This window comes from Rattus norvegicus, chromosome X (assembly GCF_036323735.1).
Source record: "Rattus norvegicus strain BN/NHsdMcwi chromosome X, GRCr8, whole genome shotgun sequence".
In the NCBI taxonomy this organism is placed as follows: Eukaryota; Metazoa; Chordata; class Mammalia; order Rodentia; family Muridae; genus Rattus; species Rattus norvegicus.
In genome coordinates, this window is record NC_086039.1 from 45,869,915 (window position 1) to 45,942,003 (window position 72,089).

General features: G+C 40.2%; 3 protein-coding genes across 3 annotated transcripts; 2 read left to right on the forward strand and 1 right to left on the reverse strand.

The window, feature by feature from the left end:
* Positions 1 to 183: 183 nt before the first annotated feature.
* On the forward strand, positions 184 to 2,417 carry Pargl2 (poly (ADP-ribose) glycohydrolase like 2). The gene is made up of 2 exons (XM_039100512.2): positions 184 to 2,016; positions 2,307 to 2,417. Exons 1-2 carry the CDS (start codon positions 394 to 396, stop codon positions 2,394 to 2,396), a joined length of 1,713 nt encoding a protein of 570 aa, XP_038956440.2. The 5' UTR covers positions 184 to 393; the 3' UTR covers positions 2,397 to 2,417.
* Positions 2,418 to 10,452: 8,035 nt separating this feature from the next.
* Positions 10,453 to 19,259, forward strand: LOC134484151 (lipocalin Cav p 2.0101-like). Its single transcript, XM_063280531.1, has 7 exons — positions 10,453 to 10,589; positions 11,653 to 11,792; positions 14,748 to 14,818; positions 15,825 to 15,935; positions 17,020 to 17,121; positions 17,290 to 17,323; positions 19,072 to 19,259. Exons 1-6 carry the CDS (start codon positions 10,509 to 10,511, stop codon positions 17,304 to 17,306), a joined length of 522 nt encoding a protein of 173 aa, XP_063136601.1. The 5' UTR covers positions 10,453 to 10,508; the 3' UTR covers positions 17,307 to 17,323; positions 19,072 to 19,259.
* Positions 19,260 to 29,668: 10,409 nt separating this feature from the next.
* Positions 29,669 to 37,838, reverse strand: LOC108348181 (odorant-binding protein-like). The gene is made up of 7 exons (XM_017602217.3): positions 36,480 to 37,838; positions 35,894 to 36,033; positions 35,395 to 35,465; positions 34,411 to 34,521; positions 30,677 to 30,778; positions 30,462 to 30,491; positions 29,669 to 29,879 (listed from the first exon to the last, which is right to left on the reverse strand). The coding sequence occupies exons 1-6, from the start codon at positions 36,684 to 36,686 to the stop codon at positions 30,475 to 30,477; spliced, it is 648 nt and encodes a 215-aa protein (XP_017457706.2). The 5' UTR covers positions 36,687 to 37,838; the 3' UTR covers positions 29,669 to 29,879; positions 30,462 to 30,474.
* Between the last annotated feature and the right edge of the window lie 34,251 nt (positions 37,839 to 72,089).

Below are 72,089 nucleotides of genomic sequence, written 5' to 3' on the forward strand. Positions count from 1 at the left end.
CCCCAGGGATTTAAAAATAGTCCCACTCTGTTTGATGAAGCTTTACATCGAGATTTGGCTGATTTTCGAGTCCAGTACCCCTCTCTTATACTCCTGCAATATGTTGATGACCTGCTTTTGGCAGGTGCCACTGAGAGGGCATGCCGTTTGGGGACAGAATCCCTCCTACGGACTCTGGGGCGCCTGGGCTATAGGGCCTCAGCGAAAAAGGCCCAAATATGTCAAACTCAAGTCACTTATCTGGGATATCAGCTGAGAGATGGACAGAGGTGGTTAACCTCAGCTCGAAAACAGACTGTGGCTGGCATCCCGGTTCCAAAAAGCCCCCGTCAGCTGAGGGAGTTCTTAGGCACGGCAGGATTCTGCCGCCTCTGGATCCCGGGTTACGCCGAGATGGCTGCTCCCCTATACCCGCTTACTAAACAAGGGACATTGTTCCAATGGGGGTCACAACAACAAGAGGCTTTTGACAACATCAAGCGTGCCTTATTGTCCTCCCCTGCCCTTGGCCTCCCAGATGTTACCAAGCCTTTCGAGCTGTTTGTAGATGAGAAGAAAGGCTATGCAAAAGGAGTTCTTACACAAAGACTAGGGCCCTGGAAGCGGCCAGTGGCCTATTTATCAAAGAAGTTAGACCCCGTTGCTTCAGGATGGCCACCTTGCCTGAGGATGGTAGCAGCAATTGCACTCCTGACTAAGGATGCTAATAAACTGACCCTAGGACAGCCTCTGACTATTTTGGCACCTCATGCGGTAGAGGCCCTGATAAAACAACCTCCTGACCGATGGCTCTCTAATTCCCGCATGACTCATTACCAAGCTATGTTGTTAAACACGGAGAAGGTCCAGTTTGGTCCAGTAGTGGCTTTGAATCCGGCTACCCTACTCCCCTTACCGGAAGGAGCTGAGCCACATGACTGCCTGCAGATCTTAGCAGAAACACATGGAACCAGACCAGATCTAATGGACCAGCCTCTTCCGAATGCTGACTACACCTGGTATACGGATGGCTGCAGTTATGTTGCGGATGGGGAGCGGAGGGCCGGAGCTGCCATCACCACCGAAGATGAGGTAATCTGGGCAAGTGCCTTACCTGCAGGTACCTCCGCTCAACGAGCCGAGCTCATTGCCTTGACACAGGCTCTTAAGATGGCAGAAGGTAAGAGACTAAATGTATATACTGACAGCCGTTATGCATTTGCTACCGCACATATTCATGGTGAAATCTATCGGAGACGGGGATTACTTACATCAGAAGGAAGAGAGATCAAAAATAAGGCTGAAATCTTAGCTCTCTTGAGGGCTCTATTCCTACCAAAAGGACTGAGTATCATACATTGTCCAGGGCACCAGAAAGGACAGAGTCCAGAAGCCCGGGAAAACCGGCTGGCCGACGCTTCGGCTCGAAAGGCTGCGGAGAAAGGACAGATCCTGACTCTGGTCAGTGCAGATGACCATGAGCAAGTTTCCCCATGGCCATATGATTCAGAGGACATAAACCTCCTAAAGAAAATGGGGGCAGTATACTCTCCTCGACTAAAAAGATGGGTCTATAAAGAAAAGATTGTCATGCCTACAAAATTGACTTTTGAATTAATATCTTATTTACATAAACTAACTCACCTGGGAATCAAGAAGATGAGAACTCTCCTGGAGCGAGAGGAAGTAGGTCTTTACCTTTTGGGACAGGGTCAGGCCTTGCGAGAAGCGACTGAAAACTGTAAAGCTTGTGCCCAAGTGAACCCAGGGAAGGTGAAAAATGGTATTGGGACTCGTCCCAGGGGGCATCGTCCTGGCATCCATTGGGAGATTGATTTTACTGAAATCAGACCAGGCATGTATGGTTACAGATATCTGCTGGTGTTTGTGGATACATTTTCAGGATGGGTCGAGGCCTTTCCCACCAAACATGAGACTGCAAAGGTAGTCACCAAGAAACTTCTTGAAGAGATTTTTCCCAGGTATGGTATGCCGCAAGTCCTGGGATCGGACAACGGGCCCGCTTTCGTTTCCCGGGTAAGTCAGTTGGTGGCCAAATTACTGGGGATTGATTGGAAACTACATTGTGCATACAGACCCCAGAGTTCAGGACAGGTAGAGCGTATGAATAGAACAATTAAGGAGACTTTATCCAAACTTACGCTTGCAACTGGCACAAAGGATTGGGTTTCCCTCCTCCCCTTAGTTCTTTACAGGGCCCGGAACACACCGGGCTCTCATGGGTTGACTCCTTTTGAGATAGTATATGGGGCACCACCCCCATTTATTGATTTCTTTAATTCCAATATTGCTAATCTTGCTAATAGCCCTTCCCTGGAAACCCATCTACAAGCTTTGCAGCTCGTGCAAAGAGACATCTGGAGACCTCTAGCTGCGGCATACCGGGACAGACTTGATCAGCCGACTGTGCCACACCCGTTCCAGGTGGACGGAATTGCTGCGTGGATCCACTCTTCACACGTCAAGGCAGCCCAACCGGAGGAAGCCACCGCACAGCAGACATGGAGAGCCCAACGCACCCGGAACCCCTTAAAGCTGCGACTCACACGCGTACACTCCTGACACTAATCACCCTGAGCTTGTGCTGAAGGGAGGGGGTTGCTGGACAACCAAGCCCTCACCAGGTTGTCAACCTTTCTTGGGTTATAGGCAACCTGGAGACGGGGTGGACACAGGTGTTAGCCAACGGTGCTCACTCTCCAGGCACCTGGTGGCCTACTCTAACCTTTGATTTATGTCAGTTGGCAAAAGATTCATGGGGACGTACTGCGAAATCTCCCCGCAATTCTTACCCCCCTTGCCGACATTCTAGTTGGTATGTCTGTCCGGGAGGGAAAAGGACCGCCCAATGTGGGGGGCCAGAAACCTTTTACTGTGCTAAATGGGGGTGTGAGACTCATACTAATGGACCCTGGAAAGCTAAAGGGGGAGATCTAGTGACTTTTACTGGCTTAGCTGGGGAATCCAACATCCAAATGAGGTTCACTGAGGCAGGAAAGAAACATGATTGGAAATCTGGGGTACGGTGGGGTCTCCGCCTCAATACCCCTGGGCAGACCCATCCGGGCCTGTTGTTTTCTCTCCAACTGGTTCGAGAGCGAATTGCCCCAGCCGTAGGACCTAATCTAGTCCTAAAGGATCAAAGAACCCCCTTACTTCCGGCTCCAGCCCATTTGCCTAGATTCACTCAAACCCCTCTAGTAACCCACTCCTTCACAAGTAGAGATTCTGCCGCTCCGACCACTCACGCCCCAGGTACAGGGGATCGGCTACTTAATCTAGTAAAGGGTGCATATCTAACTCTCAATTATTCAGATCCATTTAGAACTCAAGAGTGCTGGCTATGTCTAGTCTCCAGCCCACCTTACTATGAAGGAGTAGCAGTTTTAGGCAATTACACCAACCAGACTATAGCCCCAGAGAGATGTTCTGCTAGTCTCAACCATAGATTGACACTGCCCGAGGTCACAGGACAAGGGCTCTGTATAGGAACCGTGCCACCCACTCATCAGGCACTCTGCAATGTCACAAGAAAAGCTCCCACTGGGAAATATTATTTGGCTGCCCCACCAGGCACTTATTGGGCCTGTAATACTGGACTAACTTCGTGCATTTCAGCCATTATTTTAAATCAAACATCTGATTATTGTGTACTGACAGAGATTTGGCCCAAAGTCATCTATCATGAGCCTGAGTATGTGTATTCTTATTTTGAGGAACATCCACGGATTAAGAGAGAGCCCATCACTCTAACTTTAGCCCTGTTGATAGGAGGAATTACCTTTGGAGGAGTAGCTGCAGGGATAGGGACAGGAACGACTGCCCTTATAGAGACAGGCCACTTCCGTCAATTACAAGCAGCTATGAATGCAGATTTGAAAGCAATCGAAGAATCTATAAGTGCTTTAGAAAAGTCTTTGACATCTCTGTCAGAGGTGGTCTTACAGAACAGAAGGGGGCTTGATATGATGTTCCTCCGAGAAGGTGGATTATGCGCTGCTCTAAAGGAAGAATGCTGCTTTTATGCTGACCATACTGGGATAGTAAAGGACAATATGGCCAAACTCCGTGAGCGTTTAGCACATAGGCAAAGGATGTCTGAGTCCCAGCAGGGATGGTTTGAAGGGTGGTTTAATCGATCCCCATGGTTTGCTACCCTGCTATCAACTTTGATGGGACCTTTGATAATCCTTCTCCTGATTCTCCTATTTGGACCCTGCATCCTAAACAAATTAGTACAGTTCATAAAAGATAGGCTTTCAGTTATTCAAACTTTTGTGTTAAGACAACAGTACCAATTAGTAGAACAACAACCGACTGAAGTACCTTAAATGACTCAATGAATGAGTGAAAGATTCCACTCAAGGACAAAAAGAAAATGGGGGAATGAAAGACCCCCTTCCAGAAAAGGGATTATACAAGCCTATCCCTAGGCCCTCAACCATAGAAATGACAGATGAATTTTAATACACAGGCCTGAAACTAAAATAAGCCTTATGAGAAAGTTCAAGAAGTTCATATGAGTCCCAAGCTTTGTGGGACAAGCTGACCCAGCATTGAGACAAAATAGCCCCGAAAAGAAAACAAAATGCAGAAACTAGACTAAAATATGGGCATTGCTCCATGGGCCACCTGGCAGGGAAAAAGAAAAAGTCCCTGACCCCCCGGGAGACCCGACCACCATGTACTTTTTGCTAACTCATTGTTATGATTATAGCCAAAATAGGTAATGTACATGTACGTTTCATTTATTCCACCAATCACATCCCTGTAACCATGCATCTGCTTCTGTAAGCCTGCTTCTGCTCCCCAAAATACTATAAAAAGCCTACCCTGGTTCTGCTAGGCGCGCCAGTCTTCCGAATTGACTGGGACGCCCACAGATACCTGTGTTTCCTGATCAATAAAAATCCTCTTGCACATTGCAGCCTGTGGACTCGGACTGGTCATTGGGGCTTGAGGATCTCCCTCCTGAGGGAAGATTCTCTCTGAGAGTCTTTCAATGGGGCTCTAGCAACCTAGATATTGCAGGTACTTCATGGGAAGCATTAGTTGGGTAATGTGTGGGAAGTTATCTATCTTCCTTTTCTCTCTTTCTTTTTTTGACGTTTTTCTTTTTTGTTATATATATTTTTATTGGATTGTTTTATTTACATTTCAAATGTTATCCCCTTTCCAGGTTTTCCCTGCAGAAACCCGCTATCTCTGCCTGCTTTTATGAGGGTGCTTTCCCACCCACCCACCCAACCCCCTCACCCATTCACTCCCTCCCACACGCCTGCCCTGACGTTCCCTATACTGAGGCATCGAGCCTTGACAGGTTCAAGGGCTTCTCCTCCCACTAATGCCGGACAAGGCCATACTCTGCTTGATATGCGGCTGGAGCCATAGGTCCATCCCTGTGTACTCTTGGGATGGTGGTTTAGTTCTTGGAAGCTCTGGTGGGGGTCTGGTTGGTTGGTATTGTTGTTCTTGTGAGGTTGCTATCCCCTTCAGCTCCTTTAATCCTTTCTCTAACTCCTTCACTGGGATCCCCATTCTCAGTTCAATATTTGACTACAAGTAAGTACTGCATGAAAATATACCATACTCTTCTGGCCACTGTGGGTACAGCATGGGAAGCTATCAAATTCTTTTGGAGGTTTTGGGAACTGGGAAATTATCATCCTCTTTGGATGCTTAAATACTACATGTGGCTTTATCATCCTCTCCTGTCTGCTACAGGTGCTACATGGCGGTCTATCACACTCTTCTGGATGCTTTAGGTGCTGCACGGGGTTCTATTGCCCTCTTCTTAAAGTTTTGGGTACTGCATGGGGTCAATCTTCCTCTTCTGAACACTGCACGTACTGCATGGGGATCTATCAAAGTCTTTTGAATGTTTTGGGTACTACATGGAAAATTATCCCTTTTGGATGCTTGGGTACTCCATATGACACTATCACCCTCTTTCTGATGCTTTGATTGCTACAAGGGAAGTTTTTACGTTCATTGGTAGGCTTTGGTACTAGGTGAGGCTTTATAACTTTCTTGTATATGTCTTTGGTACTGATTTAATGCCCTCTTCAGGCCACTCAGGTCATTGAATAAGAAGCTACAACCTTCCTTGGAATGCCTTTGGCTTTTGCACGGGACTATATCACCTTCTTATTGAGTCTTTGGGTGCTACATGGAACTCTATCTTGCTTTTCTGGGTGTCTTGAATACTGCATGGAAACATTTCCTTCTTTTGGATTCTTAGGTACTGAGTGGAACACTATCATCCTCTTCTGGATGTTTTGACTACTTCAACTATTGTCCACTTTCAACTACAGAAGGTAGAGTAGTCCATGGGAAATTTCCTTTCACTCTTGGATGCTTTGGGTATTGCATCAGAAGCTATCACATTCTTCTGGCATCTTTGAATACTGCATGGCTAATTTTTGTCCTCTCTAGATACTTTGTGTCAAGCATGATCAACTATCATCCTATTTTTGCATTTTTTGATACCACAAGTAAATCTATTGTACTCTTGTGGGAACAGCAGGCACTACACTTACCTGATACACAGATACACATATATAATTAATACTGAATTAAATCATTTTAAAATGAGATTTCAAATGAAATAAAATCAAACCCCTATGGGATGGACACTTTGTTTTTCTCTCCTTTATTTTTGGATATTTTATTTACATTTCAAATGTTATTCCCTTTCCCAGTTTTGAGTCCATAAGCCCCCTGTCACATCACCCTCCCTTTCTTCTATATATCAAACCTATCATCCATCATTATCAAGTATGCTTCACCCCAGGGATGCAGGGATGGTCCAATGTATGAAAATCCATCAATGTAATCCACTATATAAGCAAACACAAAGAAAAATCCACAAGATCATCTCATTATATGCTGAGAAAGCATTTGACAAAATTCAACAACCCTTCATGGAAAAGGTCCTGGAAAGATCAGGAATTCAATGCCCATATCTAAACATAGTAAAAGCAATATACAGCAAATTGGTAGCCAACATTAACCTAAATGGATAGAAATTGAAGCTATCCCACTAAAATCAGGGACCGGACAAGGCTGTCCAGTCTCCCTATTTATTCAATATAGTATTCCAGTCATATCCAGAGCTATCAGACAACAAAGGGAGGTAAACGGGATACAAATTGGAAAGGAAGAAGTCAAAATATCACATTTGCAGATGATATGATAGTATACTTAAGTCACCCCAAAAGTTCCACCAGAGAACTACTAAGCCTGATAAACAACTTCAGCAAAATGGCTGGATATAAAATTAACTCAAACAAATCAGTACCTTTCCTCTACTCAAAGGATAAACAGGCTGAGAAAGGAATTAGGGAAATTAAACCCTTCACAATTTATTTGACTACAAATAACATAAAATACCTGGATGTGACTCTAACCAAGCAAGTGAAAGATCTGTATGACAAGAACTTCAAGTCTCTGAACAAAGAAACTGAAGACAAGCTCAGAAGATGGAAAGACCTCCCATACTCATGTATTGGCAGGATTAATATAGTAAAATTGGCAATTTTTCCAAAAGCAACCTACAGATTCAATGCAATTCCCATCAAAATTCCAACTCAATTCTTCATAGAGTTAGAAAGAGCAATTCTCAAATTCATTTGGAATAACAAAAAACCCAGGATAGTGAAAACTATCCTTAACAATAAATGAACTTCTGGGGAAATCACAATCCCTGACCTCAAGCAGTATTACAGAGCAATAGTGATAAAAAACCTGTATGGTATGGGTACAGAGAAAGGCAGGTAGATCACTGGGAAAGAACTGAAGACCCAGAAATGAACCCACACAACTGTGGTCACTTTATCTTTGACAAAGGAGCTAAAACCATTCAATAGAAAAAAAATAGCATTTTCAACAAATGGTGCTGGTTCAATTAGAGGTCAGCATGTAGAAGAATGCAAATCGATCCATTTTTGTCACCCTGTACAAAGCGTAAGTACAAGTGCATCAAGGACCACCACATAAAACCAGATTCACTGAAACTAATAAAAGAAAAAGTTGGGAAGAGCCTCAAAAACATGGGCACTGGGGAAAATTTCCTGAACAGAACAACAATGACTATAAGATCAAGTATGCACAAATGGGACCTCATAAAATTGCAAAGCTTCTGTAAGGCAAAGGATGTGTCCTTAGGACAAAATGGATTAGGAAAAGATATTTACCAATTCCACATCTGATGGAGGGCTAATATCCAATATATACAAAGAATTCTAGAAGTTACACTCCAGAGAGCCAAATAAACCTATTACAAAATGGGGTACAGAGCTAAACAAAGAATTCTCAGCTGAGGAATGTCTAATGGCTGAGAAGTACCTAAAGAAATATTCAACATTCTTAGTAATCAGGGAAATGCAAATCAAAACAACCCTGAGATTCCACCTCACACCAGTCAGAATGTCTAAGAGAAAAACTCAGGTAAAAATAGATGCTGGTGAGGATGTGGAGAAAGAGGAGAACTCCTCCATTGTTAGTGGGATTGCACACTGATGCAATCACTCTAGACAACAGTATGGAGGGTCCTCAGAAAATTGGACATAACACTACCTGAGGACCTAGCTATACCACTCCTGGGCATATGCCCAAAAGATGCTCCAACATACAACAAAGACTCATGCTCCACTATGTTCATAGTAGCCTTATTTATAATAGCCAGAAACTGGAAAGAACCCAGATGCCCTTCAACAGAGGAATGGATAAAGAAATTGTGCATCTATACAGTGGGGTGTTACTCAGCTGTCAAAAACAATGATTTCATGAAATTCATAGGCAAATGGATGGAACTAGAAAATATCCTGAGTGAGGTAACCCAATCACAAAAAAGCACATATGGTATATACTCACTGATAAGTGGATATTAGCTGAAGAACTCAAATTACCCAAGATACAATCCACAGACCACATGAAGCTCAAGAAGGACAACCAAAGTATAGATGCTTCAGTCCTTCTTAAAAGGGGGAATAAAAATATTCATAGGAGGAGATATGGAGACAAAGTTTGGAGCAGAGACCGAAGGAACAGCCATTCAAGAACCTGCCTTACATGGGTATGTGGATGGATATATATATATATATATATATATATATATATATATATATATATATATATATATATATATCTCCACCAAACCTAGACAAATATTGATGAAGCCAAGAAGTGCATGCAGAAAGGAACCTGATACATCTGTATCCTGAGAGTCTCTGCCAGAGCCTGACAAATACGGAGCCGAATGCTAGCAGCAAACCATTGAACTGAGAACAGGTTCCCCATTAGAGGAGTTAGAGAAAGGATTGAAGGAGCTGAAGGGGCTTGTAACCCCATAAGAACAAAAATAACAACCAACCAGAGCTCCCAGAGACTAAACCATTACCCAAAGACTACACATGGACAGACCCATGGCTCCAGCTGCATATGTAGCAGAGGATGGCCATGTTGGGCACCAATGAGAAGAGAAGTCCTTGGTTCTGCCATGGCTGGAGCTCCCAGTGTAGGGGAGTGTTAGGGTGGGGGAAGGGGGAAGGTCAGGTGGTTGGGGAGGGAAAAACACTCATAGAATAAGGGAGAGTGAGGATGGCATAGGGGGCTTATAAATGGGATACCAGGAAAGGGAGTATCATTTGAAATGTAAACATAAAAATATCCAATTTAAAAAAAGAAAGAAAAAAAGAATATGCAGACCAAACACTTATATATGTATAATTAAAAACGAAATTGGCAATTTAGTTAATTAAGTAAATTTTTAATTTAAAAAATATATTTTAAATATATTTTTAATATATTTAAATATATTAAAAATAAATAAGTAGTTACTTATTTATTCATATACTATATAGAAACCTATTGGAATCATATTTTATGTCTATGATATGTACATATGTCCCTTGTAAATATCCTTTATGACATATATACGTATATACATATATATATATATATATTTGAAAAGACATTTTATTCATCTTTCCCCATTTCAATAATTGGAGCTTCAGACTAAATCAATATTTGTGATCCCTGAAACAGAACATGTGTTTTGTGTGCTTATTACTTCCATAAAGTCCAATTATTCAGTAGATCCCAGTATCACTAAAAAAAAAATCTTATCAATAAAATAATATCTCACTGCTGGAAGCACAGTGACATGAACCAGGATATTTCTAGACATTTTATGCATCTTTTCCCATTTTAATAACTGGGACTTCAAACTAAATCAATATTTGCGACCATGTATTAAAACATGTTTTGTGTGCCCATTACTTCCACAAAGGCCAATTGTGCAATGGAGCCCAGCACCACTAAAACACAATCTTATCAATAAAATAATATTTCATTTCAGGAAGCATAGTGACATGAACCAGGAAATCTAGATTACTCCACACGCCATATCTCATGATAAAGAATGATTCCTTCATCCCATATTGTGAAAGCAAGATGACAAAAATAAACTTCATTTTCTAACATTGGAGAAGACGGAAGAGTCTGAGATGGAAGCTTTGTGGCTGGCTCTTGTGTTTACTTGGATTTGTTCTAGAAGTGGGTCTAATGGACAGCTCAATGTAACCCAGGTATCATGAAATAATATTATATAAAAAATTCTTATTGCATTATTCCTTTATCTCAAATGGTGAGCAACACCTCATAATCATTTACTAAATGTTTATGTGCTGCAGAAAGCACTCATTCAGGGAGCAAGTTGGGGAATATGCAATATTCTAAATAGAATATAATTTATTATATAATTCATATTAATATTTAATATTTTTATTTTGGACATTTCACATTTAGACATTTATATATATATATATGTATATATAAACATTTTATAAAACAGCATGCAAACTGCAATTATAAGCATTAATATACCAGATAGAATGGTTGCCTTATTATATGCCCACTGTAGTATATATGATTTCAACATAAAATATAATATAATTACATCTTCATATTAATAACTCATGTAAATATAATATTATGATATGTCAACATCTTATCTCCTGTATCTATTTCTCCATGTGTTTTTCTCCAAAAGATTTGTATGGGCATCAAAATATGTAAACCATTGGTTCATACTCATGTGTCTGCATTGAAAAAATATTATTTACTGTCAATTTTATATTTTCTCATTTCCATTTAGAGCAGATTTTAGGTGATAAGACCCAGAGACCAAATGAAATCTTTCATTTTCCATGATATTTGTTAACTCAGTCTTAAATATGTCAAAAATCTTTCACCATCATGTTTTAGATGTAGATTTAGATAACCTTATGTTTGTACACTACAGGGAACAGAAATTTTACTCTGTATTTAGGAATTGTATTATTTACTATATGTCAAAATATAGTGTAAATGGAATATATTCAATTACATTTAGTAATCTTTAAACTTTTCCTTGCTGCAATACATTTTGATCATATTCAATCCCCTTAACCAAGTACTCTCAGATATTCCCCCACCTCCACATTCACACAACTTCATGCTCTTTCTCTAACAAAAATATAGAATATAAGTTTTAAGGAGCAGAATTTTATACTGTCCATTTAAAATCAACTTTCCCCTCTCAAGCTAAAGTATTTGTTGGAAATGAAAGAAGACATCCATTAATTTTCCTAATGACATCTTCATTCTCAGATCTCAGGTGATTGGCATACCATTGCCATAGCAGCCACAGAAATTGATGTGATTACCGATGATGGACTGTTGAAACTGTTTTTCCGTCACCTTGAGTGTTCTAAACAATGCAAAGAAATCATCCTGACATTCTATGGCGAGTAAGCTAACCTTGCTGCAATCTAAAGGTTCAGACATTTTTGATATGATGGGAGATATTTAGACATTTCCCAGACTGACAGCTATATGATACTGTCACTTACAATACATAAATATTTCTGAAATAAAAATAATGCTCAGGTATTACTCTATATTTCAAATAAAATATATGTAATATGAATACTGTATGAGCAATAAATATGAATAATATAGATATGAAAATATTTAGGATTTAGACATGTATGTTACATATACATTTAAATTATTTAAAATAGCACGTATCTTATAACAACAATTGATATTCAGTATACTAGATAGAATGTATGCCATATTGTATGTATGATTATAGTATAAATTATAACTTACATATATATGATTACAACATGAAATGAGATACATATTACGTGTATATCAAAAACAAATATATGTAATGTGCTTAGTTACAATATTATATTTTATATTATATCATATTTCACATTAATGACATCAAATTTTGTGCGTCTATACTACAGAAAATGTGCTATATTGGCTAGAAAGATTGCTCAGTGAATAAAGTACTTTTTAATTTATTTATAACATTGTGATATTTTATGATACATTCATGTCACTACGTAAAATGATTATATTTATATATCATGCATCATACTGTATTTTTTAATTATGCCTGTATATAATTGTTTATTGTTAGAGATTTCTGTTTTATGGTATTCCTGTGTGTGTGAACGTGTGGGTCTCAGCATCTATTGTGTTTCTTGTACTTTTACTTTGACTCTTGTATTTTGTTTTCCGTTCCTTTGTTTTGCCCTAGTTTAGTTTGCTTTCATTTTTTTTCTTTCTTGTTGTTAATGTGCCTATTCATTTCTAACGAAAGAAAGAAAATATGAGGATTTGGATGAGTGGAAAGGTTGGGAGGATATGGAGTTATAGAAAGGCAAACTGTAATCAGAACGTAGTATATGAAAAAAATCTATTTTCAATTAGTAAAAAGATAGGTTTTAGTTATATCATGGGTCTGGGATTTAGTTTTAAATACAACTAATTGTTAATTCCAGTCATGAAAGTGGGAAGTATTTCAGACAGAAAAATAGCATTTGCATCACTAAGCAGCTCATGACCAAGTCAACATTTCAGATCTGGTGGAGAAGACTCTCAATTACCCATAGGTAGAGTGATTGACAGTTGATGGCTCTTGAGGGAGGAATAGTAATATTTTTCTAAGAATATAGTCACTTGTGGGCATACATTCATGCACATATATTCAACAATAGCTGGACATAATGGACATTATTTTTTTAAAAAGAGAAAGAGGGAGGGAGAAAGAGGGAAAGAGGGGGAGAGAGAGGGACAGGGAGGGAGAGAGATGGAGAGAGAGGGACATGGAGAGAGAGGGAGAGAGAGGGAAAGAGGGAAAGAAAGTGAGAGGGAGGGAGGGAGGGAAGGAGGGAGGGAGGGAGGGAGGGAGGGAGGGAGGGAGAGGGAATATCTGGGATTGGGAGGACTAGACTAGACGGAGATGGATCAAAGTACACTCTTGCACTATGGAATTCTCATATGTACAACAGTGACTAGAAGTATACAAATTTGGATAGCAATAAATTCAGGACATAGAGAAAAAGAGGAGGGCAGAAATGGGGAGAGCTATGTAAGATCACATTTTATTTTATGTGTGTATGGGATTCTCCAAAGAAAAGTTAAAGTGAAATATAAAACTAAGTAAAATAAATTCATAGATCAGTGTACAATTAGGACTAGGGTAAAGAAAGATAAGATTGCATTAAAGGTCATTATGACTTCAAAGAATATTGGCCATCATGTACAAAATGGGTTTAGATGATTTAAGTAACTTAACTAGAAGTGTAAATCAAAAAGGTAAGTGCTGAAAATTTTTACACATAATAAATGTTATTGGGGTTTGGCAGCAGAGAAATTAGCATGGATTTTGGGTGAAGAGGAAGGAATGATATTGTTCATTTTCTGTACAATAACTTGTTCTCGGTTAATAGTATATTAGAGATTACACATCAGGAAGAATTTTTTAGAAATATTAATCATTGAGTAATAAATGTGAACATAAGTAAGTTTCCCATTTTACAAATATAATTAGAATCTATATGAAGGTCTTCATATCCTATCCCTTGCTTCTTTTGAAGTGTTCATTATTTAAGATGGCACTATTGAAATCTGAGTAGAAAAAACTGGTTTAAAATATACCATTATAACCCAGTAACAACAGAGACACATGTGAATTGTAGATTTCATATATCATTGATTTTGTATTCCTCAGATCTATATCTGATATGTGAATACAATAATCTGCTTGTACGTCCTTTGTGTATGTCTATATGCCCATCCCTGTCTAGAATCACTCATGCCTACATGAATTTTTGCTGAATAAATATAAGTTGAATTAACAGAAGTCAAAGTATGCATTAAACAGTGGTGGACTCAGTGGGGTGTGGTGGCACATGCCTTTAACCCCAGCACTCAAGAAGCAAAGACTGGTGACTATGTGTTTGAAGCCAGTTTGGTCTACAGAGTTTCAGGACAGTTAAACAGATAAACCCTATCACAGAAAAAAAGAATGAAAGAACAAAGGAAGGAAAGAAGGAAAGAAAGAGAAAAACCAACCAAACATCAAATAATGATAAAATCAGTGACCCTAGAAACAGAAGTATTTATAGAAAATAAATACATAAATAAATAAACAAACAAACAAACAAATGGTTCAAAAAAGACTATTCATATCAAAGGAATCTGCAGCTACTACCCTGTAAAGTCTATTGATATCACTGCCTGAACCATTGCAGATAATCCATTCTCAGTGACAAAGTCAATTGTGGTTTCTATGGCACAGTGAGCCAGTGTTCAGTGATCTGAGAGGGAAGACGGTCATTGTATTATTCAGGTCACACGGGACCATGGATAAGAGATATTCAATCTGTCTCTTTGTATTTTAGGGTAGATGAAGAATGTGAAAAGTTTGAAGTCAAAGCACAGAACCGCTACTTAGATTGGTTTACTTTTACCTGTGAGTATGTGTGATCTTTCTGAAATATTTAAATTCCTTGTTATTGGTATCATCCCATAACTCTGTGCCTGGAAGAATTTCTTCTTGCAGCTTCCCACCAGCCTTATACCTCTCACTAGGTCTTTGAAGAAGTCATGATCTGATCACATATGTTACATTAAATTGCAAAACAAACAAAACTCTCAAGTTTGATTGTATGATATTCACATATAAAACAGCTGAGAATATATTTTATGTAGAATAATTTAAAATTTCATTTACATAATAAATATCATTGTGTCTATTCAATAAAGAGTCAAGTTTGTCAATGAAAAAAATGAATATGCGGAGCAAGAGTAATAGTCAGCAGTTAAGGGAGGTTGCTGCTCTTCCAAAAGACCCTGATTCTGATCATAGTACTCACATTTGATGGTACACAACAATCTCTAACTCTGATTTTAGGAGATCCAATATTTTCTACTAGATTCTGAGAGCACCTTGGTCACATGCATTAAAAAACAGGTGGACACATACACATAAATGAAAATAAAATCAATCTTTTAAAAACAGAAAATTCAAGTGTTTGAAAAACATTTAATAAAAGAGTTTAATAAGTATATTATAATTAGCTGAAATCCAGAAGCTATGAATGACAGTGATTAAAATGACAGATCGAAATATTCATACCAAAGTGTACTTAATTTAAAATTCAATTCCAATGAGAAGAAAACTATATAGGTTTTTGTTTATAATAATTTGGAAATAATTCACAATCATCAGTTTTCTAAAATGGAATGACAAAATGCTAAAGTAATTCATTTTGTGGAAAATGTTCAATACATTATTCTCATGTCACTCTGAAAAAATATCTATTTTTAGCTTAAATGTGACTGAGGGGATTGTTAATGAATCAGTGACACTGAAGAAAGAAAGGCATATTTCTGGGGTCCTTGAATTGAACCTGGTAAACTTAGATGAAAAAGTGTTAAAATATTTGAATTCTAACATCTACCCTTTTACACTACAGATTCAGGTGATCGTTACTTTAAGATTAAATATGTATCAAGTGCAAGTATGATAATTTTTGGTTACTATTTGAAGGATGAATTATATTCAAAATATGTATTCATTTTGCTTGGTAAGTATCATGACTCATTATTATAATTATGACTATGATTGTTACTTGTGCCTGCATATGGGTCTGCATACCACATGTGTGCTTGGTGCACACAGACAACAGAAGAGAGCATCTGATACCCTGTAACTGGAGTGACAAATGGTTGTGACCCACCATGTGAGTGATGGGAATTAAGCCCAGGTTCCCTGAAGAACCACCAGTGTTCTTAACCACAAGACAATCTTTCCAGCACCTCATAGATCTGTTTGTATAATACAGAACATGGCTACATCATGTCTGTTTTTAATTTAAAAGATAAATGTATGCATAGGTTATTTATATAAAATACATTTATTCATAGATGTGTCCACATAGAAGATTCAATATTCCCCTTGACTGAATTACAGATGCAAAAAAATTTATTATAAATAAACATTTATATCCACCAGGGACTGCCATCAGAAGGATTTCCTTAAATTGGACACATACAATCTGGGATCCAAGACATTCCATGATGCTCCCCATCAAATTATCAGTGTTCACTCACCCTGGATGGCTTATGACACTTCACAATCCAAGAATAAACATTTTAATTTCGATGCTTTGAAGGAAAGTTGGAACTGAATTTAGGCACTAGAAACATGAAGGGGGAGTTTTTTTTATCATCTTTGTTCTGGAAAGTTGACAGTATTTACCCCCCTCCCAATTTCATCATGGGACTGTAGTAGGAAGGAATGGAAATGATGATGGTATAGGTTGCATAGGAAGAAGAAGTCATTTTGGAAACCTGAAATCTTAAATTCAACCAACTTGAACTCCAAAGTGCTTATGTTTAGAGAATGTTGATATCCAGGGACCTGGTAGAGGATGGCAGGGAATGTGTTCAAGTTACAGGAGCATAACCAATGTGCTTAGTAGGTATTCAATTTTGAATTCAATAGGTTTATAGTTGTGAATGGGAAATGATGCTCAACCTTTTTAGTCCTTGGCAAGTCACCATGAAAGACAGAGGTGGGAGTGGGGAGAGGACTGGACAGCATGGAGGATGCATTCTACTCTGAAGGACATTTTACATGTTTCTCTTCTTTTTTTCCACACAATGAAGGGAAAGGAAATAGTGTGAGTGAAGCAGATCAACAGAAATTTACAGATGCTTATAATAGTATTGGAATGTCAAAGGAGAATGTAAGATACCTGCTTGATAAAGGTAATAAGGAAATGACCATAGAGGGTTCCCTAGTTGTCCCTGAGACTTTTTATGAAATAAAAAATTAAAACCATATTATATTTGATACAAATTTACTAACAATTTTTTTAAAGTTATAATCCTTACAGCAATGATAGCTGCATTCTTTTTTCCCACCCTATTTTGCAGATATTTGTCCTAAATAAAGACATGCACACCTTGGGTGAGTAGAAACATAATGACAGATCTTCCACTCCCATAAAAAAAAAATCAATGCTTTTTGGTTGTTTGTTACTTTGGTTTAAAAAAAAAAATCGATGTGAAGGTATGATGTGGTTGCAGTGCTCTTGGAGAACAGAAGATGGCACCAGATCCTACAGAGTCACATGGGCTGAGCATTTCTTATACAAGATGAGGGATGGATGGCTTATCCACTGAGCCTATCAGCTGTCATACTAATCTTCTCTACTTGATTTGCTCCCTTGAAACCTCAAGATAAAGAGTCAATATTTTTAACTTTGGAAACAATGAAATCTGTGAAATATGAAATAATGAATTTTAGGATGAATTTTTAACAGCCAAATATTTTGCAGCTTTTAGTGATGCACATATTTATGCACTTTTCTCTGTGGTATAGATATCTGTGGTATTTACCTTGGATATACGAAATTTCAGGATTTGTGCAAAGGTTTACAAAATTAATATAATCTTATGAAATTCTTCAAAATAATACCCATGCATGACATCCATGTACACAGATGGAGTCCTGTAAAGTAGTTTTGTTATGGACAAAGGTCCACTTTATCATAGATAGGGTCCATTAAGGTCCAACACAACTCAGACACTAAGTCAATACAAAAAACCCAAAAATGTATTGTAATCAAACTGCTACTGCTACTGATAAATCATCAACAAAGAATAAACTTGGGAGCTGAACTATGATCCCCAAGCCAGAATGTTACAGGGATTTTAAACCTGAAAACCACAAACATTTGTGCTAACTTAGTTACATTTTTCTGATAAATTGAGATTCAGATATAGGGGACTTTCCTAGAAACATTCTTTTTTGGTATATCTATCCTATCCTCATTGGTTAGTTTACTTATTTGTGGCAGAGTGACTTGCCCAGCATTCATGTCTCAACTCGTTAATCAGGGTGTCAGTCACCCAGGGAGATCTGAAGAACTTAAACTTTGAACAGGGAAAAAAAAAGAAACGTTCAACATCTTTAGTCATAAGGGAAATGCAAAAAAAAAAAGAACTTAAACTTTGTCTGAACCCTATTCAAAATGGAATGTTTATTCAAAATGGCTCTTTCTTACAAATTTCCCTCTGCTACATTGCTCATCAAAGCAATCAATTATAAAGTTATTTAATGATATGTGATATTTATATGTAGAACTGAGTTTCATAATGACATTCTTCATACAGGCATACCATATATTTTAATCATATCTTTACCTTTATTTACCTCTTACTCTCATCCCAACAGCTGAGTCTCCATTCTACTTTCATGTATATTATACATGCATATATATGTTGTATATAAATTGTTATAGAGTATATTATATATTATGTATACCATATTATATATTATGCATTATATTATATATATGAACTTTCTGGTGACACCATCAATTTAATTAGGATTGCCTGTATGAGCATGTGTACAGACTTATTTACAGAAGCACAGACACAATATCAGCAGCGATACCACTGAATGCCCGACATCCTAGCAACCATTAACTACCTGTAGAGTCCCAGAAATGGGTAGGACCTTGTGAATGAGTATCCCCAACCACCCAGCAACTTTTATTGTCTATAATTCCTCAGAAAGAGGGGACCACATGATCCCTGTCAATTCCACCAGGAAATGGTGATTTGGTTCAGGTCTTCCTTTGTTGAAAACTTAAGGACATTATGTTACTAAGAACTCATCTAAATTAAACATTTTTGTTCTCATCTCCACAGATGATATTATAAAGAATATTTGAAATTGTAACTTCTCAATGGTAATAGATTCATCTCTGTGAAGTCTAATTATTCTGCTTCCCATCCTATGAAGACATAAATCCTGATCTATTGCTTTCTTTCCATCCTGAATGTATTCCTGTATGATGTTCCTTACTTCCTGATTAAATTGATACCATATGCATAAACACATCTCAGAAGCATGCTCTTAACGTATTCAAGGCTTAGAAATAGTTCACTATGCACAACTACTAAAAAACTACTTATCTATTATCAAGTAGGAGAATTTTATTTAAGAGAATAATTAAAAGGTTGTGGAGATGTAGTGAGCACTAGAAGCTATCACCTCTAGCTTCTGGGGTAGAATGTGCCCTGTAAGCGCTCCCCTACCCCTATTGCTATAATTGCATGGTCAGGCCTCACAAACATAACCACATATGCTTTGAGTTCATGAGTGCCTTCTTAAAGAAGTTGGAGAGATTTCATACTAGCAACATAACAGCATAGCTGAAAGCTATAGAACAAAAGAAACAAACACACCCAAGAGGAATGATAGCAGGAAGTAATCAAACTTAGAGCTGAAATCAATAAATTAGAAACAAAGACAAAGTACAAAGAAGGAAGGAAACCAAGAGCTGTCCTTTTTTTTTGGGGGGGGGGAAATCAACAAGATAGATAATTCCTTAGCTAAACTAATTAAATGGCAGAGAGGCAGTATCCAAATTAACAAAATCAGAAATGAAAAGGAGACATAGCAATGGACATTGCAAAAATTCAAAGAACCATTAGGTCTTCAATTTTCTGTGACTTCTATATGTCACAAAATTGGAAAATCTAAATAAAATGGATGATTTTTCTGGATGCATACAACTTACCAAGGTTAAATCAAGATCAGGTAAACAACTTAAATAGTACTGTAACTCCTAAGGAAATATAGTCATTAAAAGACTCCCACAAAAAATCCCAAGGTCAGATGGTTTCAGTGCAGAATTCTACCACATTTGCAAACAAGAGCTAATACCAATACCGTCCAAACTATTCCGCAAAATAGAAACAGAAGGAACACTACCCAATTCATTCTATGAAGCTACAATTACACTTATACCTAAACCACACAAAGACTCAACAAACAAAAACTCTCAGGCCAATTTCCCTTATGAACATTGATGCAAAAATACTCAATATAATATTAACAAACTTGATCAGAGAACACATCAAAAACATCATCCAACATGATCAAGTAAGATTCATTCAAAGGATGTAGGGGTTGTTCAACAAATGAAAATACATCAGCATAATCCACAATAGAAACAAACTAGAAAAAATGAACATCACATTACATGATGAAAAAGCCTTTGACAGAATCCAATCTCCTTCATGTTAAAAGTCTTAGAGAGATCAGGAATGCAACATATATCTAAACACAATAAAAGCAATATACAGTAAGCCAATAGCCAAAATCAAATTAGAGAGAAACTCAAAGCAGTTTTAACAAAAGTGTTTAGGGACAAGACTAAACACTCTCTCCATACCTATTCAATATTGTGCTTGAACTTCTAGCTAGAAGAATAAGACAATTAAAAGAGAGCAGGGGATACAAATTGGAAAGGAAGAAGTCAAAGTATCACTGTTAACATGATATGATAGTATTCATAAATGACCCAAGAATTATACCAGAGAACTCCTACGGCTGATAAACACTTTCAGGAAAGAGGTTAGATACAAAATTAACTCAAATAAATCAGTAGCTCTCCTTTATACAAATGATAAATGAGCTGAGAAAGAAGTTTAGAAGGAAACACCTTTCACAGTAGCTACAAATAATACAAAATATCTTGGGGTATTCTAACCAAGCAGGTGAAAATCTATATGGTAAGAATTTCAAGTATCTGAAGAAAGAAATAGAAGATTTCAGAAGATGGAAAGATCCCTCATGCTCGTGGATCAGTAGAATTAACAATGTGAAAATTGATCTCTTCCTGTCCTTATGGATCATCAGCCAATATTGATCCATGTGGGTAAAGGGAACAGAGATGACTGACAAGAGGTTCAGATGCCTTGTGAGTACATTCAGTGAATAAAACACATTGGAACCAGATGCAGGGAGGCAGACAAACTTTACATGGGGTGATTCAAGGATTATGTAATTTAGGAATATGGCATAGAAACATTCAAGATGAGCAGAGGTCACTGGTTGAAGACGTAGGGTACTGAAATGACTCATTAGCTTGGGAAAGCATTTCAGGAATCTAAGATGCTAGCTGAATGAGTTCTTATCAGGAGAAAGGAAGTTGAACCTGTAATCTAAGACTATGTGATATTCCACAGGTAGAGATGGGGGGTGGTAAACTGCCCAGACAAGGTCAGAGAAGGAGCAGCTCTGCCAATAAAGGGATTCCTCCATATTGTACCAATCCCAAGAAGGCTATTCAGCCAATGGTAGACTTCAACCTTAATTGACAAAGTTGTCCCACATAAGTAGCCATCTTGCCAAAAGCAATCTATAGAATCAATGCACTTCCCATCAAAATGACAGCACAATTCTTTACAGACCTTGAAAGAACAATTTTAAACTTCATATGGAAAAACAAAACATCCAGAATAACTGAAACAATCCTGTACAATAAAAAAAAATTCTGGAGGTATCAACATGCCTAACTTAAAGCTGTACAACAGAGCAATAGTAATAAAAACTGCAAAAGTGGGTTGGGGATTTAGTTCAGTGGTAGAGCACTTGCCTAGCTAGCGCAAGGCCCTGGGTTCGGTCCCCAGCTCCGGAAAAAAAAAAACTGCAAAAGTTTGGAGCAGAGACCGAAGGAATGGCCATTCAGAGCCTGCCCCACTTGGGGCAGCATATATATGTATGTATGTATATATATACATATACAAAAACTAGACAATATTGACGAAATCAAGAAGTGCATGCTGTGGTATTGGTACAGAGACAGACAGATAGACCAGTGGAGCAGAATTGAAGACACAGAAATGAACCGACACACCTATGGCCACTTGATTTTTGACAAAGGAGCCAAAACCATTCAATGGAAAAAAGATAACATTTCCAGCAAATGGTGCTGGTTCAACTGGAGGTCAACATGTAGAAGAATGCAGATCGATCCATGCTTATCACCCTGTACAAAGCTTAAGTCCAAGTGGATCAAGGACCTCCACATCAAACCTGATACACTCAAACTAATAGAAAAAAACTAGGGCAGCATCTCGAACACATGGGCACTGGAAAAATTTTCCTGAACAAAACACCAATGGCTTATGCTCTAAGATCAAGAATTGACAAATGGGATCTCATAAAACTGCCATAAAAGTGCCAAAGGACACTGTGGTTAGGACAAAACGGCAACCAACAGATTGGGAAAAGTTCTTTACCAATCCTACAACAGATAGAGGCCTTATATCCAAAATATACAAAGAACTCAAGAAGTTAGACCGCAGGGAGACAAATGACCCTATTAAAAAATGGGGTTCAGAACTAAACAAAGAATTCACAGCTGAGGAATGCCGAATGGCTGAGAAACACCTAAAGAAATGTTCAACATCTTTTGTCATAAAGGAAATGCAAATCAAAACAACCCTGAGATTTCACCTCACACCAGTGAGAATGGGTAAGATCAAAAACTCAGGTGACAACAAATGCTGGCGAGGATGTGGAGAGAGAGGAACACTCCTCCATTGTTGGTGCAATTGCTGACTGGTACAACCATTCTGGAAATCAGTCTGGAGGTTCCTCAGAAAATTGGACATTGAACTACCTGAGGATCCAGCTATACTTCTCTTGGGCATATACCCACAAGATGCCCCAATATATAACAAAGACACATGCTCCACTATGTTCATAGCAGCTTTATGTATAATAGCCAGAAGCTGGAAAGAATCTAGATGCCCTTCAACAGAGGAATGGATACAGAAAATGTGGTACATCTACACAATGGAATATTACTCAGCTATCAAAAACAATGCCTTTATGAAATTCATAGACAAATGGTTGGAACTGGAAAATATCATCCTGAGTGAGGTAACCCAATCACAGAAAAACCCACATGGTATGCACTCATTGATAAGTGGCTATTAGCCCAAATTCTTGAATTACCCTAGATGCATAGAACACATGAAACTCAAGATGGACGATCAAAATGTGAATGCTTCACTCCTTCTTTAAAAGGGGAAAAAGAATACCCTTGACAGGGAATAGCGAGGCAAATATTAAAACAGAGACAGAAGGAACACCCATTCAGAGCCTGCCCCACATGTGGCCCATACATATGCAGCCACTCAATTAGACAAGATGGATGAAGCAAAGAGGTGCAGGCTCACAGGAACCAGGCGTAGATCTCTCCTGAGAGACACAGCCAGAATACAGCAAATACAGCGGCGAATGCCAGCAGCAAACCACTGAACTGAGAATAGGACCCCCGTTGAAGGAATCAGAGAAAGGCCTGAAAGACCTTGAAGGGGCTTGAGACCCCATATGAACAACAATGCCAACCAATCAGAGCTTCCAGTGACTAAACCACTACCTAAAGACTATACATGGACTGACCATGGACTCTGACCTCATAGGTAGCAATGAATATCCTAGTAAGATCACCAGTGGAAGGGGAAGCCCTGGGTCCTGCTAAGACTGAACCCCCAGTGAACGTGATTGTTGGGGGGAGGGCGGCAATATGGGGAGGATGGGGAGGGGAACACCCGTAAAGAAGTGCATGCTGACAGGAGCCTAATATACCTGTCTTCTGAGAGGCTCTGCCAGCACTTGACAAATACAGAGGCAAATGCTATCAGCCAACCATTGAACTGAGAATAGGGTACCCATTGGAGGAGTTAGATAAAAGATTGAAGGAGCTGAAGAGACTTGCAACCCTACAAGAACAACAATACCAACCAACCAGAGCTTTCAAGGACTAAACCACCATTCAAAGACTGTACATGGACAGATTCATGGCTCCAACTCTCCAGCTACATATGTAGCAGAGGATGGCCTTGTTGGGCACCAATGGGAGGAGAAGCTCTTGCTCCTGCCAAGGCTGGACCCCCAGTGTATTGGAATGTCAAGGCCGGGAAGGCAGGAAGGGGTGGTTGGTTGGGTTGGGGAACACTCTCTTACAATAAGGGGAGGGGTTTATGGATGGGAAACTGGAAAAGGGGATAACATTTGAAATATAAATAAAAATACCCAATAAAAGGAAAGAAAGAAAAGAAGGAAGGAAGGAAGAAAGAAAGAAAGAAAGAAAGAAAGAAAGAAAGAAAGAAAGAAAGAAAGAAAGAAAGAGACACATGTTGATCAACGGAATAGAATTGAAGACCCAGAAATAAAGCCACACACTTTGGAAACTTGAGTTTTGACAAAGTCAAAACCATACAATGGAAAAAAGAAAGCATCTCCAACAAATGGTGCTGGTCTAACTGGACGTGTGCATATACTAGAATGCAAATAGATCCGTATTTATCACCCTGCCGAAAATGCAACACTAAGTGGATCAAAGACTTCAATATTAAGCCACATATATTAATCTAAAAGAACAGAAAGTGGGGAATAGCTTTGAACATTTTTCCATCTGACACTTAAAATAGTATTTTATCATATTTTGCATAATATATATATACATATATATCATATATTATATATACATTATTATTTAGTTTACAAACATAATAATGATAAATAAAGGATCTGGACCTCGGTTTTTTTCCCTTATTAACTTGAGTATTTCTTGTTTACATTTCGACTGTCATTCCCTTTCCCATTTTCTGGGCCAACATCCCCCTAACCCCTCCCCCTCCCCTTCTACATGGGTGTTCCCCTCCCCATCCTCCCCCCATTACTGCCCTACCCCCAACAATCACGTTCACTGGGGGTTCAGTATTAGCAGGACCAAGGGCTTCCCCTTCCTCTGGTGCTCTTACTAGACTATTCATTGCTACCTATGAGGTTGGAACCCAGGGTCAGTCTTTGGGTAGTGGCTTAGTCCCTGAAAGCTCTGGTTGCTTGGCATTGTTGTTCATATGGGGTCTCAAGCCCGTTCAAGCTCTTCCAGTCCCTTCTAGGTCCCATTCTCAGTTCAGTGGGTTGCTGCTGACATTCGCCAATGTATTTGCTGTATTCTGGCTGTGTCTCTCAGGAGAGATCTACGCCCGGTTCCTGTGAGCCTGCACCTCTTTGCTTCATCCACCTTATCTAGTTGGGTGGCTGTATATGTATGGGCCACATGTGGGGCAGGCTCTGAATGGGTGTTCCTTCTGCCTCTGTTCTAAACTTTGCCTCCCTATTCCCTGCGAAGGGTATTCTTGTTCCCCTTTTAAAGAAGGAGTGAAGCATTCGCATTTTGATCATCCGTCTTGAGTTTCATGTGTTCTGTGCATCTAGGGTAATTCAAGCATTTGGGCTAATGGCCACTTATCAATGAGTGCATACCATGTATGTTTTTCTGTGATTGGGTTACCTCACTCAGGATAATATTTTCCAGTTCCATCCGTTTGCCTATGAATTTCATAAAGGCATTGTTTTTGATAGCTGAGTAATATTCCATTGTGTAGATGTACCACATTTTCTGTATCCATTCCTCTGTTGTAGGGCATCTGGGTTTTTTCCAACTTCTGGCTATTGTAAATACGGCTGCTATGAACATAGTGGAGCATGTGTCTTTGTTATATGTTGGGGCATCTTTTGGGTATATGCCCAAGAGAGGTATGGCTAGGCCCTCAGGTAGTTCAATGTCCAATTTTCTGAGGAACCTCCAGACTGATTTCCAGAATGGTTGTACCAGTCAGCAATTGCACCAACAATGGAGGAGTGTTCCTCTTTCTCCACATCCTCGCCAGCATTTGCTGTCACCTGAGTTTTTGATCTTACCCATTCTCACTGGTGAGAGGTGAAATCTCAGGGTTGTTTTGATTTGCATTTCCCTTATGACTAAAGATGTTGAACATTTCTTTATGCGTTTCTCAGCTATTCGACATGCCTCAGCTGTGAATTCTTTGTTTAGCTCTGAACTCCATTCTTAATAGGGTTATTTGTCTCCCTGTAGTCTTTCTTCTTGAGTTTTTTGTAAATTTTGGATGTAAGCCCTCTATCTGTTGTAGGATTGGTAAAGGTCTTTTCCCAATCTGTTGGTTGCCGTTTTGTCCTAACAACAGTGTCCTTTGCCTTACAGAAGCTTTGCAGTTTTATGAGATCCCATTTGTCGATTCTTGATCTTAGAGCATAAGCCATTGGTGTTTTGTTCAGGAAATTTTTCCAGTGCCCATGTGTTGGAGATGCTTCCTCACTTTTTTGTCTATTAGTTTGAGTGTATCTGGTTTGATGTGGAGGTCCTTGATCCACTTGGACTTAAGTTTGTACAGAGTGATAAGAATGGATCGATCTGCATTCTTCTACATGCTGACATCCAGTTGACCAGCACCATTTGCTGAAAATACTGTCTTTTTTCCATTGGATGGTTTTGGCTCCTTTGTCAAAAATCAAGTGGCCATAGGTGTGTCGGTTCATTTCTGAGTCTTCAATTCTATTCCACTGGTCTATCTGTCTGTCTCTGTACCAATACCATGCAGTTTTTATCACAATTTCTCTGTAATACTGCCTGAGTTCAGGGATAGTGATTCCCACAGAAGTCCTTTTATTGTTGAGGATAGTTTTATCTATCCTGGGTTTTTTGTCATTCCAGATGAATTTGCAAATTGTTCTGTCTAACTCTGATAGAATGCTTGGGATTATTTCTATCTTTCTGTATCTGTTGAGGCCTGTTTTATAACCAATTATATAGTCAATTTTGGAGAAAGTACCATGAGGTGCTGAGAAGAATGTATATCCTTTTGCTTTAGAATAGAATGTTCTATAAATATCTGTTAAGTCAATTTCATTCATGACTTCTCTTAGTCTATGTCTCTGTTTAATTTCTGTTTCCATGATCTGTCCATTGATGAGAGTGTGGTGTTGAAATCTCCCACTATTATTGTGTGAGGTGCAATGTGTGCTTTGAGCTTTAGTAAGGTTTCTTTTATGTATGTAGGTGCCCTTGTATTTGGAGCATAGATATTTCGGATTGAGAGTTCATCTTGGTGGATTTTTCCTTTGATGAATATGAAGTGCACTTTTAATATTCTTAAGTAATCAAGAAAGTCTTTAAAAGAACACATATATTGAAAATCTGTATAATCAATGAATAAAATTTCTGAGGACAGAAAAGAATGCAATAGAGCCTCATCCAGGATTCAAATGGTCAACAGAGAGTGATAGCTTCGGATGCAATACCCGGAATATTGGGGGAAAGTGTAATAGCTTCCCAGTCAGTAGCCTAAGCCATCAGAAAAGGGAAAAAGCTTTCTATATAGTACCGGAAGTGGCCAGAAGAGGACAATAGAGCCCCATAAGATCCCATGTAGGTCCATTCTCAAAGCATTCAGAAGAGGTCAACAAAGCCACATGAAGTATACAAAGCATCTAGAAGACATCAAGAGAAGTCTGTGCAGTACAGGTAGCATTCAGAAGATTGAGATAGGGCCCCATGGAGAACTTGAGGCAGTCAGAAAAGGACAATAAAGCCCCATACAGTACCCAATTATCAAAACACATATAACTTCGCATTCAGTATCCAAAGTATCTACAAGAAGCAAATAACTTCCTGTGTGGTAACCAAAAAATCCAAAAGAGGGTGGTGTCTTCCCATGCAGTACTCAGGAATCCAAACAGGATAATAACTTCCAATATAGTAGACAAGGAACACAGAAAACTGATACCTGGCATGAAATACCCAGAAGAGCAAGAATAGGGTGATAGAGGCCCATGTACTTCCTAAATTACACAAATTTGTTGTATGAAACATGTGAGGTTAAAAGATTTTTGGAATCAAATATTTTCTCTTTGTCACTGACATTGAGATCCACATTATTTTATACCAGTTGTTTGAACTCCATATCTGTATTCAGTACAGACATAACAAAAACACAGAGGAAAGAAAACACACACACACACACACACACACACACACACACACACACATACACTCACAGATACACAGACACAGACACAGACACATACACACACTTAAAGGTCAAAGCAACATATTAATTGGAGAGATACAGAGAAGGGAGAGAAGAGAAGGAAAGAGACAAAATTAAAATCAAAGAAAAGAAATCAGCTAAAGATACAGTGAACAACACAGAAACAGACACAAATTGAGTTTATTGAGGAAACTTCAGTGCCAGATGTTTGACAGTCTGCAGAAAATGGATTTATTGTTACTGACATGCATTTTACTAAGACTGAATTAAATGAAAAAATGCTGGAGAGTTTTATCACTTTACACAAACTGAAGTCATTTAAGAGAAAGGATCCTCAATTGAGAAAATGTCTTCATAAGATAGAGCTGCAGATAAGCCTGTTGGGCACAGATAATAATGAAGAAAGGCACAGCCCTCGGTGAAGCCACCCCTAGGCTGATGGTCCTGGGTTATATAAGAAAGCAAGCTGAGAGCCAGTAGTAGTACCATTCCGTGGCCTGTGCAGTAGCTCCTATCTCTGGATTAATTAAAAAAAGAGTACTCCCTTTTACTCTTAAGTCATCCTGGCTAAAAGCCTCACATACTAAAAAATACATATCACAGAAAGATATATCACACACTGACTATCATGCATATAATATTATGGATAATTTATTCAGTCTAATAATGAGGCATCATCAAACCATGTAATTATTCTCAGTTAAATGATTTCTTCTGGTATTATACACTGGTTTGTTTTTCATTGAATCTTTATTTGTTTATTGTTTTATTTTGAAACACATTCAAATGTGGTTATCCTTAACTCAACGTATACAACAGGCTGGACTCAAACTCATAGAAATCTGCTTCCCAATCTCCAGAATTGACAGCATGGACCACCATGGCCGATTAATCACATTTTCATGTGTTTAATTTTTAGTTATGTATATATATATAAATGTCTGCACATGAGCAATTGTACCAGGCATGTTCAGTATCTGTGCAGGCCAGAAGAGGGAGAAGATTACTCTGGATCTGGAGTTACAGATGGTTGTGCACTGCCATGTGGTTGCTACAAACTAAACCCAGGTCTTCTGCAAGGCCACTCATTAATCTGGACCACTGAGTCATCCCAAACCAGATTATTTTTCAAGAGTTAGAGTGCATTTCTAGTTTGTTTTGTGTAATGGTTAGAAAAAGTTTTGCTTATGGGAATTGGCGGTATTAGGAGGTGTGTTGATATTGGAGTAGGTATGATCTTGTTGGAGCATGTGTGTCTTCATGTGAGTGGGTTTTGAGGCTCCTGTGACCAAGCTCTGCCAAATGAGGAAGAGAACCTCCTGCTAGCTGCCTGCAGAAGAGAGACCCTCCTGGCTTCCTCTGAATCAACATCTAGAACTCTCAGCTCCTTCTCCAGCACCATGTCTACCTGCAGACTACTCTGCTCCCTGCCATGAAGACAATGGACTGAAATTCTTTACCTGTAATCTGGCCCCAATTAATAGTTTGCCTTTAATGGAGTTGCCTTGGTCATGGTGTCTCTTCACGGCAATAAAACCTTAAGTAAGATGTTGTGCATTATGACACATTGATGGAAGACAAGATGTGTGCATGAAAAATAAATTTATTTTATCAACAGAAGAATCAGTACCATGATAGGAGGGTGGGAAACAAATCCACGAAGCAGATTTTCTGGCTTCATAGGAAAGATGAAAAGAAAAAATAAGAAAAGGATGAGTTATCTTCATTGTCACGATTCTGATTTCATGGAAAAGGTGATGTGGGAAATATTGCTGACCTTGCTGTCCTTTGTGAAGCTTCAAAAGCAGAAAGCAAGACAAACAAACAAAAGAGTAAGATTGCATGAGGTGATGGTTCTGACATGAACTTTCTGAGATTGTAAATGAAAAACAAAAATTAATTGATGAGGAATATGGTAGAAGGTTTGATTTAAAAAATGACACATATTATTTCCATAACTCAGTACAGGCCTTTAGATTGACATTTTTCTGTATAAATGTTACCTACCACAAAAGCTATGTGCAAGGTAGTGACTAAAGAGACTTCTACAAATTTCATTTACATTTAGAGTATTCCCAAATACAAGATACACTCTTGAGTATCACAAATATCACTTATTTTTAAAAGTCAAGAGTTTCCCAAAATTCTTCCCTATAACCTTTAAGATAAAAGAAATCTCCACTTTGCAGTAGGAGAGTCACTTTCCCCCAAGTTATAAAGATTAACAGCAACATAAATCATAGGTTTGCCCCCTTTGATTATATATGTAGTTAGAATTATGAATAGAATTGTGTATTAAATGCATAACTAATAGACTAATGAATGAATTTCTAGCAGATTAAAATATTAGCAGGTTCAGCTGCCCTGCTTGTACTCACCCATATGGAGTCTTTATTGGTTACAAGTGTCTGTGACAGACAAGTGAAGAAGGAAATAACCACAAACAAACAAACAAAAAAAAAACATTGTTAGAGCTCCTTAATATTTCCAGTGACTTTAAATAATTAAAAATCTCATTTAAAAGTCTGAAATGATGATTATTCTGGATATTTTCAAGTGCAAGTGTTTTCTGTGTGAAGAACGATGATGTTACCTGTGGGCACCAAGTGCTGGGTATTCTCATTTGGAATATTATATTCCTCAGCCAGCTTCCTAAGCTCCTGCTTCTGTGCTTTGTTCAGGTCCTCTCTTTTCCCTACATCACACGGAACAGAAAGGAAGAAAAAGTGTAGCTTAAGATACTGGGTGGCTCAGAACAGATGCGGTTACAATGGGTTGTGTGATATTGACCCATGAAAACCTCCTACCTTCTGGACCCTCCCTCATTCCAATGAGCCTCATTCTGATCAACCTAAGATTTCTAAAGTGAACATAAAACATTTAATGGAGCAGAAATTTTGGGAATTATGACAGTCCACATTCTAATGAATATCATTATTTGTGTTGTTATTGTTTTATTATTATTTTTGTTACTGTTGTTATTATCATCACTATCACTACTTCTACTACTACAATTATATATTTATTCATGTTTTCCACATCAGCATAATATTTATTTCCTAAAAGGTCTGAATAAAATTCTGGTGGTTAAAAAATGTGAGCTAATCATCATTCTGTTCAGAATGTCTATTCCTGTGCCAATGAGTTCAAGGCTATCCCCTACTTTCTCTTTTATCAGATTCACAGTATCTGGTCTTATGTTCAGGTCCTTGACAGATTTAAAGTTCAGTTCTGTGCCGAGGGATAGTTATGGCTCTATGTGTATTCTTCTATATGCAGTCATCTAGTTTGATCAGCACCATTTGTTGAAGATCCTGTATTTATTTCCACTCTGTAATTTTGGCTTCTTCATCAAAAATCAGGTGTCCATAAGTGTGTAGACTTATATCTATGTCTGCAATTCAATTCCATTGATCAATGTGTCTATTTTATGCAAATTCCATGCTGCTTTTATCTCTATAGCTCTGTAGTACAATTAGAGATTGCAGATGGTTGGAGAATTTTATTCCAGAAACATTACTACTCTGGATAAAATATAGACCCTTAATCCAAGTGTAAAAATTTAGTTGGTAGAAGGAAGGAGCCAGGCTTGAACGCGACTTCTGTGCAGTAGACAACGTGATGATTCAGCAAAATATTTGACAAAATACGTCAGAGATAGAATTTTCCCAACTCTCATGAGACAGACCAGAAGGAGAATCAGAATGGCTAAGTTAAAAAACTCAGGTGACAGAAGATGCTGGCCAGGATGTGGAGAAAGAGGAACACTCCTCCATTGTTGGTAGAATTGCAAGCTGGTACAATAACTCTGGAAATCAGTCTGACAGTTCCTCAGAAAATTGGACATAGTACTACCTGAGGACCCAGCTATACTGGGCATATACCCAAAAGATGCTCCAACATAGAACAAGGATACATGCTCCACTATTTTCATAGCAGCCTTATTTATATTAGCCAGAAGCTGGAAAGAACCCAGATGCCCTTCAACAGAGGAACAGATACAGAAAATGTGGTATATTTACACAATGGAGTATTACTCAGCTAATAAAAACAATGATTTCATGAAATTCTTAGGCAAATGGATAGAACTAGAAAATATCCTGAGTTAGGTAACCCAATCACAAAAGAACACACATGATATGTACTCACTGATAGATGGATATTAGCCCAAAAATTCAGAATACCCAAGATTCAATCCACAGACCACATGAAGCTCAAGAATAAGGAAAATCAATTAGAGACCACATGAAGCTCAAGAAGAAGGACAACCAAAGTATGGATACTTCAGTCCTTCTTAGAAATGCAACAAAATACTCACAGGAGGAAATACAGAGATAAAGTGTGGAGAAGAGTGTGAAGGAAAGGCCATCCAGAGATTGCTCCACCTGGTGATCCAGTCACTAAATGCAGACACTATTGCAGGTGCCAAGTGCATGCTGATGGGAGCCTGATATAGCTGTCTTCTGACAGGATCTACCAGAACAGAGGTGAATGCTCATAACCAACCTTTGGAGTGAGAATGGTGTCCCCAATGGAGGAGTTAGAGAAAGGACTGAAGTAGCTGAAAGGGTTTGCAACTCCATAGGAATAATAACACTATCAACTAACCAGAGCCCTCCAGAGCTCCCAGGGACTAAACCACCAACTAAAGAGTACACATGGAGGGACCCATGGCTCCAGCTGTTTATGTAGCAGAGGATGACTTTGTAGGTCATCAGTGGGAGGAGAGGCCCTTGGTCCTGTGAAGGCTAGATGCCCCAGGGTAGGAAAATGCCAGGGTTGGGAGGTGGGGGGGAATAGGTGGGTGTGGGAGCACTCCCATAGAAGCAAAGAGAGGGGGAATGGGTTAAGGGGTTTCCAGAGGGGAAATAGGGAAAGTGGATAACAGATGAAATGTAAATAAAGAAAATATCCAATAAAATATATAATCTGTTGAATAAATATGGAGAGAGTAAAAAAATGTGAGCTAAATGTGTGTCTATGGTGTGACTGCTCATCTTCTGTGCAGATTCTAGTATACATGTCTTGGAGTTATTGATAATTATTGAAATAAGCAGTAAAATCAGGCTGAAGAGGTTCATGAACCTGAATTCAACACCCAACGCCAGCATCATACCACCTCACCACTTACCCACCCCAACAGCCCACAGCCCACAGCCCACAGGCCCAAGCCCACTATTCTACCCTTACTCCCTCCCTTCCCCTCACAACTTTGTCTAACAAAGCAAATGGTTGGTTTAGGGGTTGGTTGGTTGTTGTTTTGTTTTTCGTTTTCCTCAACTTAACACAAGGCAGGGTCATCAGGATTCTGAAGTAAGAAAATGCTGCTACCAGATTGCTCTGTGGGAAACCTTGGAAGGCATTTTCAAGATTTGCACTTGATGTGGAAGGGTACAGCCCACTGTAGGAAACTCATCAATACATTATCTTTAGTTAGTGATTGATGGTAGAGTGACCAGCCCATAGTGGGTGGTGCCACCTCAGGGAAAATGGTCCTACGTGGTATAAGAAAGCATGCAGAGCAAGCCAGTAAGCAACACCCCTCCATGACCTCTGCATCAGCTCCTACCTCCAGGTTCCTGCCTCGCTTGAGTTCTTTGGTACAGAGACAGCCAGGTCAATCAATGGAATAGAAGTGAATCCCCAGAAATAAGCCCACACACCTATGGATACTTGATCTTTAACAAAGAAGCCAAAAACCATACAGTGGAGAAAAGGAAGCATCTTTAACAAATGGTGCTGGTCTAACTAGTGGTCTGCATGTAGAAGAATGCAAATTGATACTTATTTCTCACCCTGTACAAAGCTTAAATGAAGGCAGATTAAGATCCTCCAAATAAAAAACGATGTACGGAATCTAGTAGAAGAGAAATTGGGAAATATCTTCGAACTCATTGGCACAGGTGAAAATTTCCTAAACAGAACACCAATGGCTCAGGCTCTAAGACCAACAATTGACAAATGGGACCTCATGAAACTGAAAAGCTTCTGAAAGGCAAAGGACACTGTCAATAAGACAAAACAGCAACCTACAGATTGGGAAAGGATGTTCCACTAACCCTACATCCAATAGAGGGTTAATGTCTAAAATATACAAAGAACGCAAGAAGTTAGACTCCAGAGAACCAAACAAACAACTAAACCAAATAATGGGCTAAACAGAATTCTTAACCGCGGAGTCTTGAATGGCTGAGAAGTAGTGACTTCTTGTTGAAAACTAACTGTGTTGTAGGAGCTTAAGCCAAATCAACCCTTTCTTCCCCAAGTTTCATTGGGTCACAGTGCTTATCATATCAGTAGAAACTCTATGATAGAGACCACTCTCACCAGCAACTAAAATCACATTTGTCTCCTTTCCACTCTCATCGACATTAACGTTGTGAAAGAAAATAATGTCATCTGTCTTCTTCAAAACATGGAAGTAATTTCTACCAGAGTCTGCAATGAAAAGAGAATCAGCTTAGAAATCAGAAGAATTCTTGGAGCTATTATGATTATTATTATGATTATATGATTATTATTACTTATGACATAACACACCGATCATATTTTTGTTTGACAAATGTCCTTTACCATGGTATAAAATTGTAAATGAGAGCTATTTAGTGGGAGAGACTCTTAGACTCCATCTTGCTCTAATAAAAATGTATTTTCAAATAAAAAGTAATTTCCATAATTACTTTATATTACCACAGCCTATTTGAAAAGTAAAAACTACCAGGCTAATAGTAAAATTAGCTGTAGCAGGGTGGTGGTGAGTCACACCCTCAAATCCCAGCAACCAGGAGGATCTTTTGAGGCTAGCCTAGTCTCAGAACTAGTTATAGGACAACCAGGGCTACACAGAGAAACCATGTCACAGAAAATTAAAAAAATAGCAACCACAAACGTGTTTGTGTGTGTGTGTGTGTGTGTGTGTGTGTGTGTGTGTATGTTTTGTAAATGTATAATTATCCACAAAATATAATCTTTAAGGAGTCAAACATGCACCTTTTTAGGATCGCCTTCTAAATGTCAGTTACACTTATCTTAAATAATAGGAACTGAAATACATTTATAGGAATGTGGGTAATGTACCATAACTTCAAATGTTCCCATAAACACCTGGAAGTTTAGTTTTGGATTTTGGAATTTCAATCATAACTTATCAGATGAAATGAAATTGTTCTAGGATCTTGGCCTGTAGGTTGCAGCTTGGGCAAACATGGCAAATCTCTCTCTCTCTCTCTCTCTCTCTCTCTCTCTCTCTCTCTCTCTCTCTCTCTCTCTCTCTCCTGGGTTATCGATCCCATTAACTAATCACATACTCACAGTCAGTAGTGTACCGCCCATCTTCATGTTTTTGTCCCACAACAGTGTGTGTCTGACATTCACTGTCCAACCTTCAAAAATACAAAGCAAAAACTTACTTCTGAATTTACTCTTTCAGGTTGCTCATATTTCATTAGTGTGTGGTAGTATTAGCTGCCTTTGGGAAATATTTAATTTGGGTAAATAGACCCATTTCTGAAGACTGAAACAGACACTCTGGAGTTATAATTGACATGGACAGTAAATCCCAGGCTTCCAAGGGAAGATTGTCCTCATATTCTACCCTCCTTTACTGTTTGTGACTAGTTTCAACTGAGTCACCCAACCCTTTAAAACTGTAGAACATATTGCAGTTAGTGTTCCTTAAGTCAAGGACCCAACTCAGAACGAGTATGCCCAGATCAACTCCAGTTTTCACACATAACCGAAGTTTCAGTGAAAATTTCATGCTGACATCCATGTCCCCAGTTTCCATGTGCATCAGGTGAATGTCACTTACTTGACATTGAATATGATTTTGAGTTCCTGGCATTCATCACCACATTCCATGTGCTGAAAGTAAGCTCTCAGGGATCCACCTTCTGCTACCTTCTCCACATTATCTGCAACTATGTAAAGGGTGCGCCAGTCCCCATTAACCTAAATGGGACAGACACCATTTCAAAGATTGGTTAGTCCATCTGTTCCTTTTTTCAGCAACAATCATCCTAATTATTACATGTATTTTAAGTCAGCCAACAAATGAACTTGTACCTAGTGAAATGTAGATTCTCCTTGCTAGAGAGTAGGCTGTGAGATTATGTCATCAATCATTCACTCTAGAACATGGGACATTGGGTACAGTTCACACTGTGTCAATCAATAATGATGCAAAGTCCAATCTACAATTTTCTTGTCATAACCTTTCATACCATAAACTGATCTCATTGAAAACATGTAAAGAGTTGGAAGACACTAGGATTGAGTTACAGATAGGATTCAGATATGGTATGGATGTATATTTTATAACATATGTTAAATATGCTTGAAGCAACTTCAGAGTGTATAGACACCCTACACACCCTTTTCTCCCCAAATGCACATACCTCTGAGGGACTGATATCAAGATTTTCATGATGTGCACAGGATACACCTAATGCAAGAACAATCAGCAGAAACTTCACCATGTTAGAGCCTGGATTCTCTGCTTCTGATGGAGTTCGGAGACCAAGGACAGGTGGTGGAAAAACCCAGAGCCATCTCCACCTTATATAGTATTGATTATTGGCCTGAGATTGGCATGTATTGTCCATGGTGAAATTCCAGCATATCCTGGTAGGTGACAACAACTGTGGATGACAATTCTGTCTTTCTGATACTTTCCTAATGAGATTAACTTGAGTTAAGCCATGAAATTGACCTTTCTGGCCACTGTGGATGTGGGCTGGCTGTCAGAAAATACAAATATTCATGTCCCTAAAGACCAAGTTTCTCATTTGGAACAAGATAAAAAAAATGAAGTTATCTGACTCTGGTTATTTTAACAATGATAAATTGCTCATCACTCAGACCCTTTGATTACTGATTACTATCTGAATCTTAATTATTTTTGTACAATTAAAAATCAATGGGCACATTTCTGGAACATTCTAGAGCTATGGAATGTTCTCCAACATTCTGGAGCATTCTTGCAAAAGCCTTTGTGAAGAAGTGTACCGTTTTATTTCCTGGGAAGGAATTTGAAATTTTGATTCATGATTTAAACTGTTTTATAATTTGGTATTCTCATTGAAAATGTGAAATTTTCTAATGGTGTGAATTCCCATTGTTTTATGGGCTCAGTATTGATATCAAGTCCTGATCATTTCTTATGCAAACATTAGCTTACATTTTCAATAATAAATATGCACACATTTGTATCTGTTTTCTATCAGTGTATTTTTGAAAGTTAACAACATTTTGTTATATAAAATGCTAATGACTTGCCTAGGAAGCGCAAGGCCCTGGGTTCGGTCCCCAGCTCCGAAAAAAAAGAACCAAAAAAAAAATGCTAATGAAAATATTGTTCTAGAATTTCTATCAGTCTATTTTATTTGATAACCCTGTCCATAAATCATTCATGCAATGAACAGTCATCTGTTAATTTTCTCATGATTGTGTCTAACTAATTCTCAACATTTTCACCATTCAGAACTTAGACCAGCAGAAGGATTTGCAAATGTTCATCTAAGAGCATGTTTCAAAACTAGTTTTTAGGCTGGTGAGATACTTCCATTGTAAAGAGCCCTTACTGCTCTTCCAGAGGCCCTGAGTTCAAATCCCAGATACAACATAATGGTTCACAACCACCTGAAATGGGATCTGATGCCATCTTCTGGGTTTTCGGAAGACCGCTACAGTGTGCTTATAAACATAAAATAAATAAATAAACTTTTAAAAAAACTAGTTTTCAAGGTTCCAAGATTTTAAATAAGAAATATTCACCCAACCCATGTTCAAATAGGTTCTTGATGTATTTTCTTATTTCATTGTCTACTATACATACATGATTCTTATTATACTTTTTGCATATTTTCTTCTTGATCTATTGCCTACTCCTGTGTGTTTGATTATTCAAGAAATAACTCAGTTCCATTGAAACAAGGTTGGGCTTACAGACAAACATATATTCCTCCCTTGGTTTCTTGAGAAATATTTACTTATCGACTAGGAATAAAGATAATGTTGGATAAAACACAAAGATAAATCAGCCCCGAACAGCTATCATTTAATACTGCCCAACATGGAAAATTATGTAAGACTTTATGAGCACACATTGAAGTCCTTCTCATTTCTCCTCCAGATCCAGTAACAACAACACATTTATGCTATTTTCTGAGTCATTCTTCTAGAATATTCCCTTCAATTTTGCACAGACTCAGATTCATTGTTCCACATTTCCAATAGTTTTATCAAAATGCAAGTTTTCCTTCCTTATGTATTAAGGGAAATGACTTTCTTTCCCCTTTACCTGATTCCAGAAAAGATAACACAGTGCAGTCTAACCTGGAGACTTGGAAAGATAAAATGAAATTCTGCCTCATGTCAAAACATCCATTTATTCCTATGGAACTTAAAGATTTTCTCTGACTATTTGAAATTTAATATTGAACTCATATATATATATATGTATATATATATGTATGTGTGTGTATTTCATAGTTGATATGTTTTTATTTATAAATATTTTACATGTGTATACATATTTTATATATTTTCTATCTGTGGGTACATATTTATTTGTATACACATACAAATAGAAATATATTTTATATTCATGTTTATATATTCTATTTTATAGATGCATGACTATGTATACATATATACTTGTTTCCACTTCAAGTAATTTACCAATTAAGTACCTTAACCACATATTTTGTCCACAGCAGAGAAGTTAAAAAAGAAGGGGAAATGTCGGTACTTCAAAGGACAGAGTCTATGTATATAAACTATTGGTACACTGGTTTCTGTTATTGAAGTCATAGCCAAGCTTGGAGCTCTTTGATGTCTGAACTTTGAGCAGAACTTGGCTAAAAGTCTATCTCCTTTTCAATAGGCCATTGACATTCACTTCTAAAAGAAACAACAAATGTTTATTGAAGTTTTTCTCTTCCTTGTTTTTGTCCCCTTTTGTATAGGGCACAGTGTTTGGGTTTATTTTTTACTTGTTTGTTTTGTTTCCTTTGCATCGATGGATTATTGTTTGCATTCAATTTTAAGGCAACTCCATGGGGAAATGAGGCACTAGATATTCTGAGACTTCTTAATGGTGAGGTATGGAGCTTGCTGTTTCTCTGATTTATTGTTGAGAAATTCCTGTAATTCTCAGAGTCTGGCTTTCTGTGATGTGTGTCTAATTTATTTATTTATTTATTTATTTACTTATTTACTTATATATTTATTTTCACACTCCAGATTTTATTCCCCCCCCCCCCCGGTCTACCATCAAACTGTTCCACATCCCATACCTCTTCTCCTTCTCCCATCTCCATGAGGAGACAATTACCATAGATCGGGAATCCAAGGTATTCCATGTCAAAACCGAATATAAACAATATCTTTCCAGAAATCCAGCCCTGCGAAGGATACTCGATTGGAAACCCCAACACAAGGAGGGAAACTATACCCAAGAAAAAGCAAGAAAGTAATCTTCTTACAACAAACCCAAAAGAAGAGATCCACACAAACATAATTCCACCTCTAACAACAAAAGTAACAGGAAACAAGAATGACTATTCCTTAATATCTCTTGACATCAATGGACTCAGTTCCCCAATAAAAAGACATTGACTAACAGACTGGGTAAGTAAGTACGACCCATTTTGCTGCATACAGGAATTGCTTCTCAGTGACAAAGACAGACTTTACCTCAGAGTAAAAGGGTGGAAAATAATTTCCAAGCAAATGGTCCCAAGAACAATCATTCTAATAATGAATAAAATTGACTTTCAACCAAAAGTTACCAAAAAATTGAGGAAGGACACTTTATACCCATCTAAGGAAAAAACACACCAAGATGAACTCTCAATCCTAACTATCTATGCCACAAATGCAAGTGCACCCACATTCATAAAAGAAACTTTACTAAACCGCAGATCACACATGGAACCTCACACAATAATAATTGGAGACTGCAACACCCTATTTTCACCGATGGACAGATCATGGAAACAGAAACTAAACAGGGACACAGTGAAACTAACAGAAGTTATGAAGCAAACAGATTTAACAGACATCTATAGAACACTTCATTCTAAGACAACATAATATACCCTCTTCTAGGTACCTCATGGTTCCTTCTCCAAAACTGACCATATAACCAGTCACAAAGCAAGCCTCAACAGATACAAGCAGATTGAAATAATCCCATGCATCCTATTAGCTTACCACAGGCTAAGGCTGGTCTTCAATAAGAAAAATGAAACGAAACAAAACAAAAACAAACAAACAAATAAAAAAACTGACAGAAATCCTATGTATACATGGAAGCTGAACAACTATCTACTTAATGTTAACTTGGTCAGGGAAGAAATAAAGAAAGAAATTAAAGACTTTAGAATTTAATGAAAATGGAGGCAAACATCCTCAAAATTAAGAGACACAATGAAAGCAGTGCTAAAAGCAAAACTCATAGCTCTGAGTGCTCCCCAAAAGAAACTGAAGAGAGCATACACTAGTGGCTTGACAGCACACAGAAATGCTCTAGAACAAAGAGAAGCAAATACACACAAGAGTAGATGGCAGGAAATAATCAAACCCAAGGCTGAAACCAACAAAGTAGAAACAAAGAGAACTATACAAAGAATCAACAAAACCAGGAACTGCCTCTTCAAGAAAACCAACTAGATAGATAAACCCTTAACCAGAATAACCAGAGGGCCCAGAGAGTGTATCCAAATTAACAAAATTTGAAATGGAAAGGGAGACAGGACAACAGAAACTCAGAAAAACATCATCACATCCTATTACAAAATCCTATGATCATCAAAACTTGAAAGTTTGGATGAAATGGACAATTTTCTAGTCAGATACCTGGTACCAAAGTAAAACCAGGATCAGATAAACCCTTTAAACAGTCCCATTACCCCTAAGATAACAGAAGCAGTCATTAATAGACCCCTAACCATAAATAGCTTAGGACCAGATGGTTTTAATGCAGAATTCTATCAGACCTTCAAAGAAGACCTAATATCAATACTCTTCAAACTATTCCACAAAATAGAAACAGAAGGAACGCTACCTAATTTTTTCTATGAAGTCACAGTTACGCTGATATCTGACAAAGACCCAACAAAAAAAGAGAACTTCAGACCAATTTCTCTTATGAATATTGATGCAAAAATACTCAAAGTTCTTCCAAATTGAATTTAAGAACACACAGAAATGATCATTCACCACGATCAAGTGGGACTTATCCCTGGGATGCACCGAGGCTCAATATATGGAAATCCATCAATGTATTCCACCATATAAACAAACTCAAAGAAAAAAAATCACATGATCATTTCATTGATTGAGGAAAAATTATTTGACAAGATACAATACTCCTTCATGTTATAAGTATTGGAAATATCAGGAATTCAACGCCCATACCCAAACACAGTAAAAGCCATATACAGCAATCCCATAGTCAACATTAAACTAAATGGAGAGAAACTTGAGGCAATCCCACTAAAATCAGGAAGGAAACTTGAAGCAATCCTACTAAAATCAGGAACTAGACAGGCTGTCTACTCTCTTTCTACTTATTCAATATAGTACTCAAAGTCCTGGCCAGAACAATCAGACAAGAAAAAAAAAGATCAAAGGGATATAAATTGGAAAGGAAGGAGTCAAATATTACTATTTGCAGATGATATGATAATATACTTACATGAGCCCAAAATTCCACCAGAGAGCACCTACAGCTGATAAATAATTTCAGTAAAGTGGCTGTATATAAAATTATCTTGAATTAGTAACCTTCATTTATACAAATGATAAATGGGATGAGAAAAAAAAATAGGGAAAGGATACCCTTCTTAATAGTCACAAACTATATAAAATATCATGCTGTGACTCTCACCAAGCAAGTGAAAGATCTGTATGACAAGAACTTCAAGTCCCTGAAGACAGAAATCAAAGAGATCTCATAAGATGGAAAGATTTCCCATGCTCATGGATTGGCAGGATTAATATAGAAAAAATGGCCATCTTGCCAAAAGCAATCTGTAGATTCAATGCAATCTTCATTAAAATTCCAATTCAATTATTCATAGCGTTAGAAAGAGCAATTCTCAAATTCATTTGGAATAAGAAAGAAATCCAGGATACGGAAAACTATTCTCAACAACAAAAGAACTTCCGAGGGAATCATCATCCCTGACCTCAAGCAGTATTATAGAGCAACAGTGATAAAAACTGTATGGTATTAGTACACAGATAGGCAGGTAGCTACTCAATGGTAATTCTCTATGGTTTTAAATGGATCCTATGATGCATATGATATCAAGAATTGTTGCTTTACAATCTTTCCTTAAGCGAGGTTGAATTTTCTTTGAATTTTTAGTTTTTCATAGAGTGAAATAAACCTACATCCTCCCCAGTTTTGAGTATGATGTACTAATGAAATAAAACAACTTGTGGAAATTGAATAAAGCCATAGTTCCTCTAGTATCTGAGATACACTGTGGCACTGTTTACCATTTCTTTAAAAGCAACAGATAAAGGATAGGGACTGCACTCTGAAGGTTTTCAAAGCAGTTCCTTCCTGGTTGTGTATATGGATGCAGAGCTGTTGCAAAGTCTTTATTTGGAAATGTAAAACTAAGATACCAGTGTCCTATCAGTTTAAGGGTACATTGTAGAACTGAACTTTTTAGTTACTGTGCATAATTTTTTCATGATGTCATTTGTAATATGTTCATGAGAATCCTTGGGATTAAAGTTTTGGTTACAAATTGTTAAAAAGAAAAAGGAATTGAAGACCCAGAAATCAACTTACACACCTATGGTAACTTCAACATTGTCAAAGAAGCTAAAATCATCTAGTGGAAAAAAGACAGCATTTCCCAAAAATGGTGATGGTTCAACTGGAGGTCAGCATGTAGAAGAATGGAAATCAATCCATTCTTATCTCCTTGGGCAAAGCTCAAGTCCAAGTGGGTCAAGGACCTCCACAGAAAAGTAGATACACTGAAACTAATAGAATAGAAAGTGGAGAAGAGCCTCAAACACATGGGCACAGAGGAAAATTTCCTGAACAGAACACCAATGGCTTACACTCTAAGATCAAGAATGGACAAATAGGACCTCATAAAATTGCAAACCTTCTGTAAGGCAAAGGACACTGTCAATAGGACAAAGCAGCAACCAATAGATTAGGAGAAGACCTTTTCCAATCCTACATCTGATAGAGGGATAATATCCAATATATACAAAGAACTCAAGAAGTTAGACTCCAGAAAACCAAGTAATCCTAATAAAAAGGTGGTTATATAGCTTAAAAATTCTCAACTGTGGAATATTGAATGGCCCAGAAACACTTAAAGAAATGTTCAAGCTCTCAAACCCCATGGGAGAGAGAGCTCAACGACGAGACAGGTGGGCACTCCTGAGACTGCAGAGCAGAAAAGACCACCAACACTGCCCACCCCTGCCCACATCCCTGGCCCAAGAGGAAACTGTATACGGCCTCTGGGTTCCCTTGGATAAGGGCACTGGAGCAGCAAGTCCACCGCGTCTGAGACACCGCCGGAACCTGAAGGGACCGACCAGATAAACAGTTCTCTGCACCCAAATCCCATGGGAGGGAGAGCTAAACCTTCAGAGAGGCAGACACACCTGGGAAACCAGAAGAGACTGCACTCTGCACACATCTCTGACTCCAGAGGAAAACACCAAACGCCATCTGGGACTCTGGTGCTTGGGGGCTCCCGGAGAGGGCGGCGCCAGTCCTCCTAGTTGCTGCCCCCCCCCCCACGGAGAGCTCATAAGCAACACCACACGAGCAAACTTGAGCCTAGGGACCACAGGCAAGACCAACTTTTCTGCTCCAAGCGACCTGTCTGGTGAACTCAGGGCATAGGGCAGCAGGAACAGCTGAAGACCTGTAGATAGAAAAAACTACACGCCCGAAACCAGAACACTCTGTTCCCATAACTCGCTGAAAGAAAACAGGAAAACAGGTCTACAGCACTCCTGACACACAGGCTTATAGGACAGTCTAGCCACTGTCAGAAATAGCAGAACAAAGTAACACTAGAGATAATCTGATGGTGAGAGGCAAGCGCAGGAACCCAAGCAACAGAAACCAAGATTACATGGCATCATCAGAGCCCAATTCTCCCACCAAAGCAAACATGGAATATCCAAACACACCAGAAAAGCAAGATCTAGTTTCAAAATCATATTTGATCATGATGCTGGAGGACTTCAAGGAAGACATGAAGAACTCCCTTAGAGAAATGCAGGAAAACATAAACAAGTAGAAGCCTACAGAGAGGAATCACAAAAATTCCTGAAAGAATTCCAGGAAAGCACAATCAGTTGATGGAATTAAACATGGAAATAGAAGCAATCAAGAAAGAACACATGGAAACAACCTGGATATAGAAAACCAAAGGAAGACACAAGGAGCTGTAGATACAAGCATCACCAACAGAATACAAGAGATAGAAGAGAGAATCTCAGGAGCAGAAGATTCCATAGAAAACATTGACTCAACTGTCAAAGATAATGTAAAGCGGAAAAAGCTACTGGTCCAAAACATACAGGAAATCCAGGAATCAATGAGAAGATGAAACCTAAGGAAAATAGATATAGAAGAGAGTGAAGACTCCCAGCTCAATGGACCAGTAAATATCTTCAACAAAATCTTAGAAGAAAACTTCCCTAACCTAAAGAAAGAGATACCCATAAGCATACATGAAGCCTACAGAACTCCAAATAGATTGGACCAGAAAAGGAACACCTCCAGTCACATAATAGTCAAAACACCAAATGCACAAAATAAAGAACGAATATTAAAAGCAGTAAGGGAGAAAGGTCAAGTAACATATAAAGGAAGACCTATCAGAATCTCACCAGACTTTTCGCCAGAGACTATGAAAGCCAGAAGATCCTGGACAGATGTCATACAGACCCTAAGAGAACACAAATGCCAGCCCAGGTTACTGTATCCTGCAAAACTCTCAATTAACATAGATGGAGAAACCAAGATATTCCATGACAAAACCAAATTTACACAATAGCTTTCTACAAATCAAGCACTACAAAGGATAATAAATGGTAAAGCCCAACATAAGGAGGCAAGATACACACTAGAAAAAGCAAGAAAATAATCGTCTTGGCAACAAAACAAAGAGAAGAAAAGCACAAAAACATAACCTCACATCCAAATATAAATATAACAGGAAGCAATAATCACTATTCCTTAATATCTCTCAACATAAATTATCTCAACTCCCCCCAATAAAAAGACATAGATTAACAAACTGGATACACAATGAGGACCCTGCATTCTGCTGCCGACAGGAAACACACCTCAGAGACAAAGACAGACACTACCTCAGAGTGAAAGGCTGAAAAACAACTTTCAAAGCAAATGGTCTGAAGAAGCAAGCTGGAATAGCCATTCTAATATCAAATAAATTCAATTTAAACTAAAAGTCATCAAAAAAGATAAGGAAGGACACTTCATATTCATCAAAGGAAAAATCCACCAAGATGAACTCTCAATCCTAAATATCTATGCCCCAAATACAAGGGCACCTACATACATAAAAGAAACCTTACTAAAGCTCAAAACACACATTGCACCTCACACAATAATAGTGGGAGATTTCAACACCCCACTCTCATCAATGGACAGATCATGGAAACAGAAATTAAACAGTGATGTTGACAGACTAAGAGAAGTCATGAGCCAAATGGACTTAACGGATATTCATAGAACATTCTATCCTAAAGCAAAAGGATATACCTTCTTCTCAGCTCCTCATGGTACTTTCTCCAAAATTGACCATATAATTGGTCAAAAAACGGGCCTCAACAGGTACAGAAAGATAGAAATAATCCCATGCGTGCTATCAGACCACCACGGCCTAAAGCTGGTCTTCAAAAACAATAAGGGATCCCTTATGAATATCGACGCAAAAATACTCAATAAAATTCTGGCAAACCGAATTCAAGAGCACATCAAAACAATCATCCACCATGATCAAGTAGGCTTCATCCCAAGCATGCAGGGATGGTTTAATATACGGAAAACCATCAACGTGATCCATTATATAAACAAACTGAAAGAACAGAACCACATGATCATTTCATTAGATTCTGAGAAAGCATTTGACAAAATTCAACACCCCTTCATGATAAAAGTCCTGGAAAGAATAGGAATTCAAGGCCCATACCTAAACATAGTAAAAGCCATATACAGCAAACCAGTTGCTAACATTAAACTAAATGGAGAGAAACTTGAAGCAATCCCACTAAAATCAGGGAGTAGACAAGGCTGCCCACTCTCTCCCTACTTATTCAATATAGTTCTTGAAGTTCTAGCCAGAGCAATCAGACAACAAAAGGAGATCAAAGGGATACAGATCGGAAAAGAAGAGGTCAAAATATCACTATTTGCAGATGACATGATAGTATATTTAAGTGATCCCAAAAGTTCCACCAGAGAACTACTAAAGCTGATAAACAACTTCAGCAAAGTGGCTGGGTATAAAATTAACTCAAATAAATCAGTTGCCTTCCTCTATACAAAAGAGAAACAAGCCGAGAAAGAAATTAGGGAAACGACACCCTTCATAATAGACCCAAATAATATAAAGTACCTCGGTGTGACTTTAACCAAGCAAGTAAAAGATCTGTACAATAAGAACTTCAAGACACTGAGGAAAGAAATTGAAGAAGACCTCAGAAGATGGAAAGATCTCCCATGCTCATGGATTGGTAGGATTAATATAGTAAAAATGGCCATTTTACCAAAAGCAATCTACAGATTCAATGCAATCCCCATCAAAATACCAATCCAATTCTTCAAAGAGTTAGACAGAACAATTTGCAAATTCATCTGGAATAACAAAAAACCCAGGATAGCTAAAACTATCCTCAACAATAAAAGGACTTCAAGGGGAATCACTATCCCTGAACTCAAGCAGTATTACAGAGCAATAGTGATAAAAACTGCATGGTATTGGTACAGAGACAGACAGATAGACCAATGGAATAGAATTGAAGACCCAGAAATGAACCCACGCACCTATGGTCACTTGATTTTTGACAAAGGAGCCAAAACCATCCAATGGAAAAAAGATAGCATTTTCAGCAAATGGTGCTGGTTCAACTGGAGGTCAACATGTAGAAGAATGCAGATCAATCCATGCTTATCACCCTGTACAAAGCTTAAGTCCAAGTGGATCAAGGACCTCCACATCAAACCAGACACACTCAAACTAATAGAAGAAAAACTAGGGAAGCATCTGGAACACATGGGCACTGGAAAAAATTTCTTGAACAAAACACCAATGGCTTATGCTCTAAGATCAAGAATCGACAAATGGGATCTCATAAAACTGCAAAGCTTCTGTAAGGCAAAGGACACTGTGGTTAGGACAAAACGGCAACCAACAGATTGGGAAAAGATCTTTACCAATCCTACAACAGATAGAGGCCTTATATCCAAAATATACAAAGAACTCAAGAAGTTAGACCGCAGGGAAACAAATAACCCTATTAAAAAATGGGGTTCAGAGCTAAACAAAGAATTCACAGCTGAGGAATGCCGAATGGCTGAGAAACACCTAAAGAAATGTTCAACATCTTTAGTCATAAGGGAAATGCAAATCAAAACAACCCTGAGATTTCACCTCACACCAGTGCGATTGGCTAAGATCAAAAACTCAGGTGACAGCAGATGTTGGCGAGGATGTGGAGAAAGAGGAACACTCCTCCATTGTTGGTGGGATTGCAGACTGGTAAAACCATTCTGGAAATCAGTCTGGAGGTTCCTCAGAAAATTGGACATTGAACTGCCTGAGGATCCAGCTATACCTCTCTTGGGCATATATCCAAAAGATGCCTCAACATATAAAAGAGACACGTGCTCCACTATGTTCATCGCAGCCTTATTTATAATAGCCAGAAAATGGAAAGAACTCAGATGCCCTTCAACAGAGGAATGGATACAGAAAATGTGGTACATCTACACAATGGAATATTACTCAGCTATCAAAAACAACAAGTTTATGAAATTCGTAGGCAAATGGTTGGAACTGGAAAATACCATCCTGAGTGAGCTAACCCAATCACAGAAAGACATACATGGTATGCACTCATTGATAAGCGGCTATTAGCCCAAATGCTTGAATTACCCTAGATCCCTAGAACAAACGAAACTCAAGACGGATGATCAAAATGTGAATGCTTCACTCCTTCTTTAAATGAGGAAAAAGAATACCCTTGGCAGGGAAGGGAGAGGCAAAGATTAAAACAGAGACTGAAGGAATACCCATTCAGAGCTGTTGGGAGCAGCCTTGAGATGGTGAAAGCAGCCTTCAAGTTAAAAAGCAATTGTGTTCTAGCCTTATGCTGGAATAATAAGCAATATTCTTCAGGTTAAAAAGCAATTATATTTTAGCCTTATGATAGAACAAAAAACAATAGCCTTAGGTTAGATCAAAGCAGCACCTGCAGCTCTACATAAATTCAATAGATAGCATAAATCTAGGTGTCAGATCACTGAGTACTGGTCTTCAGGCACTGAGGGTCAGGTCACTAAGCAACCCACCCTGCTGTTCCCCTGCTTGGCTGATTTACCTGGCCAATATCCTGGTTATCAAGCCAGGCCCATTCTTTGTGGTCACCCAACCCCTCCCCACATTTTGCTTCTACCAGTATATCTTCAGCCTGAGAAAAATTAAAAATTGTCAGCTTGATCAGACTTCTTGACTTGCTGTCCGTTCTTTGCGTCTCTTGTCCCCCATTCTCTCCTAGGTGTACCCCAGACCCTGGTCGACTGCCCTGCGGGTTGGGGCAACTGGCGCCCGAACAGGGACCCCCTGGGGGTCACAGAGGAGAGAAAGCCGCTCATCAGTAAGGACAGGCCTGTCCGCCCTTTTCTGAAGCACCAGAGAGTGACTTTGGATCGCTAGGACGCCACGGAACACCTGCAGTGAGACAGTCCGGGAGGAGTTCATAGCGCGGTGCAGATCTTAAGGTTAGTAAGTGATGGGACAAGCATTTTCAAAGCAGTCACTATTTGTGACAGGACTGAAGCAGTCACTCAAGACGCGAGGAATTAGGGTTAAAAAGAAGGATTTAATAAAATTTTTAGATTTGGTAGAAGATATATGTCCCTGGTTTCCCCGGGAAGGGACAATTGATCAAAAAAGGTGGCTCAGAGTTGGAGATTGTTTTAAAGATTATTATGAGGTTCTTGGTCCTACGAAAATTCCAATCACTGCCTTCAGTTATTGGTCTCTTATTAATGATATCCTTAGAACCACCTCTGAATGGCCAGATCTTCAGCATTTAGTCAAGGAAGGAGAGCGTTCACTGAAGGAAAGCTCGCTGAGGGAGCTTACTCCCCTCCCCTTACCTGTTGACCCCATACTGGGAGAGGAGTCGGCCTCTGGAGTTAAGTCGTCGCCTTCCCCCCCATCGGTCATTATTGATATGGAGAGTGCCTTTGATTCTATCCCTGCTAGACCTTTCTCCGCTGAAAAGATTATGTCCAATGCTCCACCCAATACACCAGAATGCCAACCTCATAGACAACTTTATCCTTCTCTTCAAGATTTAGGCAAAGGTGGTGTTTCTTCTCCTGAGCAGGAGGTTAAAATAGAGGCAGGAGCTGCTCGTTTTGAGTCAAAAACAGCCACTATAGCACTGGCCACAGATGGTATCAGAGCTGGTACTCGCTCTCCCTTATCTTTTCCCCCTCCGCCTTATGGCCTCCTAGATGCAGTCCTTGATTCACCCCCTGTCTCAGATGCTTGTCGCCAGCTGACCAACGATGTGACATCCTTGAGACACATGGTAGAGACTAGAAAAGAGCAGGTACAATTGCTTATAGCTCTTCGCGATTTAGAGACAAAATTGACAGAGCTGACACCCTTACAGAGTCCCCAGCTTAAGGCTACAGGCCAGGGTAAAACTCCAAACAAGAAACATAAAGTTTTAGCCTTTCCCCTCTCCCTGAGGAGCGGGGCAAAAGTCCCTAGAGACCCCTCCACCCCAGGAACCCTGGAGGAGGAGGAGGATCGAGTTACAGATGGTGATTCTGAGGAGGAGACAGAACTTCACCCCGACTCACCGGAGCCAGGAGATAAGGCTGCTGGCCCTGGGTCCCGCGCAGCTCGGGCTGCACCGGGTCCTCCACGCTATCATTATCAACCCCTAGATTTTAAAATATTAGAAAAGCTCAAAACAGCGGTATCAAATTATGGCCCTGTGGCCCCCTTTACACTGGCACTTTTAGAATCCTCTACTGAAGGATGGCTCACACCAAACGAGTTTTCGCAGCTTGCCCGAGCCGCGCTTTCAGGCGGCGACTTTGTGCTTTGGAAATCTGAAATGGCTGAAGCCGCAAAAGAAATTGAAACAAAAAATCGTGTACGTCCTGATACCAGGTCATGGACAGCAAAAAAGATTCTTGGTGAGCCACCCTTTAATACTTTAGAGTCTCAAATGCAATTTTCTCCTGGTCTTTTGGCTCAAATTCGTCAGGCATGCCTGGCAGCCTGGAAAAAGTTGCCTCCCAAGTCTGGTTTCTCCTCCACGCTCACTAAGGTACTCCAGGGAGCTGACGAACCATACAATTCTTTTGTCAGCCGTTTGACTGAGACAGCAGAGCGCTTGTTTGGTGTTCAAGAGCCTGAAAATCCCTTTATTAAACAGCTAGCATTTGAAAATGCTAATTCCACTTGCCAGGATATTCTCAAACACCACCGGTCAAAGCCTTTGGCAGAGTATGTTCGCCTCTGCGCAGGGGCAGGAACAAGCCATGCTATAGGTTTCGCTATTGGAGCTGCTCTTCAAAAGGCAGGCTTTAATTCTCAAAAAACCTGCTTTAACTGCAAACAAGTTGGTCATTTCATGCGAGAATGCCCCCACCCTCGTCAATATAAAAGACCCCCAGCTGAGGGACAAGGGAATGCTTCCCCAATGAGGGCTCCACCTACTACGTTGTGCCCCGCTGCTCTAGAGGTCGACATTGGGCTAACGAATGCCGATCCAAAACTGACAGCCAAGGCCGCCCTCTGCCTCCACGGCAGTCGGGAAACTTCCCACGGGGGCAGCCTCCGGCCCCCTCCTTCAGGACAGGCCCCGGGGCAATAGGGTTTGTCCCTCAGCAAGCCAGCCACACTTCACCCAATCAATCCCACCCCTCACCCAATCAATTGCCCATCTCTGGCGAGCCACAAAGAACAGCTCAGGACTGGACCTCTGTGCCTCCGCCAGTACAATACTAACACCTGAGGAAGGTATCCAGGCCATATCCACGGGCGTTTATGGCCCCTTACCCCTAAATACTCTTGGCTTGATTTTGGGTAGAGCTTCCCTCTCCCTGAAAGGACTCCAGATCACACCTGGGGTTATAGACCCCGACCACCAAGGAGAAATACGGGTCCTGGCCAGTGCCACAAGTGGCCCGATACTTATACCTACACAACAAGCCATTGCAGTTATTGTTACTCCCTAAGCTGCCAGTCAGAAATCCACATCATAAAGATGCCAGAGCCCCGGGAGAACAAGGAATATCTGAGGTGTTTTGGGTCCAGAAGATATCTGCTTCTCGGCCTATGCTTACTTTGAGTCTGAATGGAAAAACTTTCGAAGGACTTTTAGACTCGGGAGCTGACGCCACAGTTATTTCTGACAGGTTTTGGCCTGCTGCCTGGCCATTAACTGATTCAGCCACTCACTTACAAGGAATTGGACACTCTAAAAATCCACGAGTCAGTGCTCAGACTATTAGATGGACAGATCCAGAAGGAAATTCAGGAACTGTGATTCCCTATGTAATACCTGACTTGCCAATTAACCTCTGGGGGAGAGACATCCTTTCCCAGATGAATGTTATCATGTGTAGCCCTAACGAGGCAGTTACAAAACAGATGTTGGCTCAGGGATTTCTACCTGGACAAGGATTGGGAAAACAGGCACAGGGCATTAAAGAACCATTGGTTATGACACAGAAACTAGATCGAAGAGGTTTGGGATCTCCGCCTTCACATTTTCCTTAGCGGCCACAGTCATGCCTGCCCCCCAGGCTCATACAGAAATTGTCTCTCATGCAGAGAAGATCTCTTGGAGAGATAATGTCCCTGTCTGGGTTGATCAGTGGCCGCTAACTCAAGAAAAACTGATAGCTGCTAGACAGTTAGTGCAGGAACAGTTAGCAGCTGGCCACATTGAGCCATCCTCTTCCCCCTGAAATACCCCAATTTTTGTCATTAAGAAAAAATCTGGCAAATGGAGGCTCTTACAGGATCTTCGCGCAGTAAATAAAGTTATGGTACCCATGGGAGCACTACAACCTGGTCTTCCTTCCCCTGCTGCCATTCCTGCTGAGCTTTTTAAAATCATTATCGATTTAAAGGATTGCTTCTTTACCATACCTCTTCACCCAGAAGATTGTCACCATTTTGCATTCAGCATTCCCCAAGTTAATTTCCAGGGTCCTATGGACCGCTTTCATTGGCGTGTCCTTCCTCAGGGCATGGCCAACAGCCCTACCCTGGCTCAAAAATACGTAGCCCAGGTAATCCAGCCCATCAGGAGAGCTTGGCCTCAAATTTATCTTCTTCATTACATGGATGATATATTATTGGGTGGTCCTGATAAGCAACAGGCCTTTTCATGCTTCCAACAACTCCAAGAGGCCCTTAGCTCCCGGGGACTTAAAATTGCCCCTGAAAAGATTCAAATACGAGACCCATATTTCTATCTGGGATATGAACTCGAGTTTGAACAGATCCGTACCCCCAAAGTTGAACTCCAGCTTTCATCCCTTAAAACTCTACATGATTTTCAACAATTACTTGGAAACCTTCAATTTATCCGCCCCTATTTAAAGATTCCCCCCGAGGCTTTAGTCCCTCTTAATGAACTTCTTTCAGGAGATTCTCATCCCTTGTCCCCCCGAGTCCTCACACCCCAGGCCACCTTGGCACTACAACAGATAGGTCAGGCTATCTCCTCTCAGGTCTCATTCCAGATACATTATGCTTCCCCCCTATATTTTATTGTCTGTGCTACTACACATACCCCAGTGGGAGTCTTTTGGCAACAACCCCGGGCTCCAAAAGAAAAAGGACGCCCTCTATTTTGGGTATATTTTCCCTCCAATCCAAACAAGGTTTTGGCCACCTATTACTCCCTATCTGCTGCCTTAATTAAAAAAGGAAGAAAAATGTCTAGACAATATTTTGGAAAAGATCCTGACATTATTATTGTTCCCTATACTTCAGTGCAAGTTGATTGGCTACTTCAGTCTAATGATGATTGGGCCATAGCTTGTGCCTCCTTTGCAGGAATTATAGATAATCATTACCCAAATGACCCCCTTATACAATTCATAAAAATACATTCCTTGACCTTTCCTAAAGTTACCTCCAAGACCCCGTTGCATGAAGGTGCCTTGGTATTTACAGATGGCTCCTCAACTGGCAAAGCTGCCTATGTTATACAGGAACAAGTCACCACAATACAGTCCCCATACTCCTCTGCCCAGCTTGTTGAGTTGTTTGCCGTACTTCAGGTCTTTAAAAAATTAGCAACAACCCCATTTAATCTATATACTGATAGTGCCTATGTGGCTCACTCTATTCCAGTATTAGAAACGGTCCCATATATTAAGCCTGCTTCTACTGCTTCCAAGTTGTTTGTAGAAATTCAATCCCTTATTATTAAGAGAACAGAGCCATTTTTCGTGGGACACTTAAGGGCCCACTCTGGTCTAGGTGGCTCTCTGTCAAAAGGGAACACCTTGGCTGATGAGGCCACTCGTGCTATATTCCCTGCCCTTATAGACCCCATAGATCAGGCAAGGCGGGCTCATGCACTACACCATCTAAATGCCTCCACCTTGCGTCAGATGTTTAAGATCTCCAGAGATCAAGCAAGAGAAATAGTTAAGTCCTGTGGAGGATGCGCCACATTATTGCCAGTTCCCCACTTAGGAGTCAACCCCCGGGGACTGGTCCCCAACGAACGATGGCAAATGGATGTCACCCACCTTCCCTCCTTCGGAAGGCTAAAATACCTTCATGTCACCATAGACACTTATAGTGGGTTCATTCATGCGTCCCCCCTTTCAGGAGAAGCGTCGCGTGATGTGATCACCCACACTTTACAGTGTATGGCTACCATGGGAAAGCCACAGATTATCAAAACTGACAATGGTCCTGGATACACGGGGGCTAAATTTCAACAATTTTGTGCCCAGTTTGGTATTAAACATATTACAAGTATTCCATATAATCCTCAGGGCCAGGGCATAGTAGAACGGGCCCATCAAACCTTAAAGAACATGCTTCAACGTCTAACAACAGTCACAGATGCTTATTCTCCTCTGACACCTCGAAATAGGCTCAATCATGCCCTTTTCGTACTTAATTTCCTATCTCTTGATATTGAGGGCAGGTCAGCTGCTGACCGTTTGTGGCACCCTAAGTCACAAGATTCCCATGCGTTAGTACGATGGAAAGATCCCCTCACGGGACACTGGAAAGGACCGGACCCCATCCTCATTTGGGGACGAGGATCTGCTTGTATATATGACAAAGAGAATGCTGGCCCAAGGTGGTTGCCAGAAAGACTCATAAGAACTGTTAACCCACCAATGTCCAGAATGGAGCTGTCGTCTCCTCCTGAGACTTATCCCTTTTCTCTTCCAGATGCTGCTCCGGAAAAAGATCCTTTTGATCCTGCTACTGACAGAGGTGATCTCCATCCCTCCTCGCCAACAGCCCAAGTACTCTAACAATAGACATATGCCTTGGAACTACACCTGGATAGTTCTTACAGAAAGACAAGATGTGGCTTGGTCAATTTCACAAATCTCTACTGCTATCTGGTGGCCTACTTCACTCCACCCAGACCTCTGTAAATTAGCCCTCGGGGCCGGGGCCCCTTGGGGCCTTGAACATCAGCTTGAGTTACAAGTAGCCCCAGAGGATAACATGCTCCACACTCAGAGCCAACAAACCCACAATTTGTTCATTTCGACCCACAGATCTGCCCAGCCTGGCTGCGATAATGCAATCAGACGCACCTTGCTTCAGGCCACTGACTTTTACGTATGCCCTGGATATCACAGAGGTCGTACATTCCACAATAAGTGTGGTGGCGAGTCAGATCACTATTGTGCCTCCTGGGGATGTGAGACCACTGGAACAACTTATTGGAAACCAACTTCTTCCTGGGATTACATCACAGTATCTAGAAATTTTTCTCCCCCCTCTAACTATCTCCATCGCAACCCCCTCTGTAAGAGCAGTGAACCATCCACCCGAGGTTGGTGTCTTCCCCTAGATATTAAATTTACCAATCACGCAAAGGGCAAGGATTGGGCACATGGCTTCTCATGGGGCCTTCGTCTATATCAGGTTGGGTCAGACACTGGTCTCACTTTCACCATAAAACTTCTCAAAGAACCTGTCCATGCTTCCAAGCCAATACCAATTGGGCCTAATCCCATTTTAGTACCTCCACTCCAATCTCCTTCAGAACCACAGTCCCCTACCTCTGCTAGTCATGTTCCCACATTGTTAGTTTCTTCTCCCCAGAACCTCGTCCTTACCCTAATAAATCAAACCTTTCTTACGCTTAATGCTACTTCCCCCAATCTTATGGATAATTGCTGGCTATGTTATCACTCTCAGCCACCCTTTTATGAGGGAATTGCTATTCCTGGCACGTTTTTTCCCACCAATGATTCTAGACATTGCCGCTGGCAACCTGGAGAATGGAATGGTTTGTCCCTCTCCCAGGTCTCTGGATTGGGCCTCTGTGTTACCCTTATAACTCCCCCCTTACAGTATGCCCACCTTTGTAATCTCACCCTTGCCCCTGATAAAAACAGTCAATACCTGTTGCCCCCTAATGATGCCTGGTGGGTTTGCCTCGATGGCCTTACTCCCTGCCTTTCAACTGAGGCCTTTTCCCCCATGAAGTCAGATTTTTGTATTCTTGTACAATTAGTTCCTCGATTAATTTATTATCGTTCAGAGGAATTTTTTCATCTCTGGGATCAGTCTTCTGACCTATCCCCCACCTTGGTCCGTCAGCGACGAGAACCTATTTCTGCCATCACCATATCAGTACTCCTTGGCCTTGGTGCCGTGGGAGCAGGAACAGGTATCTCTTCACTCGTTCTCTCTAAATCCAGGTACCAAGAACTCAGCGCTACCATCGATGCTGACGTCCAAAGACTCCAGCAAGGGGTTGGTGACCTGTCTGACTCTCTGTCTTCCCTCGCAGAAGTGGTCCTTCAGAATCGCAGAGGACTTGATCTGCTCTTTTTACAACAAGGAGGACTCTGTGCAGCACTCAAAGAAGAGTGTTGCTTCTATGTAGACAAAACAGGCATGGTAAAAGAGAGTATGAAAAAGGTTAGAGAAGGCTTAGAAAAGAGAAAGAAAGAGAGAGAAAAAGATGAAAGCTGGTATCAGAACTGGTTTTCAACCTCCCCATGGCTTACCACCTTACTGCCCTCCATTTTAGGACCACTGGTAGGATTAATTTTGCTTATTTCATTTGGCCCTTGGGCTCTCAGTAGACTTACAGGCTTTATAAAGCGACAAATAGATGATTTAATGGCTAAACCTATACAGATTCATTATCATAGGTTGGCTATGGAGGATCAACAAACACAAGACAAAAATATTATCCCACCTCGGGCACTTCCCACTCCCATCTCCACCCAACCTAAGAAAGGGCATTTCTGCCCCAGGACCTAATAAGGGGAGGTGTCCCAGGCCCTCCACCCTCTTGGTGACAAAGTTCCTTCTACCTTTGCTAAGGGAGGCGAGATGAGACACTACAAGGGGATGCCTTTATACAAAGCTCCTGGGCCCCCTGAGAGACAAGCCTGGCTCTTTTGATGCTCTTTATAAGATCCCTAATTAATACTTTGTCTGTGGTTACGGGGACCCGTGATTTTCAACACGCTCATGGCATGTAAGCAACAACCCGAAACCACTCAAGCTAGGCATATGCAGGTCCATTGTCATCACCATGAGATGAATGATCGAGGTGTGTGCCTTGCTATCAACCACCTCCCCCTGTGAGCTGAACTGGACAGTCAATGACGGGTAAGAGAGCAACATTCTCTGACCATTTGAGGCCTAAGACAGGAGGGCCGCCATAAGCTGCTGCCTTATCCAATGACGGGCCTAGAGACCTAAGAATGGTTTGCTCCAACCTAAGACAGGCGCAGTTCCCCAGGGGCTCTCTCATGGCTTAAAGTCCTGCCCGAGACCACCCTGCCTGCTTGTGCCTTCCCTTGCCTGAGCTAAGTGTTGTTTGCCTCATGGGCCTCTGTATCCAGACAACATACGTGAGAGTTAACACCAGCCAAAAATACCAGAAGTCAGGCCTCTATCCCTACCTTAGCAAAAAGAAAGAAAAAAGAAAAATTGTTACCACCATGGTCCTTCTAGGTAAAGAAAAAGGGGGAGATGTTGGGAGCAGCCTTGAGATGGTGAAAGCAGCCTTCAAGTTAAAAAGCAATTGTGTTCTAGCCTTATGCTGGAATAATAAGCAATATTCTTCAGGTTAAAAAGCAATTATATTTTAGCCTTATGATAGAACAAAAAACAATAGCCTTAGGTTAGATCAAAGCAGCACCTGCAGCTCTACATAAATTCAATAGATAGCATAAATCTAGGTGTCAGATCACTGAGTACTGGTGGTCAGGCACTGACGGTCAGGTCACTAAGCAACCCACCCTGCTGTTCCCCCGCTTGGCTGATTTACCTGGCCAATATCCTGGTTATCAAGCCAGGCCCATTCTTTGTGGTCACCCAACCCCTCCCCACATTTTGCTTCTACCAGTATATCTTCAGCCTGAGAAAAATTAAAAATTGTCAGCTTGATCAGATTTCTTGACTTGCTGTCCGTTCTTTGTGTCTCTTGTCCCCCATTCTCTCCTAGGTGTACCCCAGACCCTGGTCGACTGCCCTGCGGGTCGGGGCACAGAGCCTGTCCCACGTTTGGCCCATACATTTACAGCCACCCAATTAGACAAGATGGATGAAGCAAAGAAGTGCAGACCGACAGGAGCCGGATGTAGATCGCTCCTGAGAGACACAGCCAGAATACAGCAAATACAGAGGCAAATGCCAGCAGCAAACCACTGAACTGAGAATAGGTCCCCCGTTGAAGGAATCAGAGAAAGAACTGGAAGAGCTTGAAGGGGCTCGAGACCCCATATGTACAACAATGCCAAGCAACCAGAGCTTCCAGGGACTAAGCCACTACCTAAAGACTATACATGGACTGACCCTGGACTCTGACCCCATAGGTAGCAATGAATATCCTAGTAAGAGCACCAGTGGAAGGGGAAGCCCTGGGTCCTGCTAAGACTGAACCCCCAGTGAACTAGTCTATGGGTGGAGGTCGGCAATGGGGGGAGGGTTGGGAGGGGAACACCCATAAGGAAGGGGAGGGGGGAGGGGGATGTTTGCCCGGAAACCGGGAAAGGGAATAACACTCGAAATGTATATAAGAAATACTCAAATTAATAAAAAAAATAAAATTAGATTTATCAAAAAAAAAAAAAGAACCCAGATGCCCTTCACCACAGTAATGGATACAGAAAATGTGGTACATCTACACAATGGAGTATTACTCAGCTATCAAAAACAATGCCTTAATGAAATTCATAGGCAAATGTTTGGAACTGGAAAGTATCATCCTGAGTGAGGTAACCCAATCACAGAAAAACACACATGGTATGCACTCATTGATAAGTGGCTATTAGCCCAAATGCTTGAATTACCCTTGATGCCTAGAACAAATAAACTCAAGACGGATGGTCAAAATGTGAATGCTTCACTCCTTCTTTAAAAGGAGAACAAGAATACCCTTGGCATGGAATAGAGAGGCAAAGATTAAAACAGACACAGAAGGAACACCCATTCAGAGCCTGCCCCACATATGGCCCATACATATACAGCCATCCAACTAGACAAGATGGATGAAGCAAAGAAGTGCAGACCGACAGGAGCCGGATGTAGATAACTCCTGAGAGACACAGTCAGAATACAGCAAATACAGAGGCGAATGCCAGCAGCAAACCACTGAACTGAGAATAGGACCCCCGTTGAAGGAATCAGAGAAAGAACTGGAAGAGCTTGAAGGGGCTCGAGAACCCATATGTACAACAATGCCAAGCAACCAGAGCTTCCAGGGACTAAGCCACTACCTAAAGACTATACATGGACTGACCCTGGACTCTGACCCCATAGGTAGCAATGAATATCCTAGTAAGAGCACCAGTGGAAGGGGAAGCCCTGGGTCCTGCTAAGACTGAACCTCCAGTGAACTAGATTGTTGGGGTAGGGCGGCAATGGGGGGAGGATGGGGAGGGGAACACTCATAAAGAAGGGGAGGGGGAGGGGTTAGGGGGATGTTGGCCTGGAAACTGGGAAAGGGAATAACATTTGAAATGTAAATAAAAATACTCAAGTTAATAAAAAAAATTAAAAAAAGAAATGTTCAACATCCTTAGTTATCAGGGAAATGCAAATCAAAACAACACTGAGAGTCCATCTCACACCAGTTAGAATGGGTCAGATAAAAAACTCAGGTGACAGCAGATGCTGGTGAGGATTTAGAGAAAGAGGAACACTTCTCCATTGTTGGTGGGATTGCAACCACTCTGGAAATCAGTCTGGAGGTTCCTTAGGAAATTGGGCATTCCACTACCTGAGGACGCAGGTAGACCACTCCTGGGCATATACCCAAAAGATGCTCCAACATAAAACAAAGACATATTCCACTTTGTTCATAGCAGCTTTATTTATAACAGCCAGAAGCTGGAAAGAACCCAGATGTCCTTCAACAGAGGAATGGACATAGAAAATGTGGTACATCTACACAATGGACTACTATTTAGCTATCAAAAACAATGAGTTTGTGAAATTCTTAGGGGAATGAATGGAAGTAAAAAATATCATCCTGAGTGAGGTAACCCAGTCATAACAGAACACACATGGTATGCACTCACTGATAAATGGATGTTATTCCCAGAGCTTCGAATACCTAAGGAAAAATTCACAGATCACATGAAGCCCAAGAAGAAAGAAGACGAAATTGTGAATGCTTCAGTCTTTCGTACAAGGAGTGACAAAATAATCATGGGAGGCTGATGGTGGGAGGGACTTATGAGGAAGACAGGACAGGGAGGGAGGGAAAGGGAGTCACAATCAGATATGGAAGGAGGAGACAGGAGAGATGTACAGAGGGTCAGGAATTTGCACAGAGATTTGTTGCAATGGGGATGGAGAACTGAGGGTAGCCACCAGAAATTCCCAGATGCCAGGAAAGAGAGTTTTCTATGACCCAACGGGGATGACATTAGATGAAATACCCAACATAGGGGACAGAGAGAACCTGTAGGGACCATAACCAGAGGTTAGACGCAACTCCTGATTGAGAGGTGGGACCACACACCAATTTAAAATATTTAATTTGGAATTGCACCTGTCTAAAGGAAATATGGAGGCAAAGTGTGGCACAGAGCCTGAAGGAAAGGCCACCCAGGGACTGCCCCACTTGGGGATCCATCCCATATACTGCCACCAAACCCAGACAATATTGCTGATGCCAAGAAGCACTTGCTGACAGGAGCCTGTTATAGCTGTCTCCTGAGATGCTGTGTCAGAGCCAGACCAATACTAATGAGGATGCTCGCAGCGAACCATCAGACTGAACATGAGGGCCACAATGGAGAAGATACAAAAAGGACTGAAGGAGCAGAAGGGATTTGAAAGGCCATAGAAAGAACAACATTAACCAATGATACACCCCAAAGCTCCTAGGCACTAATCCACCAACCAAAGTGTAGACAGGGAGGGAAGAATGTATTCAGCTGCATATGTAGGAGAGGATGGCCTTAGTTGGCATCACTGTTAGGGGAGGGCCTTAGTCCTGTGAAGATTGGAAGTCCCTATGTTGGGGAACACTGAGGTGATATGGTTGGAGTGGGTGGGAGCACCCTTATAGAAGCAGGGGGAGGAGGAATGGTATAGTGGTTTTGTGGAGTGGAAACCCAGGAAAGGGGATAACATTTGAAATGTAAATAAATAAAATAAACAATTTATAAATGAAAGACAGAAAGACAAAGAAAATCTCTCTACCTCTGTTAGCTCTGCCATCTTGACACATCTTAGAATCAACTAGAAAGAGAGCCTTAATGAGGAATTATTTATGTGCATGTTTATGGAGGGCTATCTTGATTTTAATTGATGTAGGAAGACCAAGCCCATTGTGGGTGGTAGGAACAGGGTCCTGAGCAGTGTTTTCAATATTAAAACCGTCCTGTTTCAGAAAAAAAGAAAATTGATTTTATCATATTGTTAATGTGTAGTTTTCATAAAATTGGTCTTTGCTTGCTTTATTCCACTTTTAATATTCTTTTTTATAGCTTTTATTTTTTATCTTTATTAACTTGAGTATTTCTTATATACATTTCTATTGTTATTCCCCTTCCGGGTTTCCAGGCCAACATCCCCCTGACCCCTCCCTCTCCCCTTCTATATGGGCTTCCCCTCCCCATCCTCCCCCCATTGCCACCCTTCCCCCAACAATCATGTTCACTGGGAGTTCAGTCTTGGCAGGACCAAGGGCTTCCCCTTCCACTGGTGCCCTTACTAGGCTATTCATTGCTACCTATGAGGTTGGAGCCCAAGGTCAGGCCCTGCATAGTCTTCGGGTAGTGGCTTAGTCCTGTAAGCTCTGGTTGGTTGGCATTGTTGTTCATATGGGGTCTTAAGTCCCTACAAGCTCTTTCAGTCCTTTTTCTGATTCCTTCAACGGGGGTCTCATTCTCAGTTCAGAGCTTTGCTGCTGGCATTCACCTATGTATTTGCTGAATTCTGGCTGTGTCTCTCAGGAGCGATATACATCCGGCTCCTGTCGGTCTGCACTTCTTTGCTTCATCCATCTTGTCTAATTGGGTGGCTGTATATGTATGGGCCACATGTGGGGCAGGCTCTGAATGGGTGTTCCTTCTGCCTCTGTTTTATACTTTGCCTCCCTATTCCCTGTCAAGGGTATTCTTGTTCCCCTTTTAAAGAAGGAGTGAAGCATTTTCATTTTGGTCATCCTTTCTGAGTTTCTTGTGTTCTGTGCATCTACGGTAATTCAAACATTTGGGCTAATAGGTACTTATCAATGAGTGCATACCATCTGTGTTTTTCTGTGATTGGGTTACCTCACTCAGGATGATATTTTCCAGTTCCATCCATTTGTCTATGAATTTCATAAAGTCATTGTTTTTGATTGCTGAGTAATATTCCATTGTGTAGATGTACCACATTTTCTGTATCCATTCCTCTGTTGAAGGGCATCTGGGTTCTTTCCAGCTTCTGGCTATTATAAATAAGGCTGCTACGAACATAGTGGAGCAGGTGTCTTTGTGATATGTTGGGGCATATTTTGGGTATATGCCCAAGAGTCCTATAGCTGGGTCGTCAGGTAGTTCAATGTCCAATTTTCTGAGGAACCTCCAGACTGATTTCCAGAATAGTTGTAACAGTCTGTAATCCCACCAACAATGAAGGCATGTTTCTCTTTCTCCACATCCTCGCCAGCATTTGCTGTCACCTATGTGATCTTAGCCATTCTCACTGCTGTGAAGTAAATTGTCAGGGTTGTTTTAATTTGAATTTCCTTTATGACTAATGATGTTGAACAATTCTTTAGGTGATTCTCAGCCATTCGGCATTCCTCAGCTGTGAATTCTTTGTTTAGCTCTGAACTCCATTTTTTTTTATTAACTTGAGTATTTCTTATATACATTTCGAGTGTTATTCCCTTTCCCGGTTTCCGGGCAAACATCCCCCTCCCCCCTCCCCTTCCTTATGGGTGTTCCCCTCCCAACCCTCCCCGCATTGCCGCCCTCCCCCCATAGTCTAGTTCACTGGGGGTTCAGTCTTAGCAGGACCCAGGGCTTCCCCTTCCACTGGTGCTCTTACTAGGATATTTATTGCTACCTATGGGGTCAGAGTCCAGGGTCAGTCCATGTATAGTCTTTAGGTAGTGGCTTAGTCCCTGGAAGCTCTGGTTGCTTGACATTGTTGTACATATGGGGTCTCGAGCCCCTTCAAGCTCTTCCAGTTCTTTCTCTGATTCCTTCAACGGGGGTTCTATTCTCAGTTCAGTGGTTTGCTGCTGGCATTCGCCTCTGTATTTGCTGTATTCTGGCTGTGTCTCTCAGGAGTGATCTACATCCGGCTCCTGTCGGTCTGCACTTCTTTGCTTCATCCATCTTGTCTAATTGGGTGGCTGTATATGTATGGGCCACATGTGGGGCAGGCTCTGAATGGGTGTTCCTTCAGTCTCTGTTTTAATCTTTGCCTCTCCCTTCCCTGCCAAGGGTATTCTTTTTCCTCATTTAAAGAAGGAGTGAAGCATTCACATTTTGATCATCCGTCTTGAGTTTCGTTTGTTCTAGGGATCTAGGGTAATTCAAGCATTTGGGCTAATAGCCACTTATCAATGAGTGCATACCATGTATGTCTTTCTGTGATTGGGTTAGCTCACTCAGGATGATATTTTCCAGTTCCAACCATTTGCCTACGAATTTCATAAACTCATTGTTTTTGATAGCTGAGTAATATTCCATTGTGTAGATGTACGACATTTTCTGTATCCATTCCTCTGTTGAAGGGCATCTGGGTTCTTTCCAGCTTCTGGCTATTATAAATAAGGCTGCAATGAACATAGTGGAGCACGTGTCTCTTTTATCTGTTGAGGCATCTTTTGGGTATATGCCCAAGAGAGGTATAGCTGGATCCTCAGGCAGTTCAATGTCCAATTTTCTGAGGAACCTCCATACTGATTTCCAGAATGGCTGTACCAGTCTGCAATCCTACCAACAATGGAGGAGTGTTCCTCTTTCTCCACATCCTCGCCAGCATCTGCTCTCACCTGAGTTTTTGATCTTAGCCATTCTCACAGGTGTGAGGTGAAATCTCAGGGTTGTTTTGATTTGCATTTCCCTTATGACTAAAGATGTTCAACATTTCTTTAGGTGTTTCTCAGCCATTCGGCATTCCTCAGCTGTGAATTCTTTGTTTAGCTCTGAACCCCATTTTTTAATAGGGTTATTTGTTTCCCTGCGGTCTAACTTCTTGAGTTCTTTGTATATTTTGGATATAAGGCCTCTATCTGTTGTAGGATTGGTAAAGATCTTTTCCCAATCTGTTGGTTGCTGTTTTGTCCTAACCACAGTGTCCTTTGCCTTACAGAAGCTTTGCAGTTTTATGAGATCCCATTTGTTGATTCTTGATCTTAGAGCGTAAGCCATTGGTGTTTTGTTCAGGAAATTTTTTCCAGTGCCCATGCGTTCCAGATGTTTCCCTAGTTTTTCTTCTATTAGTTTGAGTGTGTCTGGTTTGATGTGGAGGTCCTTGATCCACTTGGACTTAAGCTTTGTACAGGGTGATAAGCATGGATCGATCTGCATTCTTCTACATGTTGACCTCCAGTTGAACCAGCACCATTTGCTGAAAATGCTATCTTTTTTCCATTGGATGGTTTTGGCTCCTTTGTCAAAAATCAAGTGACCATAGGTGTGTGGGTTCATTTCTGGGTCTTCAATTCTATTCCATTGGTCTATCTGTCTGTCTCTGTACCAATACCATGCAGTTTCTATCACTATTGCTCTGTAATACTGCTTGAGTTCAGGGACAGTGATTCGCCCTGAAGTCCTTTTATTGTTGAGGATAGCTTTAGCTATCCTGGATTTTTTGTTATTCCAGATGAATTTGCAAATTGTTCTGTCTAACTCTTTGAAGAATTGGATTGGTATTTTGATGGGGATTGCATTGAATCTGTAGATTGCTTTTGGTAAAATGGCCATTTTTACTATATTAATACTGCCAATCCATGAGCATGGGAGATCTTTCCATCTTCTGAGGTCTTCTTCAATTTCTTTCCTCAGTGTCTTGAAGTTCTTATTGTACAGATCTTTTACTTGCTTTGTTAAAGTCACACCGAGGTACTTTATGTTATTTGGGTCTATTATGAAGGGTGTCGTTTCCCTAATTTCTTTCTCGGCTTGTTTCTCTTTTGTATAGAGGAAGGCAACTGATTTATTTGAGTTAATTTTATACCCAGCCACTTTGCTGAAGTTGTTTATCAGCTTTAGTAGTTCTCTGGTGGAACTTTTGGGATCACTTAAATATACTATCATATCATCTGCAAATAGTGATATTTTGACCTCTTCTTTTCCGATCTGTATCCCCTTGATCTCATTTTGTTGTCTGATTGCTCTGGCTAGAACTTCAAGAACTATATTGAATAAGTAGGGAGAGAGTGGGCAGCCTTGTCTACTCCCTGATTTTAGTGGGATTGCTTCAAGTTTCTCGCCATTTAGTTTAATATTAGCAACTGGTTTGCTGTATATGGCTTTTACTATGTTTAGGTATGGGCCTTGAATTCCTATTCTTTCCAGAACTTTTATCATGAAGGGGTGTTGAATTTTGTCAAATGCTTTCTCAGCATCTAATGAAATGATCATGTGGTTCTGTTCTTTCAGTTTGTTTATATAATGGATCACGTTGATGGTTTTCCGTATATTAAACCATCCCTGCATGCCTGGGATGAAGCCTATTTGATCATGGTGGATGATTGTTTTGATGTGCTCTTGAATTCGGTTTGCCAGAATTTTGTTGATTATTTTTGCGTCGATATTCATAAGGGAAATTGGTCTGAAGTTCTCTTTCTTTGTTGTGTCTTTGTGTGGTTTAGGTATAAGAGAAATTGTGGCTTCGTAGAAGGTATTCGGTAGTGATCCATCTGTTTTAATTTTGTAGAATAGTTTGGATAATATTGGTATGAGGTCTTCTATGAAGGTTTGATAGAATTCTGCACTAAACCCGTCTGGACCTGGGCTCTTTTTGGTTGGGAGACCTTTAATGACTGCTTCTATTTCCTTAGGAGTTATGGGGTTGTTTAACTGGTTTATCTATTCCTGATTTAACTTTGATACCTGGTATCTGTCTAGGAAATTGTCCATTTCCTGAAGATTTTCAAGTTTTGTTGAATATAGGTTTTTATAGTAAGATCTGATGATTTTTTGAATTTCCTCTGAATCTGTAGTTATGTCTCCCTTTTCGTTTCTGATTTTGTTAATTTGGATGCACTCTCTGTGTCCTCTCCTTAGTCTGGCTAAGGGTTTATCTATCTTGTTGATTTTCTTAAAGAACCAACTTTTGGTTCTGTTGATTTTTTCTATGGTCCTTTTTGTTTCTACTTGGTTGATTTCAGCTCTGAGTTTGATTATTTCCTGCCTTCTACTCCTCCTGGGTGTATTTGCTTCTTTTTGTTCTAGAGCTTTTAGGTGTGCTGTCAAGCTGCTGACATATGCTCTTTCCTGTTTCTTTCTGCAGGCACTCAGCGCTATGAGTTTTCCTCTTAGCACAGCTTTCATTGTGTCCCATAAGTTTGGGTATGTTGTACCTTCATTTTCATTAAATTCTAAAATGTTTTTAATTTCTTTCTTTATTTCTTCCTTGACCAGGTTATCATTGAGTAGAGCATTGTTCAATTTCCACGTACATGTGGGTGTTCTTCCCTTATTGTTATTGAAGACCAGTTTTAGGCTGTGATGGTCCGATAGCACGCATGGGATTATTTCTATCTTTCTGTACCTGTTGAGGCCAGTTTTTTGACCAATTATATGGTCAATTTTGAAGAAAGTACCATGAGGAGCTGAGAGGAAGGTAAATCCTTTTGCTTTAGGATAGAATGCTCTATAAATATCTGTTAAGTCCATTTGGCTCATGACTTATCTTAGTCTGTCGACATCACTGTTTAATTTCTGTTTCCATGTTCTGTCCATTGATGAGAGTGGGGTGTTGAAATCTCCCACTATTATTGTGTGGTGCAATGTGTGTTTTGAGCTTTAGTAAGGTTTCTTTTACGTATGTAGGTGACCTTTTATTTGGGGCATAGATATTTAGGATTGAGAGTTCATCTTGGTGGATTTTTCCTTTGATGAATATGAAGTGTCCTTCCTTATCTTTTTTGATGACTTTTAGTTGGAAATTGATTTTATTTGATATTAGAATGGCTACTCCAGCTTGCTTCTTCTGACCATTTGCTTGGAAACTTGTTTTCCAGCCTTTCTTTCTTTTTTTTTTTTTTTTATTAACTTGAGTATTTCTTATATACATTTCGAGTGTTATTCCCTTTCCCGGTTTCCGGGCAAACATCCCCCTCCCCCCTCCCCTTCCTTATGGGTGTTCCCCTCCCAACCCTCCCCCCATTGCCGCCCTCCCCCCATAGACTAGTTCACTGGGGGTTCAGTCTTAGCAGGACCCAGGGCTTCCCCTTCCACTGGTGCTCTTACTAGGATATCATTGCTACCTATGGGGTCAGAGTCCAGGGTCAGTCCATGTATAGTCTTTAGGTAGTGGCTTAGTCCCTGGAAGCTCTGGTTGCTTGGCATTGTTGTACTTTTGGGTTCTCGAGCCCCTTCAAGCTCTTCCAGTTCTTTCTCTGATTCCTTCAATAGGGGACCTATTCTCATTTCAGTGGTTTGCTGCAGGCATTCGCCTCTATATTTGCTGTATTCTGGCTGTGTCTCTCAGGAGCGATCTACATCCGGCTCCTGTCAGTCTGCACTTCTTTGCTTCATCCATCTTGTCTAATTGGGTGGCTGTATATGTATGGGCCACATGTGGGGCAGGCTCTGAATGGGTGTTCCTTCAGTCTCTGTTTTAATCTTTTCCTCTCCCTTCCTGCCAAGGGTATTATTTTCCTCATTTAAAGAAGGAGTGAAGCATTCACATTTTGATCATCTGTCTTGAGTTTCGTTTGTTCTACGGATCTAGGGTAATTCAAGCATTTGGGCTAATAGCCACTTATCAATGAGTGCATACCATGTATGTCTTTCTGTGATTGGGTTAGCTCACTCAGGATGATATTTTCCAGTTCCAACCATTTGCCTTCAAATTTCATAAAGTCGTTGTTTTTGATAGCTGAGTAATATTCCATTGTGTAGATGTACCACATTTTCTGTATCCATTCCTCTGTTGAAGGGCATCTGGGTTCTTTCCATTTTCTGGCTATTATAAATAAGGCTGCGATGAACATAGTGGAGCACGTGTCTCTTTTATATGTTGAGGCATCTTTTGGGTATATGCCCAAGAGAGGTATAGCTGGATCCTCAGGCAGTTCAATGTCCAATTTTCTGAGGAACCTCCAGACTGATTTCCAGAATGGTTTTACCAGTCTGGAATCCCACCAACAATGCAGGAGTGTTCCTCTTTCTCCACATCCTCGCCAGCATCTGCTGTGACATGAGTTTTTTTTTTTTTATTTTATTTTATTTTATTTTATTTTTTTTATTATCTGGAGTATTTCTTATATACATTTCAAGTGTTATTCCCTTTCCCGGTTTCCAGACAGACATCACCCTCCCCCCTCCCCTTCCTTGTGGGTGTTCCCCTCCCAAACCTCCCCCCATTGCCACCCTCCCTGCATAGTCTAGTTCACTGGGGGTTCAGTCTTAGCAAGACCCAGGGCTTCCCCTTCCACTGGTGCTCTTACTAGGATATTCATTACTACCTATGGGGACAGAGTCCAGGGTCAGTCCATGTATAGTCTTTAGGGAGTGGCTTAGTCCCTGGAAGCTCTGGTTGCTTGACATTGTTGTACTTTTGGGGTCTCGAGCACTTTCAAGCTCTTCCAGTTCTTTCTCTGATTCCTTCAATAGGGGACCTATTCTCAGTTCAGTGGTTGGCTGCTGGCATTCGCCTCTGTATTTGCTGTATTCTGGCTGTGTCTCTCAGGAGCGATCTACATCCGGCTCCTGTCGGTCTGCACTTCTTTGCTTCATCCATCTTGTCTAATTGGGTGGCTGTATATGTATGGGCCACATGTGGGGCAGGCTCTGAATGGGTGTTCCTTCAGTCTCTGTTTTAATCTTTGCCTCTCCCTTCCCTGCCAAGGGTATTCTTTTTCCTCATTTAAAGAAGGAGTGAAGCATTCACATTTTGATCATCCGTCTTGAGTTTCCTTTGTTCTAGGGATCTAGGGTAATTCAAGCATTTGGGCTAATAGCCACTTATCAATGAGTGCATACCATGTATGTCTTTCTGTGAGTGGGTTAGCTCACTCAGGATGATATTTTCCAGTTCCAACCATTTGCCTACGAATTTCATAAACTCGTTGTTTTTGATAGCTGAGTAATATTCCATTGTGTAGATGTATCACATTTTCTGTATCCATTCCTCTGTTGAAGGGCATCTGGGTTCTTTCCATTTTCTGGCTATTATAAATAAGGCTGCGATGAACATAGTGGAGCACGTGTCTCTTTTATCTGTTGAGGCATCTTTTGGGTATATGCCCAAGAGAGGTATAGCTGGATCCTCAGGCATTTCAATGTCCAATTTTCTGAGGAACCTCCAGACTGATTTCCAGAATGGTTTTACCAGTCTGCAATCCCACCAACAATGGAGGAGTGTTCCTCTTTCTCCACATCCTCGCCAGCATCTGCTGTCACCTGAGTTTTTGATCTTAGCCATTCTCACTGGTGTGAGGTGAAATCTCAGGGTTGTTTTGATTTGCATTTCCCTTATGACTAAAGATGTTGAACATTTCTTTAGGTGTTTCTCAGCCATTCGGCATTCCTCAGCTGTGAATTCTTTGTTTAGCTCTGAACCCCATTTTTTAATAGGGTTATTTGTTTCCCTGCGGTCTAACTTCTTGAATTCTTTGTATATTTTGGATATAAGGCCTCTATCTGTTATAGGATTGGTAAAGATCTTTTCCCAATCTGTTGGTTGTCGTTTTGTCCTAACCACAGTGTCCTTTGCCTTACAGAAGCTTTGCAGTTTTATGAGATCCCATTTGTCGATTCTTGATCTTAGAGCATAAGCCATTGGTGTTTTGTTCAGGAAATTTTTTCCAGTGCCCATGTGTTCCAGATGCTTCCCTAGTTTTTGTTCTATTAGTTTGAGTGTGTCTGGTTTGATGTGGAGATCCTTGATCCACTTGGACTTAAGCTTTGTACAGGGTGATAAGCATGGATCGATCTGCATTCTTCTACATGTTGCCCTCCAGTTGAACCAGCACCATTTGCTGAAAATGCTATCTTTTTTCCATTGGATGGTTTTGGCTCCTTTGTCAAAAATCAAGTGACCATAGGTGTGTGGGTTCATTTCTGGGTCTTCAATTCTATTCCATTGGTCTATTGTGACATGAGTTTTTGATCTTAGCCAATCGCACTGGTGTGAGGTGAAATCTCAGGGTTGTTTTGATTTGCATTTCCCTTATGACTAAAGATGTTGAACATTTCTTTAGGTGTTTCTCAGCTATTCGGCATTCCTCAACTGTGAATTCTTTGTTTAGCTCTGAACCCCATTTTTTAATAGGGTTATTTGTTTCCCTGCGGTCTAACTTCTTGAGTTCTTTGTATATTTTGGATATAAGGCCTGTATCTGTTGTAGGATTGGTAAAGATCTTTTCCCAATCTGTTGGTTGCCGTTTTGTCCTAACCACAGTGTCCTTTGCCTTACAGAAGCTTTGCAGTTTTATGAGATCCCATTTGTCGATTCTTGATCTTAGAGCATAAGCCATTGGTGTTTTGTTCAGGAAATTTTTTCCAGTGCCCATGTGTTCCAGATGTTTCCCTAGTTTTTCTTCTATTAGTTTGAGTGTGTCTGGTTTGATGTGGAGGTCCTTGATCCACTTGGACTTAAGCTTTGTACAGGGTGATAAGCATGGATCGATCTGCATTCTTCTACATGTTGCTCTCCAGTTGAACCAGCACCATTTGCTGAAAATGCTATCTTTTTTCCATTGGATGGTTTTGGCTCCTTTGTCAAAAATCAAGTGACCATAGGTGTGTGGGTTCATTTCTGGGTCTTCAATTCTATTCCATTGGTCTATCTGTCTGTCTCTGTACCAATACCATGCAGTTTTTATCACTATTGCTCTGTAATACTGCTTGAGTTCAGGGATAGTGATTCCCCCTGAAGTCCTTTTATTGTTGAGGATAGCTTTAGCTATCCTGGATTTTTTGTTATTCCAGATGAATTTGCAAATTGTTCTGTCTAACTCTTTGAAGAATGGGATTGGTATTTTGATGGGGAGTGCATTGAATCTGTAGATTGCTTTTGGTAAAATGGCCATTTTTACTATATTAATCCTGCCATTCCATGAGCATGGGAGATCTTTCCATCTTCTGAGGTCTTCTTCAATTTCTTTCCTCAGTGTCTTGAAGTTCTTATTGTAGAGATCTTTTACTTGCTTGGTTAAAGTCACACCGAGGTACTTTATATTATTTGGGTCTATTATGAAGGGTGTCGTTTCCCTAATTTCTTTCTCGGCTTGTTTCTCTTTTGTATAGAGGAAGGCAACTGATTTATTTGAGTTAATTTTATATCCAGCCACTTTGCTGAAGTTGTTTATCAGCTTTAGTAGTTCTCTGGTGGAACTTTTGGGATCACTGAAATATACTATCATGTCATCTGCAAATAGTGATATTTTGACCTCTTCTTTTCCGAACTGTATCCCTTTGATCTCCTTTTGTTGTCTGATTGCTCTGGCTAGAACTTCAAGAACTATATTGAATAAGTAGGGAGAGAGTGGGTAGCCTTGTGTAGTCCCTGATTTTAGTGGGATTGTTTCAAGTTTCTCTCCATTTAGTTTAATGTTAGCAACTGGTTTGCTGTATATGGCTTTTACTATGTTTAGGTATGGGCCTTGAATTCCTATTCTTTCCAGGACTTTTATCATGAAGGGGTGTTGAATTTTGTCAAATGCTTTCTCAGCATCTAATGAAATGATCATGTGGTTCTGTTCTTTCAGTTTGTTTATATAATGGAGCACGTTGATGGTTTTCCGTATATTAAACCATCCCTGCATGCCTGGGATGAAGCCTACTTGATCATGGTGGATGATTGTTTTGATGTGCTCTTGGATTCGGTTTGCCAGAATTTTGT

Coding starts and splice junctions, on each gene's coding strand:
- Pargl2 (XM_039100512.2), top strand. CDS start 394: ATGGCTGCTCCCCTATACCCGCTTACTAAACAAGGGACATTGTTCCAA. Junction 2,017..2,306: donor GGCCCGCTTTCGTTTCCCGG/GTAAGTCAGTTG, acceptor TCTTGCTAATAG/CCCTTCCCTGGAAACCCATC.
- LOC134484151 (XM_063280531.1), top strand. CDS start 10,509: ATGGAAGCTTTGTGGCTGGCTCTTGTGTTTACTTGGATTTGTTCTAGA. Junction 11,793..14,747: donor ATCCTGACATTCTATGGCGA/GTAAGCTAACCT, acceptor TTTGTATTTTAG/GGTAGATGAAGAATGTGAAA. Junction 15,936..17,019: donor ATATGTATTCATTTTGCTTG/GTAAGTATCATG, acceptor CACACAATGAAG/GGAAAGGAAATAGTGTGAGT.
- LOC108348181 (XM_017602217.3), bottom strand. CDS start 36,686: ATGGACAATACATGCCAATCTCAGGCCAATAATCAATACTATATAAGG. Junction 36,034..36,479: donor TTGATATCAGTCCCTCAGAG/GTATGTGCATTT, acceptor TGTCCCATTTAG/GTTAATGGGGACTGGCGCAC. Junction 30,779..34,410: donor AAATGTGATTTTAGTTGCTG/GTGAGAGTGGTC, acceptor CGTGTGATGTAG/GGAAAAGAGAGGACCTGAAC.